Source organism: Lactuca sativa, chromosome 1 (assembly GCF_002870075.4).
Source record: "Lactuca sativa cultivar Salinas chromosome 1, Lsat_Salinas_v11, whole genome shotgun sequence".
In the NCBI taxonomy this organism is placed as follows: Eukaryota; Viridiplantae; Streptophyta; class Magnoliopsida; order Asterales; family Asteraceae; genus Lactuca; species Lactuca sativa.
This window is the reverse complement of record NC_056623.2, coordinates 199,599,348-199,671,436: the sequence shown is the minus strand read 5'-3', so window position 1 is coordinate 199,671,436 and position 72,089 is coordinate 199,599,348.

Genomic DNA, 72,089 nt, shown 5'->3' with positions numbered 1-72,089 from the left:
ACGTCTTAGAAATGAAGTCACACATTGATAGGTTAAGAATGTTGGGATCCGTTGTCTGTGAGGAGCTGGCTGTTGACTGGGTTCTTCAGTCGCTTCCTGACTCATATAGTGAGTTCGTAAGAGAGTACTATATGATGAACCACAACGTGACCCTCATCGATCTCACCTATATGCTTATTGCCGCTGAATCAGCAATGATTTGGCACACTGGAAAAGCAAAGTTGATTGGTGGATCTGCCTTCCAGACCTCTATAGATATAGGCAATGGTAACGAAAGGCATGCCATGATCGAAAAGTTTGATCATAAGAGAAAGGCAAAGTCAAAAGTAGTTTCGTGTGCTGTTCCAAAAGAATCAATTTGCTTTTATTGCCAAGAGAAGGGGCATTGGAGACGAAGTTGCCCAGTATACCTGAGAGATCTAAGAGATGGGAGAGTCAAGACGTTTGGCTCTACTTCAGGTAAAATTCACTATCTAACTCCATTAAGTTCCTATTCATTGATTCTTAATACATAATGTGATAAGATTAAATTTGAATGTTTTGCCGAATCAAAGAAAAGACAGGAAGCTTGATGGAAGAGCAAGATGAGTCTGATCACGAAGAAATGGATCACGATCGCATGGATTCAAAGATCAGATTTTGAGCTTAGAAAGTTATGATAGAGTTGTTAGGAATATTTGATGACATAGTTTTTTAGTTGATTTTGCATTGTAAGGACATGTTTTCCGCTGCTTTTATGAGTAAAATAAATTTTGATTTATCTTATTTATGTATATCCTTGCAATGAAATCGTTGTGAAAAATTGATGTTTGTGTATTTCTATAAATGGATGTGATTGATAGTTATGTTATGGTAGTGTCAAAATTTTCTAAGTAAGGAAAGATTCCCATCACCCAAGTTTCAATTGGACAGAAACTTGGCATCATACAATTTGAATCATGAGATGTATGGAAATTTTGGTACTTAGGAAATTAAGACTAATTCCTTGATCACACAAGATAGATTAGAAACTTTTATGCAAAAAGGATGTTCAAAGGAATGTACTTTGAGTGAGAGACATCATATCTATAGAATTGTTTCTGATTGAGATTGGCCAAGTCTTGATGATTTTGAGCTTTGACTTTACGAAAGGATCATTGCATAAAGTGTTAGAATCTAGCATATTCTATAAGTGGCAAGAATTTGATATTCTTATACTTATGATAAGGATTGGGAGTTGTGAAATGAGTATGATTGGAAATGTGTTCATTTGATGTATTTCGCAAAGTAAGGACCATAGTTAACATAGTATGCATGCTGAGAGCATGGGACAATTGTTGTTATAATTCAAGTAAGAAGTTGATTAGCCGAAACAACAAATAATGAGTAATCAATATGGTGTTTAAATAAAATGTTTTCTTTATACCCAAAGTTTGGGGCCATATGGGATTAGTATTATTCTTGTGTTTCACTTTGCATATTTTGACTTCCTGAATAATTAAATTATTTCAGAATAATCAAATTATTCGAACGGTCCACAGTCGTTCATATGTTAGAAGTAGGTATGAATGAAGACTATCATGAACTGGTTTGTAGATTGTCTAAAGTGTATTAGACATAGAAAAGGTTTGCTACAACGTTCGTGAGTGCTTATGAATATGATTTTGAGCAATGGATTAAACTCACACTCACACCCTAAGAGCTTGGCCAAGCCGGGACTAATTTGATGTGTTAAATTATAGTCTGTTGTCAGTCGTCGTAAATCGGAAGGACGCGCTTCTGATAGGATCAGAGTTGACAGCGGCTTTTGAAAGCTACGATTGCGGATCAGGATCTGAATTCATACGCATAATAGTTATTAGACTTATCCAAGTGGGAGACTGTTGGATTAGTGTCTAAGTCCATAACTATTTTGGTATGTACTTGACCCGATGGTGCATGGTCCTTTTGGGTTGCCTTCACCAAAGCAACTTGATAGGATGAATTATGGAGAGAGAGGATTAATTATGATTTATTAATATATTATGAGATTAATATATTAAAGGAGAAATCATATTGTTTAATTAATATTAGTCAATAATTAATTAAGAATTAATTTTGTGGCTAAAAGATATTAATTAAACTTAAGGGACTAGAAATGTCAGTTGTGTAACAGTTGAATATTGGGCTAATGGACTCCATAAAGGATGGTGTGGAAGAATTCTATGGGGAAAGCCATTAGTAATCGTCCAAGGCCTCTAAGGAGGGAGTCCATGGGTTGCTTAGAGCCTAAGCAGTCAAATTAGGGTTTCCTTGTTAGATAACCCTAATAGCCTCACTATTTAAGGATCCCTAGGGCACCGAAAACGTGGCTAAGAGTTTCCTTAGGGTTTCTACACATTTTTGGGTGCCTCCTCTCTTCTCATTCTTCATCCTCTTGCTCTTGGTGTTTGTGTGCCATTAGAGGAGTGACACTTATGACTCTAAGCTTTCTAAAGCCATTATAAGGAGGATTTGAGATTGTTATTGCTACATTACAATCAAGGTAAGATCTAAACCCCATTCTTGTGTTAACATTAATTATCACATGCTAGATCTAGAGTTTAAAGCCTTGGATTAACTTCATGTACAATAGAGAAACCTAGATCCAAGCTTTAGGGTTTGCATGAGCACATAAGATGTTCTTATGGCCTAAACCCATCACTTCCAACAACGTCTGCCTAATTTCACCAGAAACAGGGACCCACACTATGCCGGACTAAGTCAATAAACCTTGACTATCTACGACAAATGAAGGAATCTGAACCATAGTCTTTTGTTTCTTCCACTTCCCTTCCTTTAACCCCATAAATTTCACATCTTTGATCAAATCCAATAGTGGTGAGGTGATAATCATCCTCAAACATAGGTCTCTGATAGGAGCACTAGTCATTTTGCGACTCAACGCATCGGCTACTATGTTGGCTTTCTCAAGATGATACCGAATATCACAATCATAATCCTTCACCACATCTAACTGTCTCTGATGCCTCACATTTAGGTTCGACTAATCCATCAAATATATCAAAATCTTGTGATTTATGTAGATGGTACACCGGACCCCATATAAGTAGTGCTACCAAATCTTGAGGGTGAAGATCATAATCCCCAGCTCCAGATCTTGAGTAGGATAATTTTCCTCATGAGGATTCAACTGCCTTGGAGCGTAAGCAATCACGTGGCCCCTCTTCATAAGTATTGCACCCAATCCCATAACCGAAGCATCACAATAAACCACAAAACCATTTACATCCTCAGGAAGTGTCGGTATCAGAGCCTCACATAACTTCTATCTCAATGTCTCAATTGTCACATGTTGCCTAGGCCCCCACTGAAAAGTGACATTCTTCTTTGTAACAATTGGTAAAAATAGGAACGATCGTACGATGCTATCTTTTGATTATTAAGCAATATGAGTATTTTATTAAGAATGGTTGAAGGAATTTAACCTCTTTTATTTAAATAAGTTATTGTGAAATATAAAACAAGTAACTATTGATAAATTTCGTTATGATGTATGACATCGAACCATCACCGGTTTGTGAAATTAGCATATAACATCATTTAAACGCAACAAACTTAATTTTTGTATCAACATGTCTCTAGTTGATAAGTAAGTTAGGTTCTATGTAAAACGTTTGCTTAATAGATGTGAAGGATCTAAATTTGACAAATATACGAACCAAAGTGACAAAACGTGTTTAACGATATGGTTAACCGGTTAAATGTCACGAAATTATACATTGCTCAATAAATTTTATATTTAAATAAATTAATATATAAAATGAATTATTATAAGGTATAATTAAAATGTATTTAAGTGTTTTTGAATAAAAAGAATAAAACATAAACATTAAAGTTCAAATACACAAAAACTACATTGTTATTTTATACTAAGTATACATGTATGTATGTGTATATATGTATTATTATCTAGTGAATGACTAGTTATAAGTCATGAATTAAAATGATTTCATGTAAGTTTTATGATGTCTAAATCAATTAAGATAAGAGAATTGGTGGAGATAAGTGCCAACTTAACTAATAAGTGCTTAATCACTTAAGACATTTTACTAAGAATGCTTATTAATCCCTCTTCTAATTTTCGAGATTAAGACCTTCCCTCTCCTTAACTAGAACTCCTAACTAACTAAATAACTAGTAGTTAGTTAGTTAACTAACTCTATCTCTAAACAACCACCCAAGCAAGTGGCTAGACAAGATCACATCACTTAAACTCACATCTCATCACAAGCTAGTCTAGGTTTTGTCCCCTTATCCTCTTCCACTCTTTCCTCCTTCATAATCACGAAATTTCATCTTCATTTTACCCTCATTTGACCAGCCAATACTCCAGGGAATTACTCTCAACCTTCATCTCATTTTCAAGCACAAGAACTTCCTTCCAAAGCCATCAAAACCATGAACTAAAGGGCTGCTGTCCCTTTTGTGTTTCAGCCACCATTTCACCCATCTACACCTTCCTTTTGCTTGATATTTTTACCACCAAATACCCCTGGAAGTTACTTGTTTTGATACTCAAAATTATTGATTCAAAACAGTGAGTAAACTACCCTTTTTCTTGCACTTTTGCTGTGAAATTTTCGTGACAGCAACATAGCCAAAAGAGTGGCTGTTTTGGAGCATCAAACCAACAACCAAAAGTTCATCTTCAACTTTCCATTCTTCAAGTATTAACATAAGGTGAGTTCATACCCCTACATTTTCATGTTTTATTCAAGTTTTAAGGAGGGGAATACAAGTTAGAACACTAAACATAACTCAAATTTAAATGACAGCTTTCTACAGAAAAGTTGAGTCCTGTTCACGGACTGTTTTGACCATCTTAAACTTAATATCTTTCAAAACTGTACAATATGAAAATATTTCAAGTTTATACCTTTCTAATGACTACTCGCACGCGTTCATACGATTTTTCTACAATTTATGGCGATTTTTATAAAACTGCCTGTCATTTCAAAGTGATTTCGGACCAGTCTGTGAAGATGTTCATTTTCACACTAGTTTGAGACCACTAAAAATCATAATAAAAATTAGGAACAAAGTAGACTCATCTTATAAACTCTCAGAGGTGACGGATTCAGTTTTTGACTTACGAGGATTTTTATATGAGTTTTCTAAAAACAGGGACAGTAAAGGGTAAAACTGTCAAAAGTGGTTTATACATTTATTAACACCTTCTAACATATTTTTTGCAATGTTTATACATTAAGGAAGTTAAAACACAATCATTTAAATATGTTTAATTACCATTTTTACAAAAGTGATAAGTTCAAAAAGGTCTTTAGTATCAAACTTAAGGATTATTTCATGCAAAGTTTCTAATAAAAACGTAAGAATATGAACAACAATTACGAAACATACCAAATCATCTTTTAAAATTTATACATATATATAACCATATACATATATATGTTTTGTTTACAAAACTTCTTTATGTTTTTATATTATAAATTGCATGCCTCTATATGTATAGTTATATAAGAAATGTTTAAAAGACTTAGAAAGGCTATCCACCCTGTTTCCTTTTCCTCGATTTGGATGTGGTCTGGTGGGATATCGGGTACTCCTCCGAAGGTCGTTTAAATATTAGTTATATATCATGTATACATATATGGTCATAAATGTGCCACCAATTAATTTAGTTTCGATACTCCTGGGTAGCAAAGGTGTATAAACCTACTTGGACACTCATCAATTACATTTTAGTAAACTGTTATAGGAATAGTTTAGAGTAAACAAAACATTATCACTACTACAAGAAATTACACCGGAGTCAGTTCATTCATGAGTCTAGACTACATGCTATATGAAGGAATACTCTTACATGAATACTTATACATGAATACTTTTACATAGACATTATATGGCAAATTACTACTACATGTTATATGAAGGAATACTCTTACATGAATACTTATACATGAATACTTTTACATAGAAATTATATGGCAAATTACTATTACATGTTATATGTCTAGATACGGTTATATTGTTCGCCTTTCTATCTTTACCTTGTGATTCAATCACATCATCGACGAGGTAGACTGGGACTTTATCTCCTAGTACCACATCATACTTTGAGGGACTAACCATTCCGACAACCACTGCTAGCTACAGAGGTAAATGAACAATCTACGGATGTTCTAGGTTGATACCATCGTGGGTATACATAAGGGACTAACTATTCCTAAACCCGGCTGTTAGCAACAGAGGTAAATGAACAGGCTACGGATGTTCTAAGTTGATACCATTTCAGGTATACTTAAGAGACTACTAATAAGAGTTAAACAAGGAAAAACCATCACATTTTCAAGAGATGCGTACTTTCAAAACAGTCAGGTCTAGGTAAAAGACTACTTTCAAAACATTCGAGTCTTGGTAGAAGACTACTTTTATACTAGTAGGAAATATGGGATTTTCTAGAGCTTTTCGTACTTATACTAAATGTTTCATCATTCATTTACCAGTCTTTCATATCAACTAATCAAAGCAATGTCATTAAATACTTATGAACTCACCAACTTAAATGCTGATCTACTCTTTTAAAATAACTTGTATTCTCAGGTTACAAATAGACAGGTTTCGATACAAGGTTCAGAGAAGACGGAGCAGTCAAGACTCGTCTTTTATTTTGATAAGTTATTATCATATCTTGTACAATGAAAGAAAACACTTGTAACTAAAATTATACTATTGATGCAATGGATGATGTTGTTGCTTGTTTACTACTTTACATTTGTTGTGATGCATACATGATGTCCTCCGCCCCAGAACGTTTCCGCCGTTCGTGGTTTTGGGGTGTGACATTCTTCATCAACCGGGTCCAATGAACTGCGATCTTGTGGAAATCATAAATAAATCTCCAATAATACCCCACTAGACCAAGCAAGCTTCGAATCTTAAATGAAGAAATCTAGACCTCCTACTGGATCACGACCATGATCTTGGCCAAATCGAATAAGATACCATCTGGTTAACAAGGTAACCTCAGAACTACACCTTGCGTAACAAAAAATCACATTTTGAGAACTTCATGAAAAGTCTCTCCCTCCTCAAGGTCTTAAGAAACTTTCTCAAATGTTCCTCATACTTCTCATGGGTCTTAAAGTAATACAAGATATCATCAATAAATACAATCACCGATCGGTCCAACATCGGCATGCAAACTTATTTCATAAGGATCATGAACATTCTCGGTGCGTTGGTGATCCCAAGAGGCATCACCACAAACTTGTAATGACCATAATGAGTCCTAAAGGCCATCTTCTGCTCATCCTCATCGTTGACCCTCATGTCTTGATAACCTGACCTGAAATCAATCTTGGAGAACCAATATGCATACAGAAGCAGATCAAACAAACCATTGATCCTCGGAAGTGGATATTGGTTCTTCACTGTTAACTTGTTCAGCTCTGAGTAATAGATACACATATGATAAGATCCACACTTCTTCTTTACAAACAATATTGATGCTCGCCATGGAGAACTGCTAGGCCTGATAAATCCCTTTTTCCAACAGGCCCTGCAGATGCATGGACAAATCCTGCATCTGTAGAGGTAAAGGTGATACGACGCCTTGGCTATACAAGCTACACCCAGAATCAGATCAATCTGAAGTTCTGCCTATCAATAGGCACATCCGGGAAGTCCTTGGGAAAGACATTGCGGAAATCCCAAACAATACGTATGTACCATCGATAGTCTTCTTCTCTTTGATCTGAGAAGCTACAATATAAGCCAAGAACCCTGAACACCTTTGCTAAATATACCTCATAGATCTTACATATGAGCAGATAGTCGGTCTATGTTGTGCTCCCTCGCCATAAATAACTAGTTCTCCCCACGTGGATTTAGAACTCTTCCCAATTTATGCTCATAATCAATTATAGCCTCATTCTAGCTCAACCAATCCATGCGCACAATGATCTTCTTCTCTCGTATAGGAATAGGAAATAGGTTTATCAAATACTTCTTGCAGAACAACTCGTGACCACAACCACAGTGGTCTCTCGGAGCACTCATCATACAATCATCTGCTATCTCCACCTCCACTGGGTAATCCAACATTCCGGGAGCGTCACCAAACTTCTTGATATGTGCAATAGAAACAAAAGATTGGGTAGCACCCAAATAAAAAAGAGCACGAGCAGTCAGACCATTGCCTAAAAACATACCAGTAACAGCGTCTAGTGCTGCTCAAGCCTCCTCATCCGTCAACTGAAAAGCTCGACTATTTACCACAAGAGTCTCTACCGTACCCTCACTCCTATCAGTAATCCTTAATTTATTTGGGGTAGGTGCCCTCGTCGCTCCTCCCGATAACCTCATAAATTCAGCCACTTTTATGTCCCACCTGATTGCAATGAAAGCAAATCAGTCATTATCCTTGGGGACAATCCTGACTAATATGACCCGTCTTTCCAAACATGTAGCAGCCCGAACCACCTGCTCGATAGACCCTATCATGCAATTTATTGTAGTTGCAGCAACGGCCCCGACCCTGATGGCCTCTAGATTGAGAGTTGGAAGTCTTAGGCCTCTTGGATGTGTCCTCTATTTCCTGATCCTGAACTGGCTTCCGCTTTGACCAAACATTCAACTCAATCTCCTGCTCCCATGCTTTGTCAATTATATCCTTCAAGGCCCTACAACTCGAAATGCTAACAAACTCCTTGATGTCACCCATCAACATGTCATTATATCGTGTCTTCTTCATCTCCTCATTTATAACATATTTCAGAACCAACAAATCCATCCCCCTGAATTTAGTGGTGATCTCCGCGATAGTCTTCGTCGATTGATGTAGGACCTAAAACTCTCTTGCCAACTGCTGAACCGTGATAGCAGGCATGACTCAGCTATGAATTTGGTAAGAAAGTCTACCTAATTTATAGCCTCGATGACCACTGCTCCTAAAGCATGATCGACCTCCTCCCACCAGTCAGGAACCCAATCCCACAAAAGACTAGTTGCAAACCTGACCTTCGACCCCTCGAGGTAGAAGCTCATCTAATAGGCACTCTCTATATCTACAATCCAACACCTACTGGAAATGGGGCCCTTTTTCCCAAAGAACTCAAGGGCCCTGCAAGCATAGAAATCCTAAAAAGTGAGGGCACGGGCCCCGATCTAACCGGTGGTTGGCTCCGCACCAAAATCCCCCAAATGCTCCTCCACCAGCTGAATCATCCCCTCCTTAATCAACCTGAATATGCAGAGGTTTCCTCAAGGATTGATCAGTAAATCTAAGGCATGATGAACTCACGTAACTCAGCATCACTAAACCCAGATCCTGAGCTTGAACCAGAACTGGAACCAAATCCACCTCCATGACGAGTTGCTACCACCATTTTGAAAAAAAAAACAAAAGGGTCAAAACATACTCAAAGAATCTCTCATTCTACAGGCTTCTTAACATTTATGTAACTTCCCTTGGTTCGAGTACGGGTCCAATACTACCTTCCACACCTATCCATACTTTCCTCAAGAGTCATCCCTGATTTTCTAAGTCACTTCTCCATAAGTACTCACACATAGCTATATCACTAAAAAGCATACACAATCAGACTAAGTTACTTCCTAGGCTCTCCTAGGTTACTCTCTCCATACATGCCATGAAAGTCTTTACAGACACCATCGAATCGTCGATCATGCAAATAATAGAGGTCCTACATAATCCCCATCAAATTATGTTCAAATAAATGGATCTACCATAAGGCCTTCATCAAATAGGAATAGGAAATAGGGATGAATCAAACATTTTGTGGCTATGTAGACTTAACTATTTACCACCCTAATGTATTCATTAAATAATTTTCAATATCAGCATCAACTCTAAGGCACCTAATCACATAGCATACATATAAAGGCATTTTCTCCTATCAAGCATACTACCATGCATCCTGAGCAGATCCTTAGCCATATACTAGCATGCAGTACCTATGATAGCATACTAAAACATAACATTTATGTATGGGTACTTTGGGAATCACTTAGTTAAACTCGACTGATTGTATGCATCATGCCCCTTTATTTATAAAAAGCTTTTTGGAAAATCTCTTTTTTCTAAAAGGATTTTACTATTGCACATTTTGATTCAAAACATACTATGAAGTGTGCATAAATCCCTCAAACCAAGGCTCTGATACTGACTTGTAACGTCCTATATATAATGAGTCAAATTTTCATTTATAAACAACCCAAAACACTCATTCATTTGTTCAAAATACAATAAACGTTTAATGTATTCTCAAACATTATAGTGAATAATAAAAAGATAATGAGGAATAAACCTCCATAGAATGCAGTGCGATCAGGTCGGGCCTTTTTGTTTTGAACCAGAAGTACCTGTAAAATTTAAACGTAAGAGCATAAGCACAAATCTTAAAGAGTTCCTCAAAATACCACATACCATACATAATATCACAGGTCTATTTCAACCCCAAGTGTATGCTATGGGCCAAATCATAGTCTTACAATGTGACAACCCGAAATCTTCATTCAGTAAAACCCTAAAGTCAATCATTTCAAATTATAAATCAAGTTCACTTTTAGTTGTTTTTAGAAAATTTAAAGTTCGTTTGATTATTTTAATAATTAATCTTTAAACGAACGGGTGAAAGGAAATGCCGTCTTGGGTCTTGAAATTTCAAGACCGCAACTATCACGTAGTTAAGAAATTCACGGCCAAACTTTTATGTTTGGGCCAAAAAATGTCTCCAAAACCGTAAACTCACATCTTAAGCATGAGTTTACTCCCCAAAGTGCCTCATTTCTTTCTTTCAATCCCAAGAGTAAACTCCAAAAACTCTCTCAAGTATCATCCAAGTTTTTGTTCAATATCTTCAATCTAGTAAGTGTTTCTATCCCTTTCAAGTTAGTATATCACTTAATCTAGTGATTGTACATCTTTTTATCCGTCCATTTATGTGTTTTGACTAGATTTCCAAATCACCAAGAACACACACTAGTGTTCTTGGGCCCTTAGCACCTTTTCGAGCTTCTAACTTGTAAGTGCTTCTATCCTAGAGTCTTACAAGCTTTGTTACACTTCTATACATCTAGAAATAGTCCAAGAACACCAAGATCAAAGGTGTTTACGGTCCAAGAACACCTTGGACCGTAAACCCTATTTAGGGTGCCAAAGTGTGTTTTATCTTATCCTATGCCTTGGGTATTAACTAATAATCCTTCCTTGATGTGTTTAGCACATGAAAACCACCAAAATCCCTCATTTATATGTGTTTACGGTTTGGGGATCTCCCAAAACCGTAAACACCCCAAAGTGGTGTAAAAATGGCCCTAGTCCCTTTACAAGCTTAGGAAACTAGTCTAGATTTATTCCTTGTTATGCTTGGGACTTGAAAACATCAAAATACCTTAGTCCATAAGAGTTTACGATAGTAAACTCATGGAGAAATGGTCCATGGACCGTAAACTCCATTTAGGAGTGTATTGATGCCACAAAACACTTCCTAAGGCTTAAACATGAAGTAGAAATGCTTGGATTAGCTTAGAAGGCTTCAAACAACAAATGGTGACAAAGAGGGTGAGCTTACGACCGTCAACCCAAGGGTTCACGACCGTAAACCCTTTTGGTTATGACCACAAAACCGTAAAATTCCTAATGGAGTTTTCCTTGAACCCCAAACACACTAGCCTTTCCCTACAACACTTAGATGCAATCCTTGAGAGTTATAACACTTATATAAGGTGTTTAGCATGTCCTAGGGTGTCTTGACTTTGTTTATTAGTTGTTTAAAGACTAATTGGATACATATATGTAATATTATATGTTAACTAGGATCATAGAGTGTGTTCAAGACTTCACTTGACACCTAGTAGTCCTACATCTTTAGTTCATCCAAACCACCATCTACATGTGAGTTCTAATGGGTTTTAGCCATAAGAACATCCTATATGCTCATGCAAACCCTAATGCTTGGATCTAGGTTTCTCTATTGTACATGCAATTCATCCATGACTTTAAACCCTAGTTCTAGCATACAATTAATCATATTAACTTGTGAAAGGGTTTTTAGATCTTACCTTGATTGTTATGTAGTAATAACAATCTCAAATCCTCCTTGTAATGACTTTAGAAAGCTTAGAGTCACAAGTGTCACTCCTCTAATGGCTCACAAACACCAAGAGCAAGAGGATGAAGAATAAGGAGAGAGGAGGCTGCCCAAGAACGTCCAAAACCCTAGAGGAACTCTTATCCACGTTTTTTAGGCTTAAGGGTATTATATATACATGTAAGCTATTAGGGTTTTCAACTAGGAAACCCTAATCTTACTGCTTAAGCCCTAAGTAGCCCATGGACCTTTTTAGAATATCCCTTGGACGATTTCTAATGGGTTTCCCCATAGAATTCGTCCAACCTGTTATTCCAAGGTAATCCATAGCCTAAATGCAATTATCTTCTCATTACAGTTCCAGTCCCTTAAGTTTAATTAATCTCTTTTAGCCACAAAATTAATTATCAACTAATTCTTCACTAATATTAATTAAACAATATGATTTCTCCTTTAATATATTATTCTCATAATATATTAATAAATCATAATTAATCCTTTCTCTCCATAATTCATCCTATCAAGTTGCTTTGGTGAAGGCAACCCAAAAGGACCATGCACCATCGGGTCAAGTATATACCAAAATAGTTATGGACTTAGACACTAATCCAACAGTCTCCCACTTGGATAAGTCTAATAACTATTATGCGTATGACTTCAGATCCTGATCTGCAATCGTAGTTTTCAAAAGCCGCTATCAACACTGATCTTATCATATACGCGTCCTTTAGATAATGGATCATATATTCCTCCATGCTAGATATTGTATAGACTAAGACATGGATTTAAATCATTCTCTCTGCTAGGTGTTGTTTCCCGATTTCCGATTACAATTGAACACATCAAATTAGTCCCGGTTTGGCCAAGCGCTTAGGTGTCATCACTAAATCATCGAGGAGCCCACAGATATCGCTTTCATCCTACTCTGGATAAAAAGAACAGATAAACTTTGATCCAATGCTTGCTTGCACTCACTCACCGAATCATACACAACAATATGTTTTATGACACCAAGTTACTGGTGCGTTTACATATTATCAATGTGTAACCGACTCGCAAGATACAACTCGCACATCTCGGTTTCAAGAATATAAGATTTTATCGTCTCACCAATCACTCGTGATAAAATTGATGAAGTTATCCAAGTGAGTATGGGTTTAATCTAATACTCAGATCATATTCATAAGCACTCATGAACGTTGCAGCAAACATTTGCTTATGTCTAATACACTTTAGACAATCGACACACCAATTCACGATAGTCTTCATTCATACCTACTTCCAACATATGAACGACTGTGGTCTGTTTAAATAATTTGATTATTCTGAATCAATTTAATTATTCAGGAAGTCAAAACATGCAAAGTGAAAGTCAAGAATAATACTAATCCCATATGGCCCCAAAACTCTGGGTATAAATAAAACATTTTATTTAATCACCATATTGATTACTCATTATTTGTTGTTTTGGGTAATCAACTTCTTACTTGAATTATAACAACAATTGTCCCATGATCTTAGCATGCACACAATGTTTACCTATGGTCCTTACTTTGTGAAATAGATCAAATGAACACATTTCTAACCATACTCATTTCACAACTCCCAATCCTTATCATAAGTATAAGAATATCAAATTCTTGTTACTTATGCTAGATTCTAACATTTTATTCAATGATTCTTTCGTATGGTCATAGCTCAAAATCATCAAGACTCGGCTAATCTCTATTTGAAACAATTCTATAGATATGATGTCTCTCACTCAAAGTACATTCCTTTGAACATCCTTCTTGCATAATAGTTTCTAATCTAGATATAGATTCTCAATATCCAACTCCCAATATGGAAACATTTCCATATTTGCCATATGACAATTCATTCTTAATAGAATCTTATCTATTCATAATAATGTTGATATGGTCCATCCAATACCATACTTCCAACTACTCACAAGTGACCACTCCTCAGCGAGCTTTGGATCGTCCTTTGATAGTTGTTTAATTATATTAGTCAAAACCGATTCTTGTCCTTTTTCCTTCTTAATGTGCTAGACATTTGGAAAATTTTAGAATGTTCAAATATTATAGCATTTGCAACCAATCCTATACCCGAAGCGTATGGGACACGATGCATAATGTCTTACATAAAGATTTGATACTTTATCAATCTTTTGCCATAATATTTTATGTGTCACGTTCTCACAATTCGAACTATGCCATAATTATAATCGAAATTTGAGAACACACTATGTGTCCTTGACTAAATTTATTAACATTCCACAACCTAAGCCTTTAGATTTGAAATGAAGCATAATATTCTCTCCCTTAATTATAGCAAAACAACTATTCAATCCTTACGACTTTGCAAAGTATAACTCTTGTTTTCTATAATTAATATTGCTAACTTGCAATACTTGCCTTAATAATCATACAAGCACAACATTTATGCTCCCACTATCATGATGATTATTACCAAATAAGCATAACACTTATGCTCCCACTAGCTTTGACATGATAATCCTTTATCTAAGCTTCTTAAACTTATACACCTTTGCCTTAGATAGCTCATATGTGTGTCTAAACAATTCAGACTAATTGCCAAATCTCACAATTCGAATTATGGAAAGGGATACCGTAACCATAATCGAATTCGAGAATACAATTTCACAATCACTATCTTCTTAAAATCTCTCTTAGTGAAAGCATTTCCTCACAGTCATCTTCATGAAGGAGGAAATCTTAGGACACTTAGATTTTAATGGTGTATGTGTTCCTATCCATGCAAATTGTCAAAACCAAAGTTGCGACAAATCCAAATTCATATGGACCGAACCTTCTTAATCTTGATCTCTTGCCTTATGGTAACACGGTTGCCCACCATGTCTTCCAAGTAGTTAAGCAGCTCACCCTTTCTTATCAATGTACTTTTCATTGATCAAGGTGCTTGCCTTTTATGCGTTCAAATGAGAACTCATAGAACTTACACGCATAATTAACTCAATTAGAACGGCACAGAAACAAGATAGTGTCAACACGATAGGTTGTAAACCTCAAGTCATGTGCTAGTGATGATCGATAAGGTTTATTCTTGATTAGTTCTTGAAACTTTTCAAGACCATTAAGACTCCCACTGTCTCCTTGACATATAAGATTCTCTTGTCCATCAACATTTCTTCGACAAACAAATATTCAAGAGTTAGTGTAGATTTTATCAAGACTAAACAATTCACAAAATTGGTCCTAGTTGGCATTTGTCTTACCTAAGACATCACAGCTTTCCAATTTCAAATGTGCAGTAATAAGAAAACCCTTTTTCATATTCCACATTTGATGAATGTTATAAACCTTCTTAAGACTTGTCACTCATTGTCACAATCTTAACTCTAAGACTTGGTTTTGGAACGAAGTATGATTGACTTCTTGATTTAACCATTTCTTCAATTCTTGATTCCCATTCTCAGACATACAATTGCATTATGACTCACTCAGAGGATCAATTGAGATATGGTTCTTAATCATTAAGACCTATCATAAAACATAATAAAGGTACTCTCCCTTCTTCTTAGAATAGAGAAACTTTTATCTTTCTGCCTACTTGATTCTTCTTATTCGTTCTTCTATTGATTTAAACTCTTTCAAATCAACTCGGAATTACACTTAATCTTATAAGTATAATCATATCCACTAAACCTTTAGTAAATCATGACGAATATCTTTGTCACTCTTGTGGTGGACTTGATCAACACACAAACTTGTGTACTTGATCTCCTAGTCCTTCACTTGACACTTTGTCAACGAACTAGTCTAATTTCCAAATATGAAACTTCTCATTCATCATGCAATACTTGTTGTATGATTCCAAGTTTCTATCCAATTGAAACTTGGGCGATGAGAAACTTTCCATATTTGGTAAATTCTTGACCTTTCCACAAATAACATAATTAAGAATCAAATCCATTATTGCTAATAATAGAAACTTTCAAACATCAATTTTTCATACACGATATTGCAAGGATACCCATTCAATCGCCATTTTATAGGCAATTTCCTTAAACACCCCTTATAGACCAGCTTCGTGAATGAGGCCTACTAACGGTAAGACTGACTGTTTACTCATACATATATAATACTAGACTTTTAATGTTATATATAGTATAGGGTGTATTTTACACTTTTAAAATACTAGGTGTTCTAATTTAATAAATTATACTTTTAATTTAATTAAATGTAAACCTAAAATTTTATGGGTTTATTAAATCTCTTTTAATTATACACCTTAATTAATTAATAAAACCATAAGGGTGTGATTTGAACCTTTTTAAAATAATACTAGGGTTTTAGAATTTAACATTTCTAAATTAAACTTTTAATCAACTTTTAAATTCCAAAACTTGAGGGCAAGTTTTGAAAAATTTCAAAAAATTAGGGTTTAACTTATTTAAATTTCAAAACCAAAACTTTTAAGTTCTAATTTAAACTATAAAACCAAAAGGGATTAATTTGAAACTTTTCCAAACTTTGTCAAGAATATTCTAGATCACATAATTCAAATAAGGCAATTAACTATTAATTGGTGGTTATCTAATTAGATCTAGTTCAAATTCTTGTAAGATAATGATCAAATAATTCATATAATTTAACATTTATCAAATAAGGTAACAATTATCTAATTAGATGACCAAAATCTTTTATTTTGACAAAGATAATCATAAGGGATCAACAAAATTCGAATTTTATTAATTTTAAACAATTATGGCAATTATCCTAAGTCAAAATAGGTAAAAATCCCGAAAATCCGCCTGTCTGATAGCTAAACTCGCCGAGTCCCCTTATGGACTCGTCGAGTTCACCCTACTCGACAAGTCCACATTGGAACTCGACGAGTTTGTCAGGCAGATGGCTAAAAACTCGATCTTGCAACATGAATGAATGTACTAGGCATCAATACAATAGAAACTAATCAAGGCTCTGATACCACTGATGGGTTTTAGCCATAAGAACATCCTATGTGCTCATGCAAACCCTAATGCTTGGATCTAGGTTTCTCTATTGTACATGCAATTCATACAAGACTTTAAACCCTAGTTCTAGCATACAATTAATTGTATTAACATGTTAAAGGGATTTTAGATCTTACCTTGATTGTTATGTAGTAATAACAATCTCAAATCCTCCTTGTAATGACTTTAGAAAGCTTAGAGTCACAAGTGTCACTCCTCTAATGGCTCACAAACACCAAGAGCAAGAGGATGAAGAATAAGGAGAGAGGAGGCTGCCCAAGTGTCACAATTGTAAATTTTGAGCCATGTAATCTATACATTCAAGTTAATGTGAATCAAAAACTTTAATCAAATACAAGATACAAGTACTATAAATAGTCATCAAACAATTGGAAACCCTAGAAGTTCTTATTAAGTCTAATTTAGGCTAGAACTTCCTTATTGGATCCAAATGGGCCAATAAGCTTCCAATTAGACTATCATGGGCTTAGAACCCTAATTGGACTCTAAGTGGACCCATATTTACTTATTCCAACATTTTAGGTCATGAATAGAATGGATTAAGAGCCTTGATACATGAATGACCTAAAACTAGTTCAAGAAAAACATAAGAATCCTACTACACTCATTTAGACTTAAAACACACCCTAATTAACACTAATGTTGGGCTTAGGAGCAAAAAGCCCAAAAACCTTTTTTTTTCCTTCCCATTTTCGGCCCAAATCAAGCCCATGAGAAAGGGTTGACTTAACACTTGCCACCTCACTATTATCCCACATATCTCCATGCATGGACCAACATGTACCAAGGAATGTCAACTCAAACTCTTTCTCTTCTCTTTCTTCTTGTTTGGCCGAGAGTTTACACACACACACACAAAACACTCACAAACTCTCTCTAAAATACACTCAAGACTTCTTCCTCTTCTCCATCCAAGATCTCGAAATTTAGGGACTTTCCAAGAGGATTTTTGCAAGTAAATCATCATCTAAGGTAAGATTATTCATGGATCTATGGTTTAACTTCTTTTGTTATTAAAATCTCTTCCTAATCCATGTAAAAACCATGATCTTGCACTCTAGAAACCCCATAATCTCGAAAAGTTCATCAAGGAGTGCAAGGGCCAAAAATCACTTCATTTCTTCCAATTTTTCTTCAAGAACCGAAACTACCCACTCAAGGTGAGATTCATACCCCTATTTTCTGTTTTTAAGAGTTTTTGTGGGGGGGAATACAAGTGAAAGTGTGGATCTATATGTATTTGTATGCCTTGTATGATTTCCATGCTTATATGTATGCTTATATGTGTTTTAATGTGGATCTAGCCATTAAACCCCTCAAAACCGAGATATAACTCATGTTTTATGATATTAGCTTCAAATATGTTCCTACATAATAAGTGATACTAGATAAATAGCCAAGTGGTTAGCAACAATTTTCTTTAAGCTAAAAACACACATTTTGGGCCAAAAATTTGAAAAATACAAAAATTAAGGGCCCAAATTGACATTTTACAGATTCTGATGGTTGGAATGTGCCAAAACAGTTTTCATAAGACTATTTTTGGAATTCTATTCAATTGGTGGATTAAAAACATAAATTTCAAGCCTATTGGGCTAAAAATGAAAATTTCGGCCCAATAAGGCCCATCATGCGAATTTTTCTGTTTTGGAGGGCCAAAACTGTAACTTTCTGTAAAACAGTGGACTATAAGTGTTCCAAATCCTTTTCAAAGGTTTAAAATGCTTTTTAAATTTAAAAAGGATCAAAGTTGCAAAAATTTTCCATTTTGGGCCAAAATTGTCAAAATTGCGAAAAGATGGGCTAAAACCGAGAAAAACTGCATTTTTAGGGACTTAAACTGTTTTCTTTGAAAAATATGCTGGAAAATATTAATTTCAATAATTTTTGGTGTTAAAATGTCAAGAAAAATAGTTTAAGGACCAAACCGGGAAATATTTAAATAAAAGGGTTGAAAATGTAAATTTTACAAATAATGAGGGGCTGAAAACAGAAATATTTCAAGGCTGATTCATTATGTACAATTTGATCAAATAACGATACCTCCACTGTCAACGAAATACAACTCATTACAATACCAAAAGTCGTTGCTAAACGAATTGGCTCGGTCTCGAGCCAATGGAAATCTACAACTACTAACTCTTTGATACATACAAATAACGATTGGTAATACACATACATACGAGTGTGCACAGACGTCTACGCACCATCTTCGGGCCCCAAAAGTGTAAAATCTTGTTTGTTGGGCCTAGCTAGCCCAATGACCTGATCTTAAGGCCCGAAGACATTTTTTTCTACGAAGTGTTGAGTTTTACCGACTTGGCACAACGTAGGGTGACTTTCAATGGCTTGTACCACTGGACCCCAAGGGCCATGGTATTGCTAGAAAAGTCTACACATTTTACGAGGCGGGTCGGGGACCCCTCGCACGCATATTTCCCCAGCCGGTTAATAGAGTTACCGGGGTCTTCGTGACCTCTTTCTCTTCGGATGTGGGACTACACATAGTCCGGGCGATTGGATAACGTGATTAGTACTGACGACGCCTTCGGGAATCGTTGGTATATCTATAAACCGGGCGTTTGTGTAATGCGGGTTTGTAGTAAATAATCAATGCTCGAGAACCTTCCAACGTCGCTTGGGACCGATACTACTATTTTCGTAATGGTTTCAAACACAACTCAATGGATTTCAAAAGAACTAGGGAAACATCGGGTTTCCCTAGGGTTTTCATTACATACAGATTTGAAACGCATACATCTTCAACGAACATTTTTCACAAGTATAGAAACAAACAAGCATACTTATGGATCTTCACAAACGTTTTTAAAAGCTTATCTTTTCAGAAAATATCGGATTTTCTGGTGGTTTTTCAAACAATACAAACATTTGAATTCAAACACTACTTATGAACTCACCAACATTTCATATGTTGACGATTTTCAAAATACTTGTATTCTCAGGAAACTAGTGAATCAAGGGAAATCATGCTCAGTGACGGTTGCAGTTTATTTTTGAATGAACCAAACAATATTAATTTTTGGAAATGTAATGTTTAAAACAATGTATGACATGTAAACACTACTGGTTGTATTATGTTGATGAATGGTGACGAATGTTGTTTTGTTTCATATATATTCAATGTTATGGTATTCAATTGAGTCACGACAGCCCTCGGACGTTTCCGCCGTCTGGTTCGGGGGTGTGACAGGTTGGTATCAGAGCTTTGTTTATAGTGAACTAGCATGTCGAGCCATACATTGATATGCAACTATAAACCAAAAAGAGGGACTAACATAACTCTGAACAAAACAAATGAATAAAATACACTTGCTTGCATTAGGAGTAAGGACCCAACACTGAATCAAACACCATAATGCTGGTATCCCGGTTAACTCGGAACTGTTCTTAGTGATACCAAGGGGTGAATGTAGCCTGATCAACTACATTCTCCCCAAGGTAAAGCTAACACATGTCTTGATGAGATCGGAATAGCCAGGGAACCTAAAAATTTTACCCTCTATCACCCAAAAAGAGAATATCTGCTTAGTCTGTGTAATAGTGATAGTACCTTAGGAATAATGTAGCATAATTACGTACTCGCGCAGACAGCATGGCTGGTTTTCATCACCCTGGAGACCCCTACTTCCCTAATCAGGGAAACAACGGGTGGCTAGAGGAGGAGGAGGAGCCTGAGGAGGAGCAGCCGGGTATCCAGTTTCATCAGGCCTTAGTAGCTCACGGGATGCTGGTGGATGAGCCGGAAGAGCATCCAGGAGAAGCACACGACGTCGAACCCGACGAATATATAGACACCGACTACGAATTTGGAGAGGTCGACGATGACGACGAGGAGGGTCAGGACGGGGGCCAGGACCCCATCCCACCATGCGAGGACGAGACACAACCAGATCACCCCGCTCCACCAGTGAACCCCCCCAAGGGAGAACCGTTCCCTCGAAGCTGAGATCGCCGCACTGCGACAACAGCTGTATGCTATGGAAGCTCGGGCAGTGAGAGCAGAGCACGAGAGGGATGAAGTTATAGGAGACATGGCAGAGATGGCGCAGCTACTAGCGCAACATTTCGGCATATGACTTCGGCACCACCTCCTGACACAGCTCATCGCGGTTAGGGATAGACCTATCGTAGTAGGATATTAGTAACTATGTTACGTACTCCGGCTTTATGTTTAAGTGACTACACTACTCATGGAGCCGTTATGCTGTCAGACTAGTGTTACTTATGTATGCTCCTACGAGCAAATTTTCTTGTACTAAACACGGATAATATTAATGAACTTTTGTGTGTTTTGCTATGATATTCACAGTTGTTATGTGTTGAGTTGTCATGATTATATGCTTGATGATAGAAATGCTTAGGTTCGTACCCTACACCTAGTTAATAGGATCATAACCTCACCAAAACCACGTACACTCAACATCTTTCCGTTTCATGACAGAAAGATGCCTCGCCCAGCTACTCGCGGAAATCCCGAACCAACCCCGCCGGAAGTTGACTCCACTGCTTTCCAGGCAGCCGTGTCTGCTGCGGTCACGGCAGCTATGGCACAACTTCACCGAGGGAACAACGGAGGAGGTAACGGGCAAGGATCCGGAAGTTCGAACAACGGGACGAACCAAGGACTCACTAAAACGTGCACCTACAAGGATTTTGCGAACGCTAAACCCCGAACTTTCAACGGTACCGGAGGAGTGATCGCCCTAAAGCGATGGATCGAGAAGGTAGAGTCGGTGTTCGAGATATGCGAGTGCCCCGAGCAGATGAAAGTGAAGTTCGCGGCCTGCACCTTCGTGGACCAAGCACTCACTTGGTGGAATGGTCACATAGAAGCTATGACACTCCCTGTCGCCAACTCTATTCCCTGGGCAGAGATGAAAGAGATGTTGACGGCTGAGTACTGCCCCCGAGGCGAAATACAGAAGATGGAGCAGGAACTATGGAATCTCACGGTGCAGAATGGGAACATCGATGCTTACATATCGAGATTCAGCGAACTATCTCTGTTGTGCCCGGGTATGATCACATCAGAGGGGAAGAAGATTGAACGATTCATTTGGGGATTGACATCCCCCATTCAAGGGAATGTGATAGCTGCGAACCCTGAAACGTTTGACAGCGCGAAGAGATTGGCAAAGAGGCTCTATGATCATAACCACAAAAAGGGCGAGAAACCGGTAGAGACTGAGAAGAAGAAGGAGAGCGATGGCAAGAAAGGATGGAACAACAAGAGGAAGGGGCGTCAAGGTCCCGAGACCTCTAAAAAGCAGCAAACGGTGGCAGTTCACGCTGTCACTGCGCCGGTACCAGTCACATCACATGCTCCAGCCTCAGCTACTTCAAATACTTCAAGACCCTATTCCGGCACTCATCCCAAATGCAACAAGTGCGGTTTCCATCACCAAGGAGAGTGTAGGGAGTTCCATTGCACCAGTTGAAACCGAAGGGGACACACTGCAAAGTTCTGCAGGACTTATCCTTCTCAGAACCAGAGTCAGGGAAACAACCAGAACAACAACAACAATCACCGCAACACCAACAACACCAATGCCGGCGGCAACAACGCAGGGCCTAGCCACACCTGTTTCGGGTGTGGAAGGACGGGACATTTCCGTCGAGATTGCCCTAACAACAACAACAACTCAGGAAACAGAGGAACAGGAAGGATGCTGACTATGGGTCAGAGTGATGCAGTTCATGATCCCGCAGTTGTGACCGGTACGTTTCTCCTAAACCACACTTATGCGTGCATCTTATTTGATACCGGAGCGGAGCGAAGTTTCGTAAGCGAGAAGTTTAAACACTTACTAAAACAACAACCCCAGAAGCTAAATGAAACCTATACGGTGGAAATGGCCAATGGGAAAACCGAATCCACTAGGGAGATCTACATCGGATGTACCCTAACCCTTAACCAGCACGTCTTTCGAATAGACCTAATGCCAGTATCAATTAGGAGTTTCGATGTGATTATCGGCATGGATTGGTTAAGCCCCCACCATGCCGAGATTTTGTGCCACGAGAAGGCCGTTCGCCTTCGTCTCCCAAATCACGAAACCCTAGTAATTTACGGAGACAAACCCAGTACGAATCTCCGCCTTATCTCGTGCATCAAAGCACAAAAACATCTGCGAAAGAACAATTTAGCGTTCTTGGCCCACATAGTGGACAAGACCAAAGAAGAAACTAACATCCAAGACATTCCGGTAGCGCGTGAATATCCGGACGTGTTTCCCGAAGATCTTCCAGGAGTACCCCCAGAGAGACAGGTTGAATTCCGAATCGACCTTGTTCCAGGAGCAACTCCCCTCGCTAAATCACCATATCGACTGGCTCCTGCTGAAATGCAGGAATTGTCCAGCCAACTCAGTGAGCTTCTGGACAAGGGATTTATCCGACCTAGCTACTCGCCATGGGGAGCTCCGGTGCTCTTTGTCAAAAAGAAGGATGGATCTTTCAGGATGTGCATCGATTACAGAGAGTTAAACAAACTCACTGTCAAAAACCGCTACCCACTCCCGCGAATCGATGATCTATTCGATCAGCTCCAAGGAGCTAGCTATTTCTCTAAAATAGACTTACGATCCGGATACCATCAACTCAAGGTCCGAGAAGAAGATATTCCTAAAACCGCTTTCCGAACCCGCTATGGACATTACGAATTCGTTGTAATGCCCTTCGGTCTAACAAATGCACCCGCCGCATTTATGGACCTGATGAACCGGATCTGCCGACCATTCTTGGACAACTTCGTCATTGTGTTTATCGATGACATCCTCGTCTATTCTCGAAGCAAAGAGGAGCATGGCCAACATCTTCGACAAGTCCTAGAAACGCTGCGATCGGAAAAGCTTTACGCCAAACTCTCCAAGTGCGAGTTCTGGCTTCGGAGTGTGAATTTCTTAGGTCACGTAGTTAGCCAAGACGGGATTCATGTGGATCCCTCTAAGGTCAAAGCTGTGGAAGGATGGGCAACTCCGACTACTCCCACGGAAATTCGTCAGTTCTTAGGCCTAGCAGGCTACTATAGAAGATTCATCCAAAACTTCTCAAAAATCGCCAAGCCACTTACCTTGCTTACGCAAAAGAGTGTGCCATTCAAGTGGACAGACAGACAAGAGATTGCGTTTCGAAACTTGAAGCAAGCTCTTTGCAGCGCTCCTGTACTATCTCTACCTGAAGGAACGGAAGATTTTGTAGTATACTGTGACGCGTCAAATCAAGGCTTAGGTTGCGTTCTCATGCAACGTGGAAGAGTGATAGCGTATGCGTCCCGTCAACTAAAGGCGCACGAAGTAAATTACACGACCCACGACCTAGAACTGGGAGCCGTGGTCTTTGCCCTAAAGATTTGGAGGCACTACCTGTACGGTACTAAGTGCACCATCTTCACAGACCACAAGAGCCTCCAGCACATCTTGAATCAGAAGGAGCTGAACATGAGACAACGAAGATGGGTGGAATTGTTAAACGACTACGAATGCGAAATCAAGTACCATCCAGGCAAGGCCAACGTGGTAGCTGACGCATTAAGTCGGAAGGAATACACAAATCGCCGTACGAAAACGCACTCGATAACCATTCAGTCTCATCTGACCACTCAAATTGCATCAGTCCAGGCAGAGGCTATGAAAGCGGAAAATAGAACTAGCGAGGCATTACGCGGAATGGAGAAGAACCTGGAAGTCAAAGAGGATGGGGTATACTACTTCATGAACCGCATTTGGGTTCCAAAAATCGGAGGATTCAGAGAGACTGTTATGCAGGAAGCCCACAAGACGCGATACTCCATTCATCCTGGTTCGGACAAGATGTATTTGGACATTAAGCAGCACTATTGGTGGCCTAACATGAAGGCGGAAATCGCAACTTATGTTAGTAAGTGCCTTACGTGTGCCAAAGTAAAAGTGGAATACCAGAAACCTTCTGGACTGTTACAGCAACCGGCAATTCCCGAGTGGAAATGGGAAGGGATTTCTATGGATTTCGTGACCAAGCTGCCCAAGACGTCGGACGGATTAGACACCATATGGGTAATAATCGACCGACTGACGAAATCTGCCCATTTCCTGCCAATCAAAGAGTCCTACAAGATGGAGAGGCTGACGCGTTTGTACCTACGAGAGATTGTAAGACTTCATGGAGTGCCAAAATCTATCATCTCGGATAGGGACAGTAGGTTCACGTCACGCTTTTGGCAGTCGCTCCACAAGGCCATGGGAACTCATCTTGATATGAGCACCGCATATCACCCACAAACGGACGGTCAAAGCGAACGAACCATTCAGACGCTTGAAGACATGCTTCGTGCATGCGTGATAGACTTCGGAAAGTCTTGGGATACCCACCTACCATTGATCGAGTTTTCATATAACAATAGTTATCATTCGAGCATTAAGGTGGCCCCTTTCGAAGCACTGTACGGGCGTAAATGTAGATCACCGTTATGTTGGGCTGAAGTAGGTGACACCCAGCTAGCAAGAACGCATACGTCGGATAGGGCAATGACAGGACCGGAGATCATTCGCGAGACCACAGAAAAGATTGTTCAGATCAAAGCTCGATTACAGGCATCGCGTGACCGGCAAAAGAGCTACGCTGATAAACGGCGAAAGCCCTTAGAATTCCAGGTCGGTGATCGAGTATTGTTGAAGGTCTCACCCTGGAAAGGAGTTATACGTTTCGGAAAACGAGGAAAGCTAAACCCACGGTACATTGGACCTTTCGAAATCGTCGCCCGAATAGGTCCGGTAGCCTACAGACTACAACTACCCACGGAGCTAAGCGGCGTGCACCCCGTGTTTCATGTTTCTAATCTGAAAAAGTGCCTATCAGATGAAACCCTTGTCATTCCTCTGGACGAAATCGAGATCAATGAGAATCTCCTGTTCGTCGAAGAGCCAATCGAAATCATGGACAGAGAGGTGAAGCGTACTAAGCAGAGTCGCATCCCGATCGTGAAGGTACGGTGGAACGCAAAGCGTGGGCCAGAATTCACATGGGAACGCGAAGACCAAATGAAGCAGAAGTACCCTCACCTATTCTAGCATTCTCAAATCTAGCTTTCAAACAGAATTTCGGGACGAAATTCCCTCTAACGGGGGGATGATGTCACAATTGTAAATTTTGAGCCATGTAATCTATACATTCAAGTTAATGTGAATCAAAAACTTTAATCAAATACAAGATACAAGTACTATAAATAGTCATCAAACAATTGGAAACCCTAGAAGTTCTTATTAAGTCTAATTTAGGCTAGAACTTCCTTATTGGATCCAAATGGGCCAATAAGCTTCCAATTAGACTATCATGGGCTTAGAACCCTAATTGGACTCTAAGTGGACCCATATTTACTTATTCCAACATTTTAGGTCATGAATAGAATGGATTAAGAGCCTTGATACATGAATGACCTAAAACTAGTTCAAGAAAAACATAAGAATCCTACTACACTCATTTAGACTTAAAACACACCCTAATTAACACTAATGTTGGGCTTAGGAGCAAAAAGCCCAAAAACCTTTTTTTTTCCTTCCCATTTTCGGCCCAAATCAAGCCCATGAGAAAGGGTTGACTTAACACTTGCCACCTCACTATTATCCCACATATCTCCATGCATGGACCAACATGTACCAAGGAATGTCAACTCAAACTCTTTCTCTTCTCTTTCTTCTTGTTTGGCCGAGAGTTTACACACACACACACAAAACACTCACAAACTCTCTCTAAAATACACTCAAGACTTCTTCCTCTTCTCCATCCAAGATCTCGAAATTTAGGGACTTTCCAAGAGGATTTTTGCAAGTAAATCATCATCTAAGGTAAGATTATTCATGGATCTATGGTTTAACTTCTTTTGTTATTAAAATCTCTTCCTAATCCATGTAAAAACCATGATCTTGCACTCTAGAAACCCCATAATCTCGAAAAGTTCATCAAGGAGTGCAAGGGCCAAAAATCACTTCATTTCTTCCAATTTTTCTTCAAGAACCGAAACTACCCACTCAAGGTGAGATTCATACCCCTATTTTCTGTTTTTAAGAGTTTTTGTGGGGGGGAATACAAGTGAAAGTGTGGATCTATATGTATTTGTATGCCTTGTATGATTTCCATGCTTATATGTATGCTTATATGTGTTTCAATGTGGATCTAGCCATTAAACCCCTCAAAACCGAGATATAACTCATGTTTTATGATATTAGCTTCAAATATGTTCCTACATAATAAGTGATACTAGATAAATAGCCAAGTGGTTAGCAACAATTTTCTTTAAGCTAAAAACACACATTTTGGGCCAAAAATGTGAAAAATACAAAAATTAAGGGCCCAAATTGACATTTTACAGATTCTGATGGTTGGAATGTGCCAAAACAGTTTTCATAAGACTATTTTTGGAATTCTATTCAATTGGTGGATTAAAAACATAAATTTCAAGCCTATTGGGCTAAAAATGAAAATTTCGGCCCAATAAGGCCCATCATGCGAATTTTTCTGTTTTGGAGGGCCAAAACTGTAACTTTCTGTAAAACAGTGGACTATAAGTGTTCCAAATCCTTTTCAAAGGTTTAAAATGCTTTTTAAATTTAAAAAGGATCAAAGTTGCAAAAATTTTCCATTTTGGGCCAAAATTGTCAAAATTGCGAAAAGATGGGCTAAAACCGAGAAAAACTGCATTTTTAGGGACTTAAACTGTTTTCTTTGAAAAATATGCTGGAAAATATTAATTTCAATAATTTTTGGTGTTAAAATGTCAAGAAAAATAGTTTAAGGACCAAACCGGGAAATATTTAAATAAAAGGGTTGAAAATGTAAATTTTACAAATAATGAGGGGCTGAAAACAGAAATATTTCAAGGCTGATTCATTATGTACAATTTGATCAAATAACGATACCTCCACTGTCAACGAAATACAACTCATTACAATACCAAAAGTCGTTGCTAAACGAATTGGCTCGGTCTCGAGCCAATGGAAATCTACAACTACTAACTCTTTGATACATACAAATAACGATTGGTAATACACATACATACGAGTGTGCACAGACGTCTACGCACCATCTTCGGGCCCCAAAAGTGTAAAATCTTGTTTGTTGGGCCTAGCTAGCCCAATGACCTGATCTTAAGGCCCGAAGACATTTTTTTCTACGAAGTGTTGAGTTTTACCGACTTGGCACAACGTAGGGTGACTTTCAATGGCTTGTACCACTGGACCCCAAGGGCCATGGTATTGCTAGAAAAGTCTACACATTTTACGAGGCGGGTCGGGGACCCCTCGCACGCATATTTCCCCAGCCGGTTAATAGAGTTATCGGGGTCTTCGTGACCTCTTTCTCTTCGGATGTGGGACTACACATAGTCCGGGCGATTGGATAACGTGATTAGTACTGTCGACGCCTTCGGGAATCGTTGGTATATCTATAAACCGGGCGTTTGTGTAATGCGGGTTTGTAGTAAATAATCAATGCTCGAGAACCTTCCAACGTCGCTTGGGACCGATACTACTATTTTCGTAATGGTTTCCAACGCAACTCAATGGATTTCAAAAGAACTAGGGAAACATCGGGTTTCCCTAGGGTTTTCATTACATACAGATTTGAAACGCATACATCTTCAACGAACATTTTTCACAAGTATAGAAACAAACAAGCATACTTATGGATCTTCACAAACGTTTTTAAAAGCTTATCTTTTCAGAAAATATCGGATTTTCTGGTGGTTTTTCAAACAATACAAACATTTGAATTCAAACACTACTTATGAACTCACCAACATTTCATATGTTGACGATTTTCAAAATACTTGTATTCTCAGGAAACCAGTGAATCAAGGGAAATCATGCTCAGTGACGGTTGCAGTTTATTTTTGAATGAACCAAACAATATTAATTTTTGGAAATGTAATGTTTAAAACAATGTATGACATGTAAACACTACTGGTTGTATTATGTTGATGAATGGTGACGAATGTTGTTTTGTTTCATATATATTCAATGTTATGGTATTCAATTGAGTCACGACAGCCCTCGGACGTTTCCGCCGTCTGGTTCGGGGGTGTGACACCAAGAACGTCCAAAACCCTAGAGGAACTCTTATCCACGTTTTTGAGGCTTAAGGGTATTATATATACATGTAGGCTATTAGGGTTTTCAACTAGGAAACCCTAATCTGACTGCTTAAGCCCTAAGCAGCCCATGGACCCTTTTAGAATATCCCTTGGACAATTTCTAATGGGTTTCCCCATAGAATTCGTCCAACGTATTATTCCAAGGTAATCCATAGCCCAAATGCAATTATCTTATAATTACAGTTCCAGTCCCTTAAGTTTAATTAATCTCTTTTAGCCACAAAATTAATTATCAATTAATTCTTCACTAATATTAATTAAACAATATGATTTCTCCTTTAATATATTATTCTCATAATATATTAATAAATCATAATTAATCCTTTCTCTCCATAAATCATCCTATCAAGTTGATTTGGTGAAGGCAACCCAAAAGGACCATGCACCATCGAGTCAAGTATATACCAAAATAGTTATGGACTTAGACACTAATCCAACAAGTTCATACTGTTGGATTAATGTCTAAGTCCATAACTATAATTGGTAAGACTTGACCCGACCCGGCATGGTCCATTTGGGTTGCATGGCATCATGCACTTGGATAGACTATAATGAGAGAAATAAGACACTTACGGTTATTAATATATTATAAGTTCTAGTATATTAATAATAAGAATAATGAGATTATTTAATTAGTATTGATCAAGAATTAATCTAGTATTAATTAAGTGATCAAAAGAAGACTAATTAAATATATGGGTTGATTGTGTAAATCCTTCATTCTTATATATGTGGGCTTGTGATCCAAGATTCCTTATGTTGGACTAAGTCCATGGGGTGATCCATGGATACTCCATGGAGGTTAAAACCCATGGAGCATAAGGAATGGGTAAAGTCATGAGTTACATGGTGTAACCCTAATAGCCACCATATAAAAGAAACCCATGGCTCAAGAAATCGTGACTAACACGAACACTATGTGTGTGTATGAGGGCCAACCGATTTCATGAAGTGTTCTAGTTTCTCTCAAGTTATTCCAAGTGTATTTGATGTTGTGTGAACCATTTGAGGCATCACCACTTGTGGTGCTAGGCTCACAAGGTTTCAAGGAACACAAGCAACAACGAGGTATGTATTCTATCTTGTTATATTCATTATTTTGTATGCTAGATTAGGATAATACCTTGGATGTTCATATTTGCATGTATAATAGAGAAAACATAGATCCAAGGTATTTAGGGTTGCATGTACACTTAGGAGTGTTAGAATGCTCTTAACCCAACAGTGGTATCAGAGCCTAGGCTTGTTTTCTTGTTATACCTGCAATAGAAGCTGAAAAAACGAATCTGGTGCTGTCTGGCCATCAGACTCGGCGAGTCCATCAGGAGACTCGACGAGTCCATGCCTTTAAAATGATGAATTCGATCCAACTCGCCGAGTTTGTTCATGCACTCGACGAGTTGGACCCCCAGACAGCATATTTTCGAGTTTTTTGGCTAGAAATGGACTAGGAACATTACCCTAAGTTATTTTTGATCTTATAAACTTGTTTTTGATGTGTTAATGTTCATGCTAATCCATTTTCAAAGATAATTGTCAATAGATTCATGTTTTGTATTAGTTTAAGGTTTAGACTAATTACATGAAAAAGTTTGATTTGAATTATCTTGTTCTTATGAGTTGCTTAGATTAATAGAAATGTTGAGTGAAATAGTTGTTTTCAATCCATTTTAATCTAAGAGTTGAGTATAAAATGTGTTTGTGTAACTTGTCCTCAAGTTACATGAAGAGTCACATTAAAGACTCATAAAATTCATAAGAGTTGGCAATGGTTACAAAATGAAGAGTCTTGTGTCATTGAATAACTTTTTATGACTCCATAACTTGTCCTCAAGTTATGGAAGTTCAAGAGTCACTTCATTAAAGAAAAATATGTAACCATAATTAAATCCATAAGTTATAAAATAAAGAAAAAGTTAGTTCTTTTATTAGTTTAAAGTCTTCCATAACTTGTCCTCAAGTTATGGAACTTGAAGAGTTTTTGGATTAAAACTACTTTAAACACTTAAGTTATGGAAATTAATTAGTTTTGAATAGTTTCAAAACTTGCCCTCAAGTTTTGGAATTTGAAAAGTTTTCAAGTATGAATACTTTAATTCCAAGTTAGCCCTTAGAATTTTAAAAGTTAAAATTCAACCCTTATACTTTATAGTATTATAAGTTAATAATATATATATGTATAAGAGTAAAGTCAGTCTTACCGCTAGTACGCCTCATTCACGAAGCCGGTCTATAAGGTGGGTATAAGGTTGTTGCCAATAAAATGGCAACTTAATGGGTGTCCACTCTCACCCACCGCTTGCTTGACTGGTGGAGGGTCGTTAGCCGAACGGGTTTGACAGGACTAGAATTCTCCCTTCATTAAAAGTATTAATGATAATACTAAGTAACTAAACTCTTAATAATACCCAATCTTAGTTACTTAGGAAAAATGTGAATAAGGTGCTAATCCATGAAATTGCACTTTACACTTTGTCTAAGTCGTTAGTGGAGCGTGTGTGGTTAACCGGCACACTAACTTGGACTTAACAAGGTAGGTAAAGGGTGACTTAATAGTTATCATAGTATCGATGGAGCGTGTGTGGTTAACCGACACATCGATTGAGGGGTAATTTATTAAGGGTACCAAGTGATTTGCATGGTTACTTCACACCTTGTTTTGTGATCCTCGGCATCCCAGTCACAAAACCTGAAGGGCACACTCGAGATTGAAACATGCCATTGAACAGTTCAATGAATCTCAAAAGATCTAGGAGTTTCAAAAACCAATTAAAACCTAATAATACATTTCGTTTATCTTGGTGGAAATTGGTGAATCGTCATTCACCTACCTTCAAATTGTTTTATAGCTTGGATTACGGCATACCTCTTCTAAGTTATAAAATAGTTTGTTGGGTCCTAGCCTTAATATTTCATATTGGGTGTCATATTAAGGACTCAAAGATCAACTATCTTGAATATCTCCCATAACATGTCTGGATTAGACATTTATGATCTTCCCAAATCTCTTGAAACAAGCTTTCCTAAATGAAGATGATGTCCCATGGATATCATACTTCTCTCTCCTCTTCCAATTATTCTCCCTAACCCACAAGTTCTTGAAAAAGTTTAAGATCACTCAAGCCCTAATGGCAAGGCAAGGTCTAGGTGTGATCACATCTTGGAGATGTAGTCACATATTGACAAGCCGGGAGAGTTGGGTGTCAAAGTCTTGAGAAAGTTGGTGGTTCAATCACTTTCTAAGTCACATAGTGAGTTCCTTTGGGACACCTATGAAATAGACTATGACAAGACCCTTAATGATCTTATCTATTGTTAAGATCAACTTCCTGAAACTGTATGGACATTGACAATGGTGACACTGGAAATACAGAAAAAACATTCTCTTCCCAATGGAAAGGGATCGGCCATAGTCAACTCGGTTGACCAAATGGTAAAGAGAAAAGTCTAAGTCTGTGATAGTCTCGTGTACCATTATCAAAGGGTCCATATGTTTGTATTGCCAAAGAAAGGGCATTGGTTGCGAAGCTGCCAAATTTACCTAAGGATGTTAAAGTCAATAAGTTTGACTCTACTTCAGGTAAATTCCACTATCTAACTCTGTTAAGTTTCTATTCTGAGATTCTTGATACATGATGTGACTGGGTCACATGGCGATGTTTTAAGAATCAAAGGAAAAAAAGTGAAGAAACTTAAAGAAAGAATATGCTGAATCTGATCGCGTAGATGGATTTCTATCGCATAGTTTGAAAAATCGGATTCTTGAGCTACTTCTTAGGAGTTATGAGATATTGCTTAAGGAATAGATAACAACAAGTTTTTCATATGGATTGTAAGGATAAGTTTTTCCGCAAAGTTTTAAAATAAAAGGAAAATTTTTGATTTTATTTATTTTAAAATATCCTTACAATGGCATTTGAGGAAAAATTGTTGCTTATATAATTCCATTAAGAGCAAGAGTGGAAATATGAAATTGAGTCTTTCATTTGTGGTAATGTCTAGATTTACCAAATAAGGAAAGATTCTCATCACCCAAGTTTCAATTGGACCGGAACTTGGAATCATGCAAGTTGTATAGCATGATGAATGAGAATTTTCAAGTTTTGGAAAATTTAGACTAATTACTTGTTCACATGCATGTGTGAGTCAAGTAAAGGACTTAGGGATCGAGTACACATTCTTGTGCACTGATTAAGTCCACCACAAAAGAGCGAATAAGAAGAATCAAATATGGCAGAAGGATAAAAGTTTCTCAAATCTGAAAAGATGGGAGAGTACTTTAGTATCAGTTTTGTGATCATCTTAAGAAACCATAGCACAATTAGTTCTCTAAGGAAGTCTTAGTGCATTCTTATGACTAAGAAGAGGAACTTGAATTGTTGAAATGGTTAAATCAAGAAGATGAGTCATACTTCGTTCCAATACAAGTCTTAAGAGTCATACTCTAAGATTGTATTTTGAGTGACATGTCTTAAAGAAGGTTAAAACACTTGTCAAATGTAAGAGTAAAAGTTTTCTACTCTTGTACATTTGAAATTGGTAAGTTGTGATGTTTTGGATAAAACAAAGACCAACTTAGGCCAATTGTGTGAAGTGTTTGTCTTGATTAGAATCCGCACTATCTCTTGGATATTTGACAAGGGAGTCTTATAGGTCAAGAGGACAGTGGGAGTCTTAAAGGTCTTGAAAGTCTCAAGAACTAATCAAGAATAAAACCTGAAGTTCTTCACTAGCACACGACTTGAGGTTTATAACCTATCGTGTTGACTTATTTTGTGCCCATTCCAGTTAAAGTTGGCTTTGCATATGAGTTCTTAGAGTTCTCAATGTATTGCACAACAACTTGGAAGCAATGGTAGGCCCTTGAGCTGCTAAGTGGCAAGAAGCTAAGATTGAGTTCAATCCATATGAGTTTGGATTTGTCATAATTCTTGTCTTGTGACTATGGTTTTGACAAATTCACATGGATAGGAACTCATACACTATAAAATCTAAGTGTCATAAGGTTTCTCTCCGATTCATGAAAATGATGGTGAGGAAACGCTTTCACTAAGTAGATTTTACGTAGATATCAATTGTATTATTTGCATTTTCAAAAGTCGTTAGTGGAGCGCGTGTGGTTAACCGGCACACTAACATGGACTTGTGAGAAATGGAAAATGCCTAAGCAATTGAGACTATGATTACGGCATACCTTTTCATAGTTCTTGAAATTGCTTAGACACACAGCTGAACTATCTACGGAAAGGTGTATGTTTTTGATAAAGTTTTATCAAAACAATCTAGTATCAGAAATCTGAACTTTGGTAAGAAAGTCAATAAAGTATTGATTTCTAGAAGTCCAGCGATTTCTGAGTACATGTCAAAGCTAGTGGGAGCATAAGTGTTATGCTAATAATCATCATGTTAGTGGGAGCATGATAATTACGATAAGTATTGCAAGCTAGCAATGTTAATTATAGAAAACAAAAGGTTTCAATTGGGAAAAGTTGTTTTGCTATAATTAAAGGAGAGGAAATTATACTTCATCTCAAATCTATAAGCTTAGATCGTGAGGTTTTAATCATTTAGTCAAGAATATATATGAATTTCATGTTGGAATGGCTCAACATAAGGAAATTCTGTATATGGGTCCATTATTTGCGTTCTTAAATTCGATTATGATTATGGCATCCCTTTTCATAATCTGAATTATGAGAACTTGGCAAATTGAAATGGAAATGTTATAGCAAAAGACTGGTTTAGTCTTTATGTGAGACATCATGAATCGTGTCCCATATGCTTCGGATATAGGACCGATTACATGTGCTATATTCATCCTTTCTAAAATTTTCCGAATGCCTGGGGCGTTAAGAATGGAAAAGGTTTAGAACTGGATATGACTAAAAAGGATTAAACAATTGTCGAGGACAATCTAAGGTTTACCAAAGACTGGTTTCTCAAGGACAATTGGAAGTATAGTGATAATTCTGGAAGGACCATATTGACATAATCTGTAAGGAGGCAACTCTTGTTCAGAAGTGATAGTCGAAATGGAATCTGGAAATGTTTCAAAGTTAGAATTTTCAATCTGTGTAAGATTAAGGAAACTTAATTCAAGAAGGATGGTTCCAAGGACTTTATCTCCTTTGGAATACTCTGTAATGATTGTTGCCAAGTCTTTCTGACTTTGTGCACAATCATTACAAGAGGATCGATGCATATAAGTTTAGAATCTAACAGATTTCAGTAAATGACATGAATTTGGAATTCTTGCATTTGCAGTAAGGATTTGGGAGTGTGAAAAGAGAATCATTGAAGTTATGCTCAATTGATCTAGTTCACAAAATAAAGATCATAGACAAACATATTATGCATACTTGGTGTATGGCATGACTATTGTTTAGAAAAACATAGTGTGCATGCTTGGAGCATGGGACAACTATTGTTTCAAATTCAAGAATAATGTTGATAGCTGAAACAATATACAATGAATAATGTGTAATCATATGGTGATAAATAAAAGGAGTTTTATTTATATTCATAAGTTCTGAGACCATATTGGATTCAATTATTATTGTGTTTCACTTTGCATGTTTTGACTTCCCGAATAAACTAGGTTATTCTTCCGGAATGACTAAGTTATTCAAACCATCCACAGTCGGTCATATGTTGGAAGTAGATATGAATTAAGACTATCATGAGTTGGCTTGTAGAGGTCTAAGTTGTTGGACAAATGGCTACAACACTCATGAGTGCTCATAAGTTCTGAGTATTGGATTCAACCCGCGCTCATTGGAATCACTTCGTGGATTTTATCACGAGTGATCATGAGACGATAATATCTTATATTCTTCAAACCTAGAGATATGAGTTGTTACTATGAGTTGGTTGTACATTAATTGCACGAAACTGCATTTGGTAACTCGGTGCTATAAAACGTGTCTTTATGTATGATTCAACAAGTAGTAGAACAAGCCATATGAGTCGAAGTTTATCCATTCCTTTTACCTTTGGGATGAAAGCGATATCTGTGGGCCCCTCGATGATTTGATGATGACAAATGGAAGTGCTCGGCCGGGCCAGGACTGATTTGATTTGTTCAATTAGTCAGTCGTCATAAATCGGAAATCGGGAAACAACTAATGGACAGAGAGAATGATTATAATCCATGTCTCAGTCCATATGATATCTAGAATGGAGGAATATATGATCCCTTATCTAATGGACAAGTCATTGACAAAGATCAGAGTTCATCTACAAGGTCAGAGTTCGACAGAAGCTTTTGAGAGCTACGATTGCTAGTTGGTTCCTGAAGTCATACGCAATAATAGTTTAAGACTTATCCAAGTGGGAGACTGTTGGATTAATGTCTAAGTCCATAACTATAATTGGTAAGACTTGACCCGACCCGGCATGGTCCATTTGGGTTGCATGGCATCATGCACTTGGATAGACTATAATGAGAGAAATAAGACACTTACGGTTATTAATATATTATAAGTTCTAGTATATTAATAATAAGAATAATGAGATTATTTAATTAGTATTGATCAAGAATTAATCTAGTATTAATTAAGTGATCAAAAGAAGACTAATTAAATATATGGGTTGATTGTGTAAATCATTCATTCTTATATATGTGGGCTTGTGATCCAAGATTCCTTATGTTGGACTAAGTCCATGGGGTGATCCATGGATACTCCATGGAGGTTAAAACCCATGGAGCATAAGGAATGGGTAAAGTCATGAGTTACATGGTGTAACCCTAATAGCCACCATATAAAAGAAACCCATGGCTCAAGAAATCGTGACTAACACGAACACTATGTGTGTGTATGAGGGCTAACCGATTTCATGAAGTGTTCTAGTTTCTCTCAAGTTATTCCAAGTGTATTTGATGTTGTGTGAACCATTTGAGGCATCACCACTTGTGGTGCTAGGCTCACAAGGTTTCAAGGAACACAAGCAACAACGAGGTATGTATTCTATCTTGTTATATTCATTATTTTGTATGCTAGATTAGGATAATACCTTGGATGTTCATATTTGCATGTATAATAGAGAAAACATAGATCCAAGGTATTTAGGGTTGCATGTACACTTAGGAGTGTTAGAATGCTCTTAACCCAACACATACCCCTTGCATTAACCTTTTAATTGTTATAAATGTTTATAAATGCTTTATGGGGGATACAAGTTGAATCATGTTTAGTTATTATATCAATCACATGTGATTAATAACTAACATGTGAATGGTTTTACTATACGTTAACTGTTTTACCAATCAGATTTCTTCAAATGTTTATCTTAAACGTTTTAGGTGTTTAAAAACATTTTATTAAACTGTTTATTAAACATTGTATGTTCATTTCAAACCCTGTTACATTTTTGTTTCAAACAAAGTTTCCTTTATACTTAAACTGTTTTTGTCAAACAAATACTTTCAAACCGTTTTATAAACTGACATCAAGTCGATCTTTTCTTAGGTATTAATCTTTTTCAAAGGTTTTATAAAACTCCTTATATGCTTTTAGATTGTAAATTGCATGCCTGTATATGTATAGTTATATAAATAATGTTTAAAAGACTTAGGAAGGCTAACCCGCTTTATTTCCTTTTCCCCGATGGGATGTGGTCTGGTAAGGTATCGGGTATCCGTCCGAAGGTTGTTTAACTATCAGTTATATATCATGTATACCTATAGAGACATAAAAGTTTATCCTCAATCAGTTCAGTACCTTTGGGTAGCAAAGGCATACTTCAGGTTATACACATACATGGTTAGTAACTGTTATAGGTATAGTTAGGAGATACCATTTACCATTCCAAGTACAAGGAATCACACAAGAGTCAGTTCATTCATGAGTCTATACTAGTACATTACATGATACACGAGTACGTTTACATAGATACGCTTACATGAGTACATTTACATAGATACGCTTACATGAGTACATTTTGTAACGACCCAAAAATCACGACTAAAAATTTCTTTTAAAACATTACTAAACCATGTTTATAAAAACGTATCATAAGTCATAACATAATTTTCGAGTATTAAGTTCAAAACATAATCTCATTATCAGGGTAAAACATTCCCCAGGCTAACTGACTATGGTGTGTGCACTGCAACCTCTCCGAGCTCCTCTTTTGAAAACTGAGTACCTTAAACCAAAACTGAAAACCGTAAGCACGAACCATAGTGAGCTCCCCCAAACTACCACATACCATACAACATATAAAGCACATACTGGGCCTTGCCCACTGCATCGGACCAAAGTCCGGAAACTGCATCGGCCCAAAGCCCAGATTAACTGGGACCATGTCCCCTGCATCATACCGATGTCCGGAAACTGCATCGGGCTAAAGCCCGGACTAACTGGGGCCTTGCCCCCTACATCGGACCGAAATCCGGAAACTGACTGAGACCTTGTCCCCTGCATTGGACCGAAGTCCGGAAACTGACCGGGACCTTGTCCCCTACATCGGACCGAAGTCCGGAAACTGACCGGGACCTTGTCCCCTGCATCGGACCAAAGTCCGGACTAACTGCATCGGACCGAAGTCCGGAACTAACTGAACAAAGAATAAGATAAACATATCAACTAACATGGACACACATATACTTCATACTGCATCGGTCCGTGACCCGGAACACAACACATAAATCCTGTCTGAGCCACGAAGGCATCAAACATACTAACTACTGCATTGGACCGAAGCCTGGAAACTACTGCTAGCTAAACGGGCCAGCATTATGGCCTTAGACTCGTTCCTACTGGAAGGAAACTCACCTCGAAATGCTGACTGCTGAAACCTCGAGTGAAAGATCCCCGACTACTGTCCCGGCTGCTCTCCGGCTATCATGACAAGTCAAACACTAAATCAAAAGGGGAAATCTTTTGATGGGTAAAATGACCATTTTACCCCTGCTATGGCATGGGTCACAATATAGCCCAAACCCTCAATTCCTTCCAAATCCGTCCATGGCCCCGCTAAAGGCCCACTAATGGCCCAATTTGCTCCTTTGGGCCCAAAGCCCTTTATTGGACTTTACTCAAGCCCAATGATAATCCTTGGTCCTTAACAACTGAATTATGATGGCCTAATAAGGCCCAAGGACCCTAAGTCTCAACTCAGCCCACACCAAGGCCCAAAATGCAATAAGCCCAACTAACTGCGCTATGCGGGGCGTACTTTAATGTACGCTTAGCGTACTGGCCTGCTAGAGAGTACGTGGGGCGTACCTGCAATTATGCTCGGCGTACTCATTCTGTTAAGACACTTTTCATTTAAGTGCTTAATACTCTGACTCAAGAGCCATAAACTTAGATCTAGGTCTTATTCTATGCATTAAGCCATAAAGTCACTGACTTGGTGGCTTTATATGGCCCAAACCAACCCAAAGTCTCAAAACACTCTTCTACTTCCATAAAGGGTACTAGATCTCATGCATGGACTTAATAGGACCACAAAGGTCAAAACTTTACTGCTTCTGGGACTCATATGACTCTAAGGGAGGTAACCCTGGTCTTAGAAACAAGCTTATGTCATAAAGTCCCAATCTTGGGACCAAAAGGTCCAAAAACTTGCACTAAGAAGATCTAAGAGGTTAATCATCAAGCTCAAGACCTTTTACCTTGCAAAGGTCCGAAATGAAGCACTTATCCCAGATCTACAAGCTCTAGCCTCAAAGGTTCCTCCTTGCCAACCTTCTTCTCCTTGCTTCCAAGCTTTAATCCACCAACATAGGTTCCCCAAGGTCAAGATCTCATAAAATGGAGGTAGGGACGTTCTAGGGTTTGTCCTGAGGTTGGGGAGGCTCATATGAGGGCTAGAGTTGGAACCATAATGTCCTTTATATAGTGCTCAATCCGAAATTAGGGTTTCATGACTTTTAGCGTACGCTGGGCGTACGCCTTTGACATCTGCGACCAAGCTGCCTCATTATGCTGGGCGTACCCACGCATGCTCCAAACATGCATGGAGGGCCTTTCATGCAAACTTTTCCCTATAAGGACCATTCTCGCCAAATCTTCAAAGTGTCATAACTCTTTCGTTCTAGATCCGTTTCTGATGAACTTTATATCCACAGAAAGGTGGCGAGAAATCCTACGCTTCTAACAACATAACCCGACCCGGAAACTTCTCGAATAATAACTCCAAATTAATAAAGGACTAAAATGCCCCTGGCCTTGGCCTCTGAAATTCCATAAATGAACATTTTAGAACAGGGCGTTACATCTCTCCCCCACTTAAAATAGTCTTCGTCCTCGAAGCCCACTATGGTAAACTATTTCACAACCCACTTACTGCTTACCACAGGCTATGCACCGGACACTTTTCGCTATTTAGCATTGAGTATCCATCAATCAACTAGTCGAATTCTACCATAGTCCAATTTCCATTACTGCCACTGACTGAAAATTTCTGTTTTGCATTATCCGTCTTCCGGATGAACCGAGACCGCCCTGGTCCTTACTGATGCCTCCATATCTGGTTTACCGGACTCCTACCGGTTACTACACCCCATCGCAATCTCATAGTCGCTTCCAGCGACTTCTGAAGGTACTTCGACTATCTATAACCATTCTATCCATTCTGCCACCCATACTGAATCGATGCTGCTAGTACTAGCCTTCTTATATCTCATTTGACTATTCAACCTCCAAAAAACTTGAGTCTCCCTTCCCGAAAGAAAGGCTACCTGGCTAATTACCCTTGCAAATCACTTATACTTGGCAGAAGACTTAACTGATCCTGCTGAGAGGGACTTGCCATTCCTAAATCAACCAACTATATCGTCCTTACTTGAATTTCAACACAAATACTAATATTGTCCAAAACTCTGAAACTATCCAAACACTGAACTGTCTGCAATACTGAACATGCCTGAAACTCTGAACTGCCTGAAACACTGAGCTGCCCGAAACACTGAACTACATGAAACACTGAACATGCCTGAAATTTTGAACTGCATGAAACACTAAACATGCCTGAAACTCTGAACTGCATGAAACACTTGTTGGGTTTTCAGCATTCTAACACTCCTAAGTGTACATGCAACCCTAAATACCTTGGATCTATGTTTTCTCTATTATACATGCAAATAAGAACTTCCAAGGTATTATCCTAATCTAGCATACAAAACAATAACTATAGCAAGATAGAATACATACCTCTTTGATGTAGAAAGTCTTCATGAAGCTTGAGTGCCTAGTGCCCCAAGTGTGACACCTCAAATGGAATCACAATCATCAAAACACTTAGAATAGCTTGAGAGAATTCTACACTTATCAAAATCGGCTTGCCCTTTCTTCATACACTAGTCTCTCTAGTGGCCGATTTTGCCAAGAATAATATCTTTATATAGTGTTACAATTAGGGCAAACCCTAATTGTCATGACTTTCCATTTCCTTGGATCCATGGGTTCAAATACACCATGGAGCATCCATGGACCATCCTATGGGTTTTAGCCCAACTTGATTATCCATGGAGCATTAGCCCACTATACAAGTATGGATGATTTACACAATCAACCCATATATTTAATTAGTCTTCTTTTGATCACTTAATTAATCCTAGATTAATTCTTGATCAATACTAATTAAATAATCTCATTATTCTTATCATTAATATACTAGAACTTATAATATATTAATAACCATAAGTGTCTTATTTCTCTCATCCAAGTGCATGATGGTATGCAACCCAAATGGACCATGCCGAGTCGGGTCAAGTCTTACCAAATATAGTTATGGACTTAGACATTAATCCAACAGTCTCCCACTTGGATAAGTCTAAAACTATTATTGCGTATGACTTTAGGAACCAACTGGCAATCGTAGCTCTCAAAAGCTTCTGTCGAACTCTGACCTTGTAGATGAACTCTGACCTTTGTCAGTGACTTGTCCATTAGATAAGGGATCATATATTCCTCCATTCTAGATATCATATGGACTGAGACATGGATTATAATCATTCTCTCTGTCCATTTGTTGTTTCCCGATTTGCGATTTATGACAACTGACTAATTGAACAAATCAAATCAGTCCTGGCCCGGCCGAGCACTTCCATTTGTCATCATCAAATCATCGAGAGGCCCACAGATATCGCTTTTATCCCGAAGGTAAAAGGAATGGATAAACTTCGACTCATATGGCTTGTTCTACTACCTGTTGAATCATACACAAAGGCACGTTTTATAGCACAGAGTTACCAAATGCGGTTTCGTGCAATCAATGTACTATCAACTCATAGTAACAACTCATATCTCTAGGTTTGAAGAATATAAGATATTATCGTCTCATGATCACTCGTGATAAAATCCATGAAGTGATTCCAATGAGCGCGGGTTGAATCCAATACTCAGAACTTATGAGCACTCATGATTGTTGTAGCCTTGTCCAACAGCTTAGACCTCTACAACCCATCATGACAGTCTTAATTCATATCTACTTCCAACATATGACCGACTGTGGATGGTTTGAATAACTTAGTCATTCCGGAAGAATAACCCAGTTTATTCGGGAAGTCAAAACATGCAAAATGAAACACAATAATAATTGAATCCAATATGGTCTCAGAACTTATGAATATAAATAAAACAACTTTTATTTATCACCATATGATTACTCATTATTCATTGTATACTGTTTCAGCGATCAACTTTAATCTTGAATTTAAAACAATAGTTGTCCCATGCTCCAAGCATGTACACTATGTTTTCTAAACACTAGTCATGCCATACACCAAGTATGCATAATATGTTTGTCTATGATCTTTACTTTGTGAACTAGATCAATTGAACATAACTTCAATGATTCTTTTTTCACACTCCCAAATCCTTACTGCAAGAATTCCAAATTCATGCCATTTACTGGAATCTGTCAGATTCTAAACTTATAAGCATTGATCCTCTTGTAACGATTATGCACAAAATCACAAAGACTTGGCAACAATCATTACAGAGTATTCCAAAGGAGATCAACTCCTTGGAAATATCCTTCTTGCATTAAGTTTCCTTAATCTTACACAGATCTGAAAATCCTAACTTTGAAACATTTCCAGATTCCATTTTGACTATCACTTCTGAACAAGAGTTGCCTCTTTACAGATTATGTCAATATGGTCCTTTCCAGAATTATCACTATACTTCCAACTGTCCTTGAGCAAGCAATCTTTGGTAAACCTTAGATTGTCCTCGACAATTGTTTAATCCTTTTAGTCATATCCAGTTCTAAACCTTTTCCCTTCTTAATGCCCCACGCATTTGGAAAATTTTAGAACGGATGATTATAGCACATGTAATCGATCCTATATCCGAAGCATATGGGACACGATTCATGATGTCTCATAATTCAGATTATGAAAAGGGATGCCGTAATCAGATTATGAAAAGGGATGCCGTAATCATAATCGAATTTTAGAACGCAAATAATGGACCCATATACAGAATTTCCTTATGTTGAGCCATTCCAACATGAAATTCATATATATTTCATTGACTAAATGATTAAAACCTCACGATCTAAGCTTATAGATTTGAGATGAAGAATAATTTCCTCTCCCTTAATTATAGCAAAACAACTTTTTCCCAATTGAAACTTTTGTTTTCTATAATTAACATTGCTAGCTTGCAATACTTAACATAATTATCATGCTCCCACTATCATGATGATTATTAGCATAACACTTATGCTCCCACTAGCTTTGACATGTACTCAGAAATCGGCTGACTTTCTTACCTAAGTTCAGATTTCTGATACTAGATTGTTTTGATAAGACTTTATCAAAATCATACACCTTCCCTTAGATAGCACACTTGTGTATCTAAACAATTATGAAGAGGGATGCCGTAATCATAATGTTTAGACCTTTTTGCCACTTCTCACAAGTCCATGTTAGTGTGCCGGTTAACCACACGCGCTCCACTAACGACTTTGAGAATGCAAATATCACAATTGCTATCTAGCTAAAATCTACTTAGTGAAAGTATTTCCTCACCATCATTTTCATGAATCGGAGAGAAACCTTATGACACTTAGATTTAATGGTGTATGTGTTCTTATCCATGTGAATTGTCAAAATCATAGTCACAAGACAAGGATAATGACAAGTCCAAGGTCATATGGACTGAACTCAATCTTAATTTCTTGCCACCTGGCAGCTCAAGGGCCTGCCATTGCTTCCAAGTTGTTGTGCAACAAATTGAGAACTCTAAGAACTCATATGCAAAGCCAACTTTCACTGGAATGGGCACAAAATATGTCAACACGATAGGTTATAAACCTCAAGACGTGTGCTAGTGAAGAACTTCAGGTTCTATTCTTGATTAGTTCTCGAGACTTTCAAGACCTTTAAGACTCCCACTGTCCTCTTGACCTATAAGACTCCCTTGTCAAATATCCAAGAGATAGTGTAGATTCTAATCAAGACAAACACTTCACACAATTGGCCTAAGTTGGTCTTTGTTTTATCCAAAACATCACAACTTACCAATTTCAAATGTACAAGAGTAGAAAACTTTTACTCTTACATTTGACAAGTGTTTTAAACCTTCTTTAAGACATGTCACTCAAAATACAATCTTAGAGTATGACTCTAAGACTTGTATTGGAACGAGGTATGACTCATCTTCTTGATTTAACCATTTCAACAATTCAAGATCCCTCTTCTTAGTCATAAGAATGCACTAAGATTTCCTTAGAGAACTAATTGTGCTATGGTTTCTTAATCATTAAGATGATCACAAAAGCTGATACTAAAGTACTCTCCCATCTTTTCAGATTTGAGAAACTTTTATCCTTCTGCCTAAATTGATTCTTCTTATTCGCTCTGCCTTACATTGGAACCTTTTTTCCAATGTCTCAGAGTTACACTTAAGCATGTAAGTATAATCATATTTACTGAGCTTTAGTAAACTATGACGAATAGTCTTATCAAACTTATGTGGTGGACTTAATCAGTGCACAAGAATGTGTACTCGATCCCTTAGTCCTTTACTTGACTCACACATCCATGTGACCGAGTAATTAGTCTTAATTTTCCAATACTTGAAAGTTCTCATTCATCATGCTATACAACTTGCATGATTCCAAGTTCTGGTCCAATTGAGACTTGGGTGATGAGAATCTTTCCTTATTTGGTAGATTTAGACATTACCACAAATGAAGGAATCAATTTCATATTTCCACTCTTGCTATTAATGGAATCATATAAGCAACAATTTTTCCTCGAATGCCATTGTAAGGATATTTTAAAATAAATAAAATCAAAAATTTCTTTTATTTTAAAACTTCGCGGAAAAAAACTTATCCTTACAATCCATATGAAAACTTGTTGTTATCTACTCCTAAGCAATATCTCATAACTCCTAAGAAGTAGCTCAAGAATCCGATCTTCAAACTATGCGATAGAAATCCATCTACGCGATCAGATTCAGCATATTCTTTCTTTAAGTTTCTTCACTTTTCTTTGATTCTTCAAACATCACCATGTGACCCAGTCACATCAGGTATCAAGAATCTCAGAATAGAAACTTAACAGAGTTAGATAGTGGAATTTACCTGAAGTAGAGTCAAACTTATTGACTTTAACATCCTTAGGTAAATTTGGCAGCTTCGCAACCAATGCCCCTTCCTTTGGCAATATAAACATATGGACCCTTTGATAATGGTACACGAGACTATCACAGACTTAGCTTTTCTCTTTACCATTTGGTCAACCGAGTTGACTATGGCCGATCCCTATCCACTGGGAAGAGAATGCTTTCCGAGATTTCCTGTGTCACTATTGTCAATGTCCATCAAGTTTTAAGAAAGTTGATCTTAGATAAGATCATTAAGGGTCTTGTCATAGTCTATCTCATAGGTGTTCCAAAAGAACTCACTATGTGACTTAGAAAGTGATTGAACCACCAACTTTCTTAAGACTTTGACACCCAACTCTCCCGGCTTGTCAATATGTGACTACATCTCCAAGATGTGACCACACCTAGACCTTGCCTTGCCAATAGGGCTTGAGTGACCTTAAACTTATCAAGAACTTGTGGGTTAGGGAGAATAATTGGAGGAGGAGAAAGAAGTATGATATCCATGGGACATCATCTTCATTAGGAACCTTGTTTCAAGAGATTTGGGAAGATCATAGGTGTCTAAACCAGACATCTTTTGGGAGATATTCAAGATAGTTGATTTAAAGTCCTTAATATGACACCCAATATGAAATATTAAGGCTAGGACCCAACAAACTATTTTATAACTTAGAAGAGGTATGCCGTAATCCAAGCTATAGAATATTTGAAGGTAGGTGAATGACGATTCACCAATTTCCACCAAGATAAACGAAATGTATTATTAGGTTTTAATTGGTTTTGAAACTCCTAGATCTTTGAGATTCATTGAACTGTTCAATGGCATGTTTCAATCTCGAGTGTGCCCTTCAGGTTTTGTGACTGGGATGCCGAGGATCACAAAACAAGGTGTGAAGTAACCATGCAAATCACTTGGTACCCTTAATAAATTACCCCTCAATCGATGTGCCGGTTAACCACACACGCTCCATCGATACTATGATAAATATTAAGTCACCCTTTACCTACCTTGTTAAGTCCAAGTTAGTGTGCCGGTTAACCACACACGCTCCACTAACGACTTGAACAAAGTGCAAAGTGTAATTTCATGGATTAGCACCTTATTCACATTTTTCCTAAGTAACTAAGATTGGGTATTATTAAGAGTTTAGTTACTTAGTATTATCATTAATATTTTTAATGAAGGGAGAATTATAGTCCTGTCAAACCCGTTCGGCTAACGACCCTCCACCGATCAAGCAAGCGGTGGGTGAGAGTGGACACCCATTAAGTTGCCATTTTATAGGCAACAACCTTATACCCACCTTATAGACCGGCTTCGTGAATGAGGCGTACTAGCGGTAAGACTGACTTTACTCTTATACATATATATATTATTAACTTATAATATTATAAAGTATAAGGGTTGAATTTTAACTTTTAAAATTCTAAGGGCTAACTTGGAATTAAAGTATTCATACTTGAAAACTTTTCAAATTCCAAAACTTGAGGGCAAGTTTTGAAACTATTCAAAACTAATTAATTCCATAACTTATGTGTTTAAAGTAGTTTTAATCCAAAAACTCTTCAAGTTCCATAACTTGAGGACAAGTTATGGAAGACTTTAAACTAATAAAAGAACTAACTTTTTCTTTATTTTATAACTTATGGATTTAATTATGGTTACATATTTTCCTTTAATGAAGTGACTCTTGAACTTCCATAACTTGAGGACAAGTTATGGAGTCATAAAAATTATTCAATGACACAAGACTCTTCATTTTGTAACCATTGCCAACTCTTATGAATTTTATGAGTCTTTAATGTGACTCTTCATGTAACTTGAGGACAAGTTACACAAACACATTTTATACTCAACTCTTAGATTAAAATGGATTGAAAACAACTATTTCACTCAACATTTCTATTAATCTAAGCAACTCATAAGAACAAGATAATTCAAATCAAACTTTTTCATGTAATTAGTCTAAACCTTAAACTAATACAAAACATGAATCTATTGACAATTATCTTTGAAAATGGATTAGCATGAACATTACCACGTCAAAAACAAGTTTATAAGTTCAAAAACAACTTAGGGTAATGTTCCTAGTCCATTTCTAGCCAAAAAACTCGAAAATATGCTGTCTGGGGGTCCAACTCGTCGAGTGCATGAACAAACTCGGCGAGTTGGATCGAATTCATCACTTTTTAGGCATGGACTCGCCGAGTCTCCTGATGGACTCGCCGAGTCTGATGGCCAGACATCACCAGATTCGTTTTTTCAGCTTCTATTGCAGGTATAACAAGAAAACAAGCCTAGGCTCTGATACCACTGTTGGGTTTTGAGCATTCTAACACTCCTAAGTGTACATGCAACCCTAAATACCTTGGATCTATGTTTTCTCTATTATACATGCAAATAAGAACTTCCAAGGTATTATCCTAATCTAGCATACAAAACAATAACTATAGCAAGATAGAATACATACCTCTTTGATGTAGAAAGTCTTCATGAAGCTTGAGTGCCTAGTGCCCCAAGTGTGACACCTCAAATGGAATCACAATCATCAAAACACTTAGAATAGCTTGAGAGAATTCTACACTTATCAAAATCGGCTAGCCCTTTCTTCATACACTAGTCTCTCTAGTGGCCGATTTTGCCAAGAATAATATCTTTATATAGTGTTACAATTAGGGCAAACCCTAATTGTCATGACTTTCCATTTCCTTGGATCCATGGGTTCAAATACACCATGGAGCATCCATGGACCATCCTATGGGTTTTAGCCCAACTTGATTATCCATGGAGCATTAGCCCACTATACAAGTATGGATGATTTACACAATCAACCCATATATTTAATTAGTCTTCTTTTGATCACTTAATTAATCCTAGATTAATTCTTGATCAATACTAATTAAATAATCTCATTATTCTTATTATTAATATACTAGAACTTATAATATATTAATAACCATAAGTGTCTTATTTCTCTCATCCAAGTGCATGATGGTATGCAACCCAAATGGACCATGCCGGGTCGGGTCAAGTCTTACCAAATATAGTTATGGACTTAGACATTAATCCAACAACACTGAACATGCCTGAAACTCTGAATACGCTTGAAACACTGAACTGCATGAAACACTGCTTCCCGAATTATCTCAAGACCTTCCTGGTTACCAATCATTTGTCGGTTATCTGCAACACCGAGTTCCAACTCAACTGTGGAGTCAAAGGACTCCTCACTTAGTCGCTCCCACGACTTCTGAACGAAATCTTTCTCTGGAACTAGTTTCCACTAGTTATCCTGTCACTGTGGCTCTATCAACCTCCTGATCCACCGATCAGGTCCAAACGTCACATCCTGACATCATCAATTCCACGACTAACAACATGATGGATCCCAGACTAACGGTAGCCCCTAACATACCCGAACACCAACGGTCCACTGCTACTCTGATCTCATAACTGTGGTGACGATCCAACTGTCGAATCGCCGACTTAACCATAACTGAACCATTTGGGAAATCCGAAATCTAACCCGTGGATTCCCATATCTTCACTGCTGCACCCGAACTAGTGGGTACTACTATTTCCCCTGCGTCCAAATAATGCGCTCATGCTATCTACTAACTGGACGAGTGCTACGGTTAGTTCCGTAGACTTACAACACTATACTACTATCTGACTGCTAGTGAATGCTACGGCTACCCCCGCAGACTTACAACACTACTACTACTATCTGACTGCTAGTGAATGCTACGGCTACCCCCACATACTTACAACACTACTACTACGATCTGACTGCTAGCGAATGCTACGGCTACCCCGCAGACTTACAACACTACTACTACTACTACTATCTGACTGCTAGTGAATGATACGGCTACCCCTGCAGACTTACAACACTACTACTACTATCTGACTGCTAGTGAATGCTACGGCTACCCCCGCAGACTTACAACACTACTACTACTATCTGAGGACATCCTGACTATCCCTAGTCCTGCTAGTGATTCCTCATCCTGATTTCTCAAAACCAGCCCTCAGTCTTTGAATACTGCATTAAACTCGACATCTTATATCCTTGATATACTTCGCGCTTCGTCAAGGAATTCTTCGGCTTGGTTCCCAAAACAACTGTCTACTAATCCGGATACAAGAAGCTATTGTTGGGAAGTTTCCATATTCCAACTCCTGAATCTACACAACTCTGCATGTTGACTCTATCACTGGCTACTAATACGATAGCATCTCTTGCTAACCGTTCTCAGGATCCTCATTCCGACTCACTTGAGCCCTACAGGTGGTCCTCCAATCCTGGATTCCCAACCAGATTCTAACCATCTCGATTACATGAACTAACTGTTGGGAAGGTCCTCAAACTCCCAATTCTGAACTCCTCAATCCATCAATCATTGTGCTACTATCTTTTCTTCTCAGAGGCCGCACACTCATTCTGGGTCTACGTGGCTCTTATCCTTGTATACTCGGAGGGTTCTCCCCCACTTGGATTCAGCTAACTCCTTACTGCTTACTGGTCGAAAGGATTCCCAACCTTCCTTCCATTAAAAGGGTGATATGCTGTCCGCCAACGTTTACCTCTGTCGGCGCTCCAACTAACTCTTACCAGATCCGCACCCTTCTTGCTATCTAACTGAGTACCCTTCGATCCTTAACTGTATTTGCTTTAAGGACTACATCCCGAGAACCTACGTTTGGGGTGCACATCCCCAACCCACTTCCCTACTGACTGCTAGCTACTCCACTAAAAACTCTGGATTATCACTACTGAGAATATAACTGATCATTACCCAACTAACACCTTCCGCAAGTAGTAAGGCACTACTGCATCTTACACATACATGCTACAGTTACTGTATCCGAAGTAACCTGATCTAGAGGGGATGACCTCCAATTCACCATTCAAGTCCAAGGTATGCAGATGGCATAAAACTTCGTCACAAGCAGGTAATATAATACCCCAACACATATGCTTATTGACATCAATGCAACAACATAACAATAATATCATGAATAATAATTGACAAGGAGGTAAAAGATACATACCTCCTTCACTTGGCGCTGCTCGAATCCTTGCTGAAATCAACCAGAAATCTCATCACGCAGGATCTCCCGAATCCTTGCATCCAACTCGCACGTGCTCATCTGACCGATGACTTCGGGCGGCACCGATCCGCCCGGAACTCTCTCTCCAGCTCCCGATCCTGATCCGGATCCACTCTCATCATGCCTCGGAATCTCCATACTGAAAAACACCACACAAAATCTCAGACTCTTCCCACAACCTGGGATCCAAATCTCTCAACCCAACCCTAGAGATCATGGTTTCCCTGATACGCGTATGGGTCCTGTGCTTTCAGTAGTACGGGCCCATGCTACCTTCCACACCTACCCATATTTGTATGAAGTACTACCACAACGCCCTAGAGAAACATGCATAGCAACGCTCAACCCTCACCACTAGAGGACACTGAAAAATATCCCATAAGGAACCCTAGGCTACAGGCATCACAAATCAGGCAACATATCATGAAATCCTGAAGATCCTTAGCCTATCACTAGCATGTCGTTCCATCAAAGCTCAAAAACAAATAACATGCATGATATTTTGGGGTTACTTACTGGCTCCGGCTGATCGTACCTCCGCGTCCTCCCTTACTCATTTTGAAAACCATTTTAAATACTCTTTTGAAAACTCTCCTCGATTTGAGACTGAAGTCACACGAATGTTCCTCCAATTCACTCAAACCAAGGCTCTGACAGTAACTTGTAACGACCGAAAAACACAACCAATTTAAATTTTTCAAAAACATCTCGATTCCATTAAATCTTTACAAAAAGGTTTTCAATACAAAACATTTAACGTGTTCCCAGAATCACAATACTACGAAATCATGAGGAGCGGTACGATCACGCCTTCGCCTTGCCACAGTCTCCAGAAGAACCTGAAAAACATGAAACCACAACTGTAAGCCTGAAAGCTGAGTGAGATATCCCCAAAATACCAACCACAAATACGCCCTTCCAGGCCACGACCTTCCGGTCCAAATCTTATTGCCTTTCGGCTCATAACATTTTGCCTTCCGGCCCATAACGTATTGCCTTCCGGCCCATAACATAAAAAGCATACATAACATAACAGAACATAGAACAACCATGTATATCAGATCAAACTCCAGTCCAAGCAACTGTGTGCACATAACATATAATCATATAACAGTTCACAGTCAGCAAATCGATCAAACAGATCACATAGCATATGATCACCCTAACCAGGATACCGACCTAGCCGATCACTAGCATAACATCACCCTACGACTCAGCCAACATACTAATTACGCACATACGCCTTTCCAGGCCATGACCTTCCAGTCCACATCACAATGCCTTCTGGCCCTCCACATATAATGCCTTCCGGCCCTCTACATATAATGCCTTCCGGCCCATACCATAACAACAGACAACTACCCGGATTTCCATCCGATAAAGGGTCGGCCTTGGTGCCTTAAACCCTATTGATATAGTGAGGATAACTCACCTCGAAACTGCCGACTGAACAGATAACCCAAGCTGCTCCGATCCCTGATACGATCTCCACCACTGGACAACCACCAATGCACTGAACTCAAAACAATAATCAACAATTACCAAAATGCTCCTGGAAACCACTGGTCAACCCTTGGTCAAAGACAAGGTCAAAGTCAACCCCTGACTGACTCGCCGAGTCCCCATACTCAGAACTTCCCTCACTCCTCGACCTAACTCGCCGAGTCACCCCGAGACTCGTCGAGTTCAACAACTCCGATTCCACTCGCACACAACTCCCCAAGTCATCCCTTGACTCACCGATTCCCGACTCGACCAGCAAATATTGGAACTCTGCGACAAGACTCGCCGAGCCCAAGAACAGACTCGCCGAGTCTAAGGCTATCTTCAACATACTCGCCGAGTTGTTCTTCCAACTTGCCGAGTCCCAGCTCATCTTCAAGCAACTCGTCGAGTACACCCATGTGACTCGCCGAGTACCACCGGTCTGAATCCATTCAGAAGCATTCCGGGCCATGCAATTGCTCCAAAACATAGATCTTGCCTCCTACAACTCATACATCACGTAAAGTGGCAACCTTTACGTGAATCCATAGAGATCTAGGCCATTTGCACATTGGGCTAGGGTTTGGGACATGATGGCTCCACTAAAACACTCCAACACAGGGACTTTCATGCTCTTTGATCCTTCTCCATCCCAGATCTGAGGTAGCAACCTCAGATGTAACCTCTAGACTCCAATTACATCCAAAGACAAGTTCCCCACAAACCCCAAAATGAAGAAACAACATAACAACAGCCCAAGAACGAGATATTACCTCCAAGGAACGCCCCAACTGCAATGAAACTCGAATCCAAGCAAAGCCCCTTGCTCCAAGCCTTCAAACTCCCAAAATTCCTTCAACAAACACCTCCTTCAAGCTCCCAAATGAGATATGTGTTGGGTTTTGAGCATTCTAACACTCCTAAGTGTACATGCAACCCTAAATACCTTGGATCTATGTTTTCTCTATTATACATGCAAATAAGAACTTCCAAGGTATTATCCTAATCTAGCATACAAAACAATGACTATAGCAAGATAGAATACATACCTCTTTGGAGAAGAAAGTCTTCATGAAGCTAGAGTGCCTAGTGCCCCAAGTGTGACACCTCAAATGGAATCACAATCATCAAAACACTTGGAATGACTTGAGAGAAAACCCACACTTCATGAAATCGGCTAGCCCTTCTAGTACACTCACTAGTGGCCGATTTTGGTGAATAATATGATGCTTATATAGTGTTACAATTAGGGCAAACCCTAATTGTCATGACTTTCCATTTCCTTGGATCCATGGGTACAAATACACCATGGAGCATCCATGGACCATCCTATGGGTTTTAGCCCAACTTGATTATCCATGGAGCAATAGCCCACTATACAAGTATGGATGATTTACACAATCAACCCATATATTTAATTAGTCTTCTTTTGATCACTTAATTAATCCTAGATTAATTCTTGATCAATACTAATTAAATAATCTCATCATTCTTATTATTAATATACTAGAACTTATAATATATTAATAACCATAAGTGTCTTATTTCTCTCATTCAAGTGCATGATGGTATGCAACCCAAATGGACCATGCCGGGTCGGGTCAAGTCTTACCAATTATAGTTATGGACTTAGACATTAATCCAACAGTCTCCCACTTGGATAAGTCTAAAACTATTATTGCGTATGACTTCAGGAACCAACCGGCAATCGTAGCTCTCAAAAGCTTCTGTCGAACTCTGACCTTGTCGATGAACTCTGACCTTTGTCAGTGACTTGTCCATTAGATAAGGGATCATATATTCCTCCATTCTAGATATCATATGGACTGAGACATGGATTATAATCATTCTCTCTGTCCATTTGTTGTTTCCCGATTTCCGATTTATGACAACTGACTAATTGAACAAATCAAATCAGTCCTGGCCCGGCCGAGCACTTCCATTTGTCATCATCAAATCATCGAGGGGCCCACAGATATCGCTTTTATCCCCAAGGTAAAAGGAACGGATAAACTTTGACTCATATGGCTTGTTCTACTACTTGTTGAATCATACACAAAGGCACGTTTTATAGCACCGAGTTACCAAATGCGTTTTCGTGCTATCAATGTACTATCAACTCATAGTAACAACTCATATCTCTAGGTTTGAAGAATATAAGATATTATCGTCTCATGATCACTCGTGATAAAATCCATGAAGTGATTCCAATGAGCGCGGGTTGAATCCAATACTCAGAACTTATGAGCACTCATGATTGTTGTAGCCTTGTCCAACACCTTAGACCTCTACAACCCATCATGACAGTCTTAATTCATATCTACTTCCAAAATATGACTGACTGTGGATGGTTTGAATAACTTAGTCATTCCGGAAGAATAACCCAGTTTATTCGGGAAGTCAAAACATGCAAAGTGAAACACAATAATAATTGAATCCAATATGGTCTCAGAACTTATGAATATAAATAAAACACCTTTTATTTATCACCATATGATTACACATTATTCATTGTATACTGTTTCAGCTATCAACTTTATTCTTGAATTTAAAACAATAGTTGTCCCATGCTCCAAGCATGTACACTATGTTTTTTTCAAAACACTAGTCATGCCACACACCAAGTATGCATACTATGTTTGTCTATGATCTTTACTTTGTGAACTAGATCAATTGAACATAACTTCAATGATTCTCTTTTCACACTCCCAAATCCTTACTGCAAATGCAAGAATTCCAAATTCATGCCATTTACTGAAATCCGTTAGATTCTAAACTTATATGCATTGATACTCTTGTAATGATTATGCACAAAGTCATAAAGACTTGACAACAATCATTACAGAGCATTCCAAAGGAGATCAACTCCTTGGAAGTATCCTTCTTGCATTAAGTTTCCTTAACCTTACACAGATTGAAATTTCTAACTTTGAAACATTTCCAGATTCCATTCTGACTTATCACTTCTGAACAGGAGTTGCCTCCTTACAGACTATGTCAATATGGTCCTTCCAGAATTATCACTATACTTCCAATTGTCCTTGAGCAACCAATCTTTGGTAAACCTTAGATTGTCCTCGACAATTGTTTAATCCTTTTAGTCATATCCAGTTCTAAACCTTTTCCCTTCTTAATGCCCCAGGCATTTGGAAAATTTTAGAACGAATGATTATAGCACATGTAATCGATCCTATATCCGAAGCATATGGGACACGATTCATGATGTCTCACATAAAGACTAAACCAGTCTTTTGCTATAACATTTCCATTTCAATTTGCCAAGTTCTCATAATTCAGATTATGAAAAGGGATGCCGTAATCATAATCGAATTTTAGAACGCAAATAATGGACTCACATACAGAATTTCCTTATGTTGAGTCATTCCAACATGAAATTCATATATATCCTTGACTAAATGATTAAAACCTCACGATCTAAGCTTATAGATTTGAGATGAAGCATAATTTCCTCTCCCTTAATTATAGCAAAACAACTTTTTCCCAATTGAAACTTTTGTTTTCTATAATTAACATTGCTAGCTTGCAATACTTATCATAATTATCATGCTCCCACTAACATGATGATTAATAGCATAACACTTATGCTCCCACTAGCTTTGACATGTACTCAGAAATCAGCTAGACTTCTAGAAATCAATACTTCATTGACTTTCTTACCAAAGTTCAGATTTCTGATGCTAGATTGTTTTGATAAAACTTTATCAAAATCATACACCTTCCCTTAGATAGCACACTTGTGTATCTAAACAATTATGAAGAGGGATGCCGTAATCATAATGTTTAGACCTTTTTTGCCACTTCTCACAAGTCCAGGTTAGTGTGCCGGTTAACCACACGCGCTCCACTAACGACTTTGAGAATGCAAATATCACAATTGCTATCTGGCTAAAATCTACTTAGTGAAAGTGTTTCCTCACCATCATTTTCATGAATCGGAGAGAAACCTTATGACACTTAGATTTACTGGTGTATGTGTTCTTATCCATGTGAATTGTCAAAAACCATAGTCACAAGACAAGGATAATGACAAATCCAAACTCATATGGATTGAACTCAATCTTAATTTCTTGCCACCTGGCAGCTCAAGGGCCTGCCATTGCTTCCAAGTTGTTATGCAACACATTGAGAACTCTAAGAACTCATATGCAAAGTCAACTTCAACTGGAATGGGCACAGTATATGTCAACACAATAGATTATAAACCTCAAATTGTGTGCTAGAGAAGAACTTTAGGTTTTACTCTTGATTAGTTCTTGAGACTTTCAAGACCTTTAAGACTCCCACTGTCCTCTTGACATATAAGACTCCCTTGTCAAACGTCCAAGAGATAGTGCGGATTCTAATCAAGAAAAACACTTTACCCAATTGGCCTAAGTTGGTCTTTGTTTTATCCAAAACATCACAACTTACCAATTTCAAATGTACAAGAGTAGAAAACTTTTACTCTTACATTTGACAAGTGTTTTAACCTTCTTTTGAGACATGTCACTCAAATTACAATCTTGGAGTATGACTCTAAGACTTGTATTGGAACGAAGTATGACTCATCTTCTTGATTTAACCACTTCAACAATTCAAGATCCCTCTTCTTAGTCATAAGAATGCACTAAGATTTCCTTAGAGAACTAATTGTGCTATGGTTCCTTAATCATTAAGATGATCACAAAAACTGATACTAAAGTACTCTCCCATCTTTTCAGATTTGAGAAACTTTTATCCTTCTGCCTAAATTGATTCTTCTTATTCGCTCTGCCTTACATTGGAACCTTTTCCAATGTCTCAGAGTTACACTTAAGCTTGTAAGTATAATCATATTTACTGAACTTAAGTAAATCATGACGAATAGTCTTATCAACCTTTTGTGGTGGACTTAATCAGTGCACAAGAATGTGTACTCGATCCCTTAGTCCTTTACTTGACTCACACATCCATGTGGCCGAGTAATTAGTCTTAATTTTCCAAAACATGAAAGTTCTCATTCATCATGCTATACAACATGCATGATTCCAAGTTCCGGTCCACTTGAAACTTGGGTGATGAGAATCTTTCCTTATTTGGTAAATTTAGACATTACCACAAATGAAAGAATCAATTTCATACTTCCACTCTTGCTACTAATGGAATCTTATAAGCAACAAAAATTTCCACAGATGCCATTGTAAGGATATTTTAAAATAAATAAAATCAAAAATTTCCTTTTATTTTAAAACTTTGCGGAAAAACTATCCTTACAATCCATATGAAAACTTGTTGTTATCTATTCCTAAGCAATATCTCATAACTCCTAAGAAGTAGCTCAAGAATCCGATTTTTCAAACTATGCGATAGAAATCCATCTATGCGATCAGATTCAGCATATTCTTCCTTTAAGTTTCTTCACATTCCTTTGATTCTTAAACCATCACCATGCGACCCGGTCACATCATGTATCAAGAATCTCAGAATAGAAACTTAACAGAGTTAGATAGTGGATTTTACCTGAAGTAGAGTCAAACTAATTGACTTTAACATCCTTAGGTAAATTTGGCAGCTTCGTAACCAATGCCCTTTCTTTGGCAATACAAACATATGGACCCTTTGATAATGGTACACAGGACTATCACAGACTTAGCTTTTCTCTTTACCATTTGGTCAACCGAGTTGACTATAGCCGATCCCTTTCCATTGGGAAGAGAATGCTTTACTGGATATCCAATGTCATCATTGTCAATGTCCATAAAGTTTTAGGAAGTTGATCTTAGCAAATAGATAAGATCATTAAGGGTCTTGTCATAGTCTGTTTCATAGGTGTCCCAAAGGAACTCACTATGTGACTTAGAAAGTGATTGAACCACCAACTTTCTCAAGACTTTGACACCCAACTCTCCCGGCTTGTCAATATGTGACTACATCTCCAAGATGTGTTCACACCTAGACCTTGCCTTGCCAATAGGGCTTGAGTGACCTTAAACTTTTCAAGAACTTGTGGGTTGGGGAGAATAATTGGAGGAGGTGAAAGAAGTATGATTTCCAAAGGACATCATCTTCATTTAGGAAACCTTGTTTCACTAGATTTGGGAAGATCATAGGTGTCTATTACAGACATCATTTGGGAGATATTCAAGATAGTTGATTTAAAGTCCTTAATATGACACCCAATATGAAATATTAAGGCTAGGACCCAACAAACTATTTTATAACTTAGAAGAGGTATGCCGTAATCCAAGCTATAAAACAATTTGAAGGTAGGTGAATGACGATTCACCAATTTCCACCAAGATAAACGAAATGTATTATTAGGTTTTAATTGGTTTTTGAAACTCCTAGATCTTTTGAGATTCATTGAACTGTTCAATGGCATGTTTCAATCTCGAGTGTGCCCTTCAGGTTTTGTGACTGGGATGCCGAGGATCACAAAACAAGGTGTGAAGTAACCATGCAAATCACTTGGTACCCTTAATAAATTACCCCTCAATCGATGTGCCGGTTAACCACACACGCTCCATCGATACTATGATAAATATTAAGTCACCCTTTACCTACCTTGTTAAGTCCAAGTTAGTGTGCCGGTTAACCACACACGCTCCACTAACGACTTAGACAAAGTGTAAAGTGTAATTTCATGGGTTAGCACCTTATTCACATTTTTCCTAAGTAACTAAGATTGGGTTTTATTAAGAGTTTAGTTACTTAGTATTATCATTAATACTTTTAATGAAGGGAGAATTCTAGTCCTGTCAAACCCGTTCGGCTAACGACCCTCCACCAGTCAAGCAAGCGGTGGGTGAGAGTGGACACCCATTAAGTTGCCATTTTATAGGCAACAACCTTATACCCACCTTATAGACCGGCTTCGTGAATGAGGCGTACTAGCGGTAAGACTGACTTTACTCTTATACATATATATATTATTAACTTATAATATTATAAAGTATAAGGGTTGAATTTTAACTTTTAAAATTCTAAGGGCTAACTTGGAATTAAAGTATTCATACTTGAAAACTTTACAAATTCCAAAACTTGAGGGCAAGTTTTGAAACTATTCAAAACTAATTAATTCCATAACTTATGTGTTTAATGTAGTTTTAATCCAAAAACTCTTCAAGTTCCATAACTTGAGGACAAGTTATGGAAGACTTTAAACTAATAAAAGAACTAACTTTTCCTTTATTTTATAACTTATGGATTTAATTATGGTTACATATTTTTCCTTTAATGAAGTGACTCTTGAACTTCCATAACTTGAGGACAAGTTATGGAGTCATAAAAAGTTATTCAATGACACAAGACTCTTCATTTTGTAACCATTGCCAACTCTTATGAATTTTATGAGTCTTTAATGTGACTCTTCATGTAACTTGAGGACAAGTTACACAAACACATTTTATACTCAACTCTTAGATTAAAATGGATTGAAAACAACTATTTCACTCAACATTTCTATTAATCTAAGCAACTCATAAGAACAAGATAATTCAAATCAAACTTTTTCATGTAATTAGTCTAAACCTTAAACTAATACAAAACATGAATCTATTGACAATTATCTTTGAAAATGGATTAGCATGAACATTACCACATCAAAAACAAGTTTATAAGATCAAAAACAACTTAGGGTAATGTTCCTAGTCCATTTCTAGCCAAAAAACTCGAAAATATGCTGTCTGGGGGTCCAACTCGTCGAGTGCATGAACAAACTCGGCGAGTTGGATCGAATTCATCAATTTTAAGGCATGGACTCGTCGAGTCTCCTGATGGACTCGCCGAGTCTGATGGCCAGACAGCACCAGATTCGTTTTTTCAGCTTCTATTGCAGGTATAACAAGAAAACAAGCCTAGGCTCTGATACCACTGTTGGGTTTTGAGCATTCTAACACTCCTAAGTGTACATGCAACCCTAAATACCTTGGATCTATGTTTTCTCTATTATACATGCAAATAAGAACTTCCAAGGTATTATCCTAATCTAGCATACAAAACAATGACTATAGCAAGATAGAATACATACCTCTTTGGAGAAGAAAGTCTTCATGAAGCTAGAGTACCTAGTGCCCCAAGTGTGACACCTCAAATGGAATCACAATCATCAAAACACTTGGAATGGCTTGAGAGAAAACCCACACTTCATGAAATCGGCTAGCCCTTCTAGTACACTCACTAGTGGCCGATTTTGGTGAATAATATGATGCTTATATAGTGTTACAATTAGGGCAAACCCTAATTGTCATGACTTTCCATTTCCTTGGATCCATGGGTACAAATACACCATGGAGCATCCATGGACCATCCTATGGGTTTTAGCCCAACTTGATTATCCATGGAGCAATAGCCCACTATACAAGTATGGATGATTTACACAATCAACCCATATATTTAATTAGTCTTCTTTTGATCACTTAATTAATCCTAGATTAATTCTTGATCAATACTAATTAAATAATCTCATCATTCTTATTATTAATATACTAGAACTTATAATATATTAATAACCATAAGTGTCTTATTTCTCTCATTCAAGTGCATGATGGTATGCAACCCAAATGGACCATGCCGGGTCGGGTCAAGTCTTACCAATTATAGTTATGGACTTAGACATTAATCCAACAATATGATCATTCACACACGAAAGCTAAGGGTTTCTGGACTTGAGGATGAATAAACAAGCTGAGAGAGGGCTGTTATGTTCTTAATATATGGATCAACCCCGAGAATTAGGGTTTTCTCCACTCAGCGCCTACTCGTCGAGTCCATCTTACTGACTCGCTGAGTCGGCTACTTAACACGCGACCCAGTCACGACTCTACTCGCCGAGTCACTCTTTCCCAATTTACTCTTTTAGCCCTTCTACTCTACTCTTGATATTTCGGGATGTTACAGCGAGAATGCATACCCTTCGCACCACTCGTCTGGAAGATGCTCGCGAGAGATCTGAAAGAGACCATGAAACCCTGCTCCAAGCACTAGCTGAATCACGAGCCGAAGTCATAGAACTCTGAGTACGCCAGAGAGTGTATGAAAGACACCTGCTTGATATGGAACGTCAGCTGGCTGAGCTAAGAGTTCACCAGAGGAATGTGTTGGATAAGGTGTCTAAGTCCATAACTTATTTGGTATATACTTGACCCGACCGGCATGGTCCATTTGGGTTGCATCTCATCCAAACTATTATGGATAATTTTATGAGAGTTATACACATATGTTTATTAATATATTATGAGTTATAATATATTAATATGAAGTTACGTTATTTAATTAGTTTTAGTCTTAAATTAATTATGGATTAATTTAGAGATTAAAAGGAATACTAATTAAATTATGGGCTATTTGTTTTATATAGTGTGGGCTAATACTCATTTGTTAATGGGCTAGGCTTATGTGGAAGTCCATGGATGATCCATGGAGCTTTTAACCCATGGATCCTTGGAATAGGAAAAGACATGGGTTATTAGGGTTTCACCCTAACCATGCATACTATATAAGCATGCTTATGGAGCATGAAAGAGAGCCTAAGATAGCCTAAGAGAAAGCTAGTGTTCTAGTGTGTGTGTGCATGTGTGTGGCCGAAAATACAAGAGTGTGTATACTCTCTCAAAGTTTTCCAAGAGTTTGTGGTGTTTGTGATTCCATTTGAGGCATTCACACTATTGGTGCTTGGCCCTCAAACTCCTAAGAACCCAACACAACAAAAGGTATGTAATCTCTTCTAACTCTTTTATGTTGAAATGTTCCCCATGCCATGTTAGATAGGTTATAAACCTTGGAAAATTATTATTTTGCATGTATTTAGACAAACATAGATCCAAGGTTTATTAGGGTTGCATGCACACTTAGGAAGTGTTAGATTGCTCAAAAAACCCAACAGTGGTATCAGAGCCTAGGCTTGCTTGTTTGATACTTGATGCAAAATAGTGAAAAAAGTTGAAATCGTTGCTGTCTGCATGCTAGACTCGCCGAGTCCATTGGGGGGACTCGCCGAGTCCAAGGCAAACTTCAACCTACTCGACGAGTCCGTTCGTGCACTCGGCGAGTAGGATCGAAAGAATGCAGAATCTCGACTTTTGCTGTTGGAAATGGACTGGAAACATTACCCTAAATTGTTTTGGTGTTGTAAAACTTATTTTAGTTGGTGTAATGGTTGTTCTAATCCATTTACAATAGCATATATCAAAAATCCATGATTTTATGTGTTCATATAATTCTTGAATTTTTGATGATCATGTTCATGTTCTTATGAATTTAGGAAATGATAGGAATTATTTGCTGAATTGTTTAGAATTAATTCTTAATCATTTATGTGTTTTAATGGAGTCCATAATTTGTCCTCAAGTTATGGATTACCAAAGGTCACTTTCATTGAACACACACTTAAAACACATAAGTTACATGAAAATGAAGAGTCTTCATTTTTATGAACCTTTAATTCATAAGTTATGAAATGAAGAGTTTTGCAAAGTTACAAAACTTGTCCTCAAGTTTTGGAATTTGTAAAGTTTCACACACTTTAATAAACTTTAATTCCAAACCTTAGAGTTTTAATAGTTAAAATTCAACCCTTATACTATTTATAACATTAATGGTTAATTATTATATATATGTATAAGAATAAGTCGTTTTACCGTTAGTAGGCCTCATTCACGAAGCCGGTCTATAAGGTGGGTATAAGGTTGTTGCCTATAAAATGGCGACTTAATGGGTGTATACTCTCACCCACCGCTTGCTTGATCGGTGGAGGGTCGTTAGCCGAACGGGTAGAACAACGACTTTAAATCCTCATTAAAAGTATAATGAATATTATAAAATAACTAAACTCTTTTAATTCCCAATCTTAGTTATTTTAGGAAAATGTGAACATGGTGCTAATCCATGGAATTCACACTTTGTACCTTACCAAGTCGTTAGTGGAGCGTGTGTGGTTAACCGGCACACTAATTAGACTAGTAAGGATCACGAAGGGTAACTTAATGTTGTCATAGATCAATGGAGCGTGTGTGGTTAACCGGCACATTGATTAGGTGATAATATTAGGAGTACCAAGTGAGTTAGCATGGTTATTCACACCTTGTTTTGTGATCCTCGGCATCCCAGTCACAAAACTTGAAGGGCACAATCGAGATTGAAACATGCCATTGAAAAGTTCAATGAATCTCAAAAGAATCTAGGAATTTCAAATCCAATTAAACCTAATTAATCATTTCGTTTTCATGGTGGAAATTGGTGAATCGTCATTCGCCTACCTTTCAAATATATTATTACTTAGATTACGGCATCCCTCTTCTAAGTGTAATATATTGTGATTGGATCCTAGCCTTAATATTACATTTGGGTGTCTTATTAAGGATCCTAAATATCTAATCTAAACTACTTTCTTCTTTCAGATGTCTTCCAACACTAATGCTTCAGGCTCTAACCCAACTGGTTCTTTCTCTCTCATGAATCTTTGTGGGAGGGTCATCTTTGATGGTTCCAACTTCATGGATTGGATTAGGAACATCAGGATGGTTACTCGTTACGAGGACAAGGAATATGTCCTCGATAAGGAGTTAAAAGAACTTGATGAGTCTACTGCTACTCCTGAGGAGATCGCTGAATTCAGGACTCATGAGAGAGATGCTACTAAGGTGGCATGTATCATGATGGCCACGATGACAGCCGAGCTCCAAAAGTCATATGAAGATTTCTACCCTTTTGAGATGCACCAAGACTTGATGGAAAGGTACCATCAGAGTGCTCGTCAGGAGCGGTATGAAATAATCTCCTCCATAATAACTACCCGCATGAAGGACGGTGAATCCGTCACGGGCCACATGCAAAAGATGCAAAGGTATGTGGACCGTTTGCTGAAGCTGAATGTTAACATCCCCGAGGAGTTAGCAATTGACATCATTTTGCACTCCTTGCCTTCTTGTTATGATCATTTTCGAATGACATATCATATGAACAAGGAGGAAGTTACCCTCAGCAAGCTTCAAGGACTCTTGAAGACCGCTGAAACCGGTCTTAAGGGTAAAGCGGTTGTTACCTCTACTACTCCTACTCCAACTTCTACCCCTGTTTTAGCTATTGGGCAAGGCAAAGGGAAAAAGAGGAAGCACCCTTCGAAGGGTACCAAGGGAAAGTCTCTTGAAGGCTCCTCATCCAAGACTAAGAACGGTTCTGTCACTCCTTCTGCCATTCCAAAGGATGCTGAATGCTTTTATTGCCATGAAAAGGCACACTGGAAGCGAAACTGCCCTAAGTACTTGCAGGATCTAAAGGATGGGAAAGTGAAACCCACCTATGCAGGTATTTACACTATATTGTCTAATTACTCAACATATTCTAACTCTTGGGTGCTTGATACAGGATGTGGTATTCACATATGTTCTGATTTGCAGGGCCTAAGAAGAAGTGAGGATGTGGAGCACGGGAAGATAAACTTAATCATGGGGAATAGGAAGGCTTCACCTGTTTCCAAGATTGGAGTTTATACTTTTTTGCTTAATAATGGGTTAAAATTAGATTTGAATAAATGTGTATACTCGTCTGAAATGGCGAGGAATATTATTTCTTTTCATGCTTTGTACAAACAAGGTTTTACCTTTTCGTTTGATAATGAATGTGGTGGTATTAATGCTTTCTTTAATAATGTGTTTTATTTTAAAGCATTACCTTGTGATGGCGTGTATGAAACTGTGTCGATTGTAGACAACTTAGGAAATAATGTGTTGTATATTGATTCTTCTACTAGCCTAGATAAAGCATCATTGTGGCATTGTCGTCTTGGACATGTAAACAAGAAACGCATAGACCAACTCCAAAAGAGTGGAGTCTTGGAATCATTTGACCTCAAATCAGATGATAGTTGTGAAACTTGTCTACTTGGAAAAATGACAAAATCACCCTTCACTGGAACTTGTGAGAGGGGTGAAGGTTTGTTGGACCTAATACATACTGATGTATGTGGGCCATTCAAAACCGCCACAAGGGATGCTAATCGGTATTATGTGACTTTTATTGATGATTATAGTAGATATGGGTATGTCTACTTGATCAAACACAAGTCCGAAACCTTTGAAAGGTTTAAGGAATTCAAACAGGAAGTAGAAAATCAATTGGGCAGGAACATTAAGATGCTTCGATCCGATCGAGGTGGTGAGTATCTTAGTACCGAGTTCCTTGACTATCTTAAGGAGTGTGGGATTGTCTCACAATTGACTCCTCCCAGGACACCACAGCTGAATGGTGTAGCTGAGAGGCGTAATCGTACCTTGTTGGACATGGTTCGCTCTATGATGAGTCGAGTTTCGTTACCAATCTCTTTTTGGGGGTATGCCTTAGAGACTGCCGCCCATATCCTTAATCTAGTCCCTACAAAGAAGGTTACCAAAACACCTCATGAGATGTGGACTGGGAAGGTTCCCAATTTGGACCGCATCAAAATTTGGGGTTGCGAAGCCTTCGTGAGGCGTGAAACTCATGATAAGCTTGAACCCCGAAGTGAAAGGTGTATTTTCATCGGCTACCCACAGAAATCCTTCGGTTACCTTTTCTACAGACCCAGTGAGAATGTGGTCTTTGTAGCACGAAGAGGGATCTTTCGCGAGAAAGAATTTATAAGCCAAGGAGACAGTGGGAGGCAGATTGATCTTGAAGAAATTCAAGAATCAATTGGTGAAGGAACCTCAGACACTAGCAATCAACCTGAGGAAGAAACTCCTGTTGATCCAGCTGACGAGTCGGTACCTCCGAGACGTTCCACACGGGTTAGGAACACACCTTCGTTTTATTATGGTTTTCATATTACTACGGAAGGTGATACGTTTATTAGTGATAGTACACTAGTAAATTTGGATGAACCTAGCAGTGTTAAGGAAGCCATGGCAGGCCCGGAGTCTGCTAAATGGAAGGAGGCTATGGACAGCGAGATACAGTCCATGTATGACAATCAAGTTTGGAACTTGGTTGACAATGTACCAGGCCGTAAAACAGTCGGGTGCAAATGGATCTTCAAAAAGAAGACCGACATGGAAGGAAAAGTGCATACTTATAAGGCTCGACTGGTTGCGAAGGGTTTTACTCAAACTCAAGGTATTGATTATGATGAAACCTTCTCGCCGGTGGCCAAGATTAAGTCTATTAGGGTTATGTTAGCCATTGCAGCATTTCATGATTATGAAATATGGCAAATGGATGTCAAAACCGCTTTCCTTAATGGAAAGTTAGCTGAGGATGTGTACATGAATCAGCCAGAGGGTTTTGTCAATGCAGAGCACCCTAATAGAGTATGCAAGCTTAAGAAATCCATTTATGGATTAAAACAAGCATCTCGTAGCTGGAATCTTTGTTTTGATGAGAAGGTAAAAGAGTTTGGCTTCTTGAGAAGCGAAGATGAGTCTTGCGTGTATGTCAGAGCTAGTGGGAGTATAGTTAGCTTCTTGGTACTGTATGTGGATGACATACTACTCATAGGAAATGACATCCCAACCTTGCAGGAGGTTAAGTCCTGGCTTGGGAAGTGCTTTGCTATGAAGGACCTAGGGGAGGCTACCTATATCCTAGGGATAAGGATATTAAGAGAAAGGAGTAGAAGACTAATTGGACTTAGTCAGAGTATCTACTTGGATAAGGTGTTGAAAAGGTTCAACATGGAGAATTCCAAGAAAGGAGATTTACCGATCCAAAGCAATACCAAACTGAGTAAGACTCAGAGTCCGAGTACAGAGGCTGAGATAGCTGAGATGAGCCAATTACCATATGCTTCCGCAGTTGGCTCGATCATGTATGCTATGACTTGTACCCGTCCTGATGTGGCATTTGCTTTGAGCATGGTCAGCAGGTATCAGGGGAACCCTGGCAAGGCTCATTGGACCGCGGTAAAGAACATTCTCAAGTACCTGCGGAGGACTAAGGATTGGGTCCTTACCCTTGGTGGCAGTGATGACTTGAGAATATTAGGGTATAGTGATGCTGGTTTTCAGACTGATAGGGATAATTTCCGCTCTCAGTCGGGCTGGATCTTTACCTTAAATGGAGGGGCAATTTCTTGGAAGAGTTCCAAGCAGGAGACGGTGGCTGATTCGACTTGTGAATCAGAGTATATAGCAGCGAGTGAAGCAGCGAAGGAGGCGATATGGCTAAAGAACTTCATCGGAGACCTTGGAGTTGTACCAGCTATTAAGGAACCTATAGAGATTTTCTGTGACAACAATGCTGCGGTTATCTTAGCCAAGGAACCAAGAGATCATGGCAGATCCCGACACATTGACAGAAAATATCACTTCATAAGGCACAAGATTGAAGAAGGACTCCTTGTGACAAGGAGGATATCGTCAGATGAGAATCCTGCAGATCCCCTTACGAAGGGACTGACGAGGGTTAAGCATTTTCAGCATGCGAGACGCATCGGGCTGAGGGACGATATTAGTTTTACAGATTAGATAGTTTTCCTGAAACTTGTAAAATGTAATCGACGTTTGATGATGAATAAAATTTGTGATTTATTTATGAGTAAAGTGTTACTATCATTGTCAATTATTTACTATTGTTTCAGTTTTGCATGTTTTGACTTCCAGAATAATTAATTTGTTCAAACCTCCACAATCGATCATACGTCGGAAGTAGGTATGAATCAAGATTGTCATGAATTGGGTTTGTAGATGCCTTAAAGGTGTTTAGGCATGGCAATGGTTGCTGCAACATTCATGAGTACTCATAAGTTATGAGTATTGGTATAAACCCACGCTCACTTGTATCACTTCATGGAATTTATCTCGAGTGATCGTGAGACGATAACATCATATAAATCTTTAAACCTAGAGATATGAGTTGTTACCTATGAGTTGGTTGTGCATTGATTGCACGTAAACGCATCAGTAACTTGATGTTATAAAACGTGCCTTTGTGTACAATTCAATAAGTAGTAGAACAAGCATATCAGTCGAAGTTTATCTGTTCCTTCTAGAAATAGAAGCGATATCCGGGCCCCTCGATGATTTTGTGTTGACCCATATACCAGGCCTGGTCAGAACTAAACCGATGTGTTCAGTGAAGTTCTTCGTCAAACAAATCGGATAATCGAGAAACAACTGCTAGACAATAAGCAAGACATAGTTCCATGTGTTTGTCCGGCTGATATCATGAGAACAGAGGATTATGTGATCACTTATCTAAAATGGCGCTTCATAGTTCGACAGAGTCTTCATTGTTCGAGGGAGTTTTCGAGAGCTACGATTGTTGGTTGGTTCCTGAAGTTATAGGCAAATATAGTTATTAGACTTATCCAAGTGGGAGTCTGTTGGATAAGGTGTCTAAGTCCATAACTTATTTGGTATATACTTGACCCGACCGGCATGGTCCATTTGGGTTGCATCTCATCCAAACTATTATGGATAATTTTATGAGAGTTATACACATATGTTTATTAATATATTATGAGTTATAATATATTAATATGAAGTTACGTTATTTAATTAGTTTTAGTCTTAAATTAATTATGGATTAATTTAGAGATTAAAAGGAATACTAATTAAATTATGGGCTATTTGTTTTATATAGTGTGGGCTAATACTCATTTGTTAATGGGCTAGGCTTATGTGGAAGTCCATGGATGATCCATGGAGCTTTTAACCCATGGATCCTTGGAATAGGAAAGGACATGGGTTATTAGGGTTTCACCCTAACCATGCATACTATATAAGCATGCTTATGGAGCATGAAAGAGAGCCTAAGATAGCCTAAGAGAAAGCTAGTGTTCTAGTGTGTGTGTGCATGTGTGTGGCCGAAAATACAAGAGTGTGTATACTCTCTCAAAGTTTTCCAAGAGTTTGTGGTGTTTGTGATTCCATTTGAGGCATTCACACTATTGGTGCTTGGCCCTCAAACTCCTAAGAACCCAACACAACAAAAGGTATGTAATCTCTTCTAACTCTTTTATGTTGAAATGTTCCCCATGCCATGTTAGATAGGTTATAAACCTTGGAAAATTATTATTTTGCATGTATTTAGACAAACATAGATCCAAGGTTTATTAGGGTTGCATGCACACTTAGGAAGTGTTAGATTGCTCAAAAAACCCAACAGAATGATCGTCACCAGTAGGAGATACTTTACTTTCCTTCTCGTTTTAAAGAAATGTGTTCCGTCTATGTCCTATGTGGCATTTTCTATGGAACTGCCATGTACTGTAGGTACTTTTAATTAGGCCTTATGCGGCCAAAAACTTTGCTACTCCGGATATGATGTAAGACCTTCTATAAGGTCAAAATTTCCTAAACTTATTACATCTTAAACATCGATGATGTTGACAGTCGGCTAAATTCCTTGTCACGCTTTTGTTCAAGTACTCTCATCATACCTTCATTGGAGTCTATCTGAAACTTGCTTTAGTTAAGTCTTTAGACTATAGTAATTTAACTCCAGAATCATTTTCAAGCCTCTCTCAAGGGTTGGATCATGTTATTCACCAACCAATGATGCCTCGGCTTGAACGAAAAACATCTTGAGACCATTGTACGAACTTACTTCCACTCTTTGCTAGGACTGCATCATAGGGATGTAGGTCGAACCCACGAGAATATGCTTCTATTCTTTACATGAACGATCGAACTACGTCTAGGTTCAATCATACTCGCTCACAAATTCATTTTTTTTCCGTGTAATAGAATCATGTCGCCGAAGAAAAACGATCAACCCATCAACCAAACCCCAATTCTTCAGATCGATGTGGCTACCTTTCAACCTGCAGTCTCGGCTGTCGTGTCAGCTATTCTGACCCACCTTAACACTAACAACGCGAATGTTAGCAGGATTGTTGACAACAATTCCAATCCAGGTAACAATCAAGTACCTCAATGAGCAACAAACTACCACGACACCCCGAGTTCCAAGACCAAGAGTAACAAACGGAAGTTTTGTGCTAAAATTAAGGACAAATCACTTCGATGGGCGAACAAAAAACAACCACCGGCCAGGAAATATGTCGGAAACCTACCGAAATGCTATGTCACACCCCCAAACCAAGGATGGCGGAAACGTCCGGGGGTGGAGGACTTCATGTAGTATCACAACAATGAGTATAATAGTGCTCAAAGTAAATACAACCATCACCAAAGTATATGTTTACATGATTCAAATCAATTATATTATGATACAAAATGAACTATTTGACGATTTATCGTCCCATCCTCAAAACGCTGTTGATTTCCTGTTTCACTGAATTCCTGAGAATACAAAGTTTTGAAAAAGTGTCAACACAAAGGTTGGTGAGTTCATAAGCTTTTGATAGTAAGAGTTTGAAAATCGATCTTTGTAAGGAGTTGTATGTTACCAAGAAAAATCCAATATTTTCCTTATGAAAGTTATGTGGTCCTAAATACCAGGACCGAAAATGAACAAGTATTTGTCATACTTAAAGATATATAAGTGGTTTCAAATTGGCGTAAAACCCTTTTTAATTTGAGAAGAATCCCGTAATGAATGATGTGTAGTCTTAAACTCCAAGACCGAAAGTATGCAACAAAATTTGTAATTATTAATGTAAAAAGTGATTTTAAATCGACATAAAACCCTTTTTGACATGAAGGCGTACAAGTATTTTTCCGTACTTAAAGTAATTCCTGTGAGCTAAATCGACATAACTCGCTAATTTAAAGTTAGAACCCATAAATCTTATTATTTGTTAATACCACATGTGAGTTATCATAACCATACTTGACTTAGACGGCCTCGTAATACGACGTTCTTCAGGCGTCACCGTTAAATGACACTTGTCACCACAGACTTGCCGGTCTAGCTGTTGCAAGCAGCTCAGGTGTGGGTTTGTCAAACCCAATATAGATCTATACAAAACTATCACGTTCTCCCTACAAGAGACTCTCGTTACAATTTACAAGACTTTTTGACTTGGTTACTTTGGAAGTAACCCGAAGCAAATGACTCACAAATTTATTCATTAACAGATTTACGTGAACTAAACTGAAAGCCTTTGATAAATAAGTTTGAAAAGTAAATCATACATAAACTATACCTATTATAGTTTATCCAAAACGTTTGTAATGTATAAGAACTCTTTTATGAAAACGCATTAGTGTTATGAATCCATAAACAATGCTTATTATAGCTTAATATACGTGTTCTAAATGAATGAATAATCTTATCATGAATGACTAGGTTTTAGTTTATGATGATAAACTAGCAAGGAAACACATTCAATATTTAGAACTTATTGTTATACACTTTGCTCAACATAATACAAAGTGTTATGAAAGTTATAAGCTGTTAACTAATTTTTAACCTTTCTGCGCTGTTTTAGAAAAGTCGAAGAAAAATCATACGAAGTCGAAAACTAAATCCGTAAATATTGAGAGTTCCCAAAATGTGTCTAGTTTACTCATAATTTTTATCATGATTTTTAATGACCTCCAACTTGGGTGAAAAAGTCCATAATCACAGACTGGTCTGGATTGGTGTTTGAAATGATAGGCAGTTTTGTAAAAATCATCATAAAATGTAGAAAAATCGTATGGATATGTGCAAGTAGTCATTTTAAATCTACGAACAGGAACTACTTACACCTAAAACAGTTTTGAAAACAAAAATGTTTAAGTTGCCCAAAACAGTCCGTGAATGGAGTCCAACTTTTCTAATGAAAGCTGTTAGAAAAATTTAGTTA